We start from the raw sequence: 66,527 nt of genomic DNA on the forward strand, positions 1-66,527 counted from the left end.
AATTGAATGCCACTCCCTTAAATTCTTTGATAAGCTCCATGACCAATTTATGATATTCCACCAACTTAGGATCTTTTATTTCCTATTCACCTCTAAGTTGACAGAGTTGAATCTCCATATAATTTGAGTGTTTTTACTAACCACTCAATTATAACTCTAATACCCAAATACACGCTTCATACTCAGCCATGTTGTTTGTGCAATCAAAATTCAATCGACTAGTGAAGGGATAGTGTTCTCCACTAGGTGAGACCAAAATTGCCCCAATTCCTTGCCCAAAGGCATTTGAAGCACCATCAAAGTTCAACTTCCAATGTTCATCGATAGAAATAATTGCCTTTTTTGTTGAAATAGCCATCAAATCTTCATATGGGAAATTAAAACTCAACGATTCATATTCTTCAGAAGCCCTGCTAGCGATAAATATGCTATAACACTTCTTTTAACTGCTTTCTGGCTCACATATTGGAAATAAAACTCAGACAATAAAATATGCCAATGAGCCAATCTTCCAGATAAAGTAGGTACACCCATCAGATATTTCAGAGGGTCAAGCCTAGAGATCAAACAAGTGGTATGCTACAACATATACTGCCTAAGCCTTCAAGTAGTCCAAACCAAAGCACATCACAACTTTTTGATTGGTGAATACCTTGCCTATAGCAATTAGTGAACTTTTTACTAATGTAGTAAATTGCTATCTCTTTTTTCTCGGTTTGGTCATATTGCCCTAATACACACCCCATTGAGTTTTTGAAGATTGACAAGTAGAGAATTAATGGTTTCCCTAAGATGGGTGGCACTAAGACTAGGGTATTTGACAAATATCGGTTAATTTCTTTAAAAGTTTCTTAGATATCATTATTCCACATTCCTAGGTTATTTTTGTGGAGAAGACGAAAAACGGGATCACATTTCTCAGTCAATTATAAAATAAACGGAGCAATGTAGTTTAATCTCCCGAGGAATCCTCAAACTTCTTTTCGTGTTTGTGGGGGTGGTAAATTTTGAATAGCTTTGACTTTGTATGGATCTATTTTAATCATTTTTTTGCTCACTATAAACCCCAAGAGCTTCCCAAACGTCACCTCGAAGGTACACTTGCTTGGATTGAGTTTCAGTTGACATTTCCTCAATCTTTGGAAGAGTTTCCTAAAATTATCTACATGTTCCTCCTCTATATACACCTTAATGGTCATATCATCAACATAAACTTCTATTTCTTTATGCATCATGTCATGAAACAATGTTACCATGGCTCTCTGGTATGTTTCCCCGATATTCTTTAGCTCAAACAGCATCACCTTGTAGCAAAATGTGCCCCACATGGTGACAAACGTAGTTTTTTCCCATATTTTCAGGGTGTATCTTTATTTGATTATAACCAGAGAACCCATCCATGAATGAAAACTGGGAGTTTTCAACAGTATTTTCTATCAGGGTGTCTATGTGTTGAAAAAGGAAATTATCCTTTGGGCTCTCCCTATTGAGATCTCTGAAGTCCATGCACGTGCGAACTTTTCCATTCTTCTTTGGAAATGGAACGATATTTTCCACCCACTCAGGATACTTGGCCACTTTAAGGAAACCAACATCAAATAATTTCTTTACTTTTTTTTTTAATTTCCAGCAACATCTCAGGTCTCATCCTTTTGAGCTTTTGTTGCACAGGTTTACATTCTGACTTTATCGATAATTATGTACCACCAATTCAGTATCTAAACCCGGAATGTCCTCATATAACCGAGAAAACACGCCTTTATACTCTCAAAGTAATACAATCAAACTTTGTCGTCCCTTAGCAGATAGGGTGGTGTAGTGGCCTCTTCGTGAGACAAAATCTATTTATCTTCCCGTTCCACCTTTTTTAGCAGTTCAGAAGGTAAGTCACATTCCTCGTCATTATCACAACCCTCGATTTCCCCTTGACATATGGGTAACTCGAAATCAATCTTCGGGCCAGTGTCATCAGCATTCATACTATTGATATCTGAGGCCCTGAAAGAATAACGAACACAAGGATATATATACATATACACATACAGGAGAATCAATCCCATATCAAAATAAATAGAATGAAATAATCTATATATAAATAATAAAGAATGAAGAAATGCATGAGAGAATGTTTGCCACTTTGGGAATTAATATGAATGCATCTTTCATAGAAAACTAAAAACAAGTAGTTTAACCATTTACAAAAGATCACCTATTGCACTGGGTTTAGACAACAGGGAAACTTTTCATGTATTACTCTGAAAAAACTATAAACTACAGGTAACTCCTCTGCAGTCCAATTATTCAACACGAAGCACGGCAGGGCGGGATAGATGCCTACAGTTTTTCTTTCTTCAACCTCATCATCCATTATTATATTAATGCCCAGATCTCCCAAGGCATCCTCAACAATTGGTTTCTAAGTTAGAAGCTCCCTTGAAACATATGGCCTCTCGATACAAAGGTATCATGCAGTGGCGGGAAAGTCATTGGCTCCCACATAATATCCTCTCTGGCTAACCTTGCTCTTCTCATCTCCTAACTTTTCTGGATACCTTTCGATTTCTCTTTCAAGGTCAACTGATATCCCAAGCCAAACCGATCTCTTTTGACAGTGGGAAAAACTGGATTAACATATCCCTGTAGATGGCTCCCTAGCCCTTTTCAAGCCTTGGATCCTTTACCCAAAGTCAGCTTTAATTCCGTTCTGATACAATTGGACAACCTAGGCTTTGATATCTTTTTTCCCTCAACTAAGAATGTGTCATTAACAAACTCCAGGGATATGAAGGAACATTAAATAGTTTCTTCCTCTATTTCAACATATGGAGCATTAGTGGACAATAGAAGCAATATTATGATCCTCAACATTGATGCATACCAATTTATCCTCAATTACAAATTTGAGTTTCTGATAAAGCGTGGATGGCACGACCCCTTCCTGGTGGATCCAAGACCTTCCCAATAGGTAATTTTAGGTAGGAATAATGTCCATAACAAGGAACTTGACCTCGTATGTAGATGGGCCTATAGTCAAAGAAATATCAATATTCCCCAACACTTCTCTTTTCGTTCTGTCAAATGCTCGAATGATGCTCTGACAATTCCTCACATGTGTACTATCTACTGGTAACTTCTTCAAGGCTACCAATGGTATTACATTTAGTGCAGAACCGTTATCAACTAGAACTTGGGATAACACGTGCTTCTTGCACCTAATAGTAATATGTAAAGCTTTGTGGTTGTCAATCATCCCAGATGGGATCTCATCATCAAGAAAAGAGATAAAGTTATCATCTTGAATATTTGTAACCAATCTATCTATCTTGTCCATGGGTGCATGTTTTGGCACGAAAGTCTGATTTAAAATTTTCACCAGTGCATCTCGGTGTGCCTCAGAGCTCAATAGAAGAGTAAGGATCGAAATACGAGTATGTAGCTTATGTAGATTTTTAACAATGCTATAATCTCTATGTTTCAAAATTTTCAAAAATTCCACAGCCTCATTTTCTATCACAGGCTTGTTAATGACTGACATATCATCTTTCAGCAGTAATTCAATTTTCTTTCCTTTATCGGTGGCAGTTCTTTTCTCGGGTTCTTTGGTCTGATTGGAATAACAAAATCTCCCACTCCTGGTGAAATGGCCTACTTCGTCCACTTTTTCTTTGGTGATCTCTGAAGTACCCACGTTATCCATCTCGCATTTGTATATCCAAGGGACTTGTTTATGATCTTTATAAGAGAATAGAGATGGTGGTATAATTACCACCTTATGAGTTATTTTCTCTGTCACACGAGTTTTTAATGTGATAACTAGAGGACAGTTGGCATTATAAACTCCCCTGAAAGAACCCTCAGATGCACAAAAATCTGCTTCTTCTTCTTGAGGATTTTCCTTGTAGAATTACATTTTCTTATCATCCATCATTTTTTTATACCAAAGCTCGGAACTCATACCAGTCTTGTATGGTGTGATCCTCATAATTTTGATATTGACATGCACACATGCTATCAACTTGTTTAACGGCTACGTTAAAGACCAATAGGCCCGCCTTGATCATCTGACCCCATATCTAATACATAGGTGATTTTACCTCACTCACCCCTGTTATGATCTTCTTTCCTATTTCCTCAGCAATTGCATCTGCACTTGTATGGTTTGGCAGTGGGTTCTGAGCCACGTTCGGTTGCTCACTATCACCAAAATTGATGATATTTTTCTGCCTTAACCTTTGGACAATCTTCTTAAAGGTAATGTAATTCTCTATTTAATATCCCAGAACCCCTGTATGATAATCACATTGGGAATTAGTGTCATACCATTTAGGGTAGGGAGGTTGCATCGGTGATGTATAGTAAGGTGATACCACATGTTTATCATATAGGATCTGAAAAAATTCTTTGTAGGCCATTAGGATCGGGTCAAACTGAAGTTTATCTCTCTTGTCTTGTTTCCCTTTCCCATTTCCTGGTAGAGTTCTATGTGGATGATCACGTGGCTTGAGGTTGAGACACGGTGATGTTATTGGAGTCATACTTCTTCACATTATTAACTTTGTTATCATTCCTTTTCACATGTGGTTTCTTCCTAGTCTCACCTCCATCAAGCCTCCCACTCTTGATCGTCATTTCGATCATTTCCCCTGCTATAACAAAATCAATAAAATCTTAGATGAGTTTCCTATAAGGTGGCCAATGAAATGAGCTCTTAAAGTATTTATAAAGAGCATGTTAGTTTCCTCTTCTTTAAGCGACAACCACATCCCTCCACCTCTGAGCATACCGTATAAAGCTTTCATTAGATTTTTTTCTCCATGATCTATAGCATGATTCGATTAGGCCTCACATTTTTCACGTGCTTATATTACTCTAGAAAGGCTTTAGATGAATTCTTCCAGGACTTATTGTGAGTACTGCTCAATTGATTGCACCAACGGATGGTTAGACCTGTTAAGCTTTTCTGGAAGCAATGGATCAAGAGTTGATCATCCCCTACACAGCCATTCATTTTTCAACAGAACATAGTGATTTTAGCATAGGGACATCTCGTGCCATCAAATTTTTCAAAATCTAAAATTTTCAACTTGGGTGGTAGCATTAAATCAGAAACCATACTTAGCTCTTTGGCATCGATCCCATACATGCTAGCGTCCTCTTTCATAGCTATGATTTCATCTTCCAATTGTTTTCATTTCTCTTCTAGTTGTTTATTATGCTCTTTTTTACCCTCCTCATCAAAATCTGGGACATCTTCAACTGGATGCGGGTTTACAGAGGTATCGGGTAAGTTTGTGTGCACTCTTCCTGGCTGAGCAGTCGTTGCTTGTTGTGTTCGAACATGCGGTGGTATAAAGCCATGAGGATGTAGCGGTTCTTTAGTTGTACCAATAGTTGGAGCCTTTTTATGATCAGCCTATGGTTCAAAGCCCGGGGGATACACAGGTTCTTCAGTAGTAGCACCAACAATTGGAGTATCTTCCCGATTTGTATTCCTTCCTTGTAACATGCTTGCAAGTTTTTCCATCATATCATTCTGAGATATCAACATTTGTTCACGCATCTCCTCTTGAGCTTTCCTGAAACTCTCCTACATTTCGAGCTGGGTTCTCTCAATTTGGGTGATTCTCTCGTCTATTGCCTTTTTTCAGGTATGGTACAGATGCTTAGAAGTTTACAGTATTCTTCCATACAACCTTTTTATTAATATTGATATTTTATTAATGAATATGAAAAATATGACTATTAATGAATAAAATGCAATACAAATAGCAATTACAATGCAGAAAATATAAATGCACAATGCTAGGAGTTGATTCTGGAACAATTCCTTAGAACAATTTTTAATATTAGAAATAAAATTTGGTTACAAGGTTTAAATATATCACAGATAGATCTGAGCTATTTCCCATAATTGTTGCACGTCCCCGAGTAGATCCAAAATCCTCTAAGCTTTTTCAGTTTCGGGTTCCAAACCTTCCCTTACAGTAGCAGCTTCATGTGCTAAGTCAACTAAGTACTGAGCTACTCCTTGAGCATGTTCCAGGTAGCTTGCGATGAGGTCATCCCATTGCTTAACTCTCCACTGAGCATGTTCCCAATGATGACACCGTTTTATATCTACTTCATAGGGGACTATCGATAATTCGCTTCCCATTCTCTGAAAATCTTGAACCATAGCCTCAAGTCCATTCACATGTTTCCTCAAGTTTTCAACTTTCACACGGTTTGAACTGTCTTCTTGACTTTGGTATCGTCATAAAGTTGACTCTAAACATAAGACCATGCCCTTCAGTTTCTCATTTTTGGCCTGACTCTCTTATAGTTATTACTTTAATGCACTCTTCTCTTTTGAAAGTATATTCACCTGATGTCTACTTTGCTTGAGCACTTCGCTACTTTCCTGAACTTCTCTTTTTAAATTTTCCACTTACTGTCTTCATTCAGCATGCGATTTACTTGAGTTAGTTGTCATTTGAGCTTTTACCATTCGTTGGTATGATAACTAGAGATCATCAAAATCCAATATGAATTATTTTTCTATTTTTTTCAATTCAGTCAGCTCGACCATTTTGGATATCAGCTTCTAGTTCTTTTTGGTAGACTTCATCCTCCATCTTCTATAATGTTTCCTTCAACTGTTTTCTTTCAGCCTCAAAATCACGTTGGCTAATTCTAACGGAGATGGTATCACTCTAAGATGTTCTTACATAGGTTGAATATTTTCGGGATTAACCATCAGGATATTATCATTAACTCGAGTACTTCTCCATTCCTTGTATTCTTGTGACAGCTTCAAGTCATAAGTAAAGAGATTTACTCTATGAGTCTGCTTTCACACATCAGCAACCCCTTTGATTTTACTCTTATATTGTTCTCCTTTGAATACGAACTCTGACCTAGATAAATCTCAAGTCGCAGGAATGAAATGTATTGGCCCATATTGCCTGAAACTAGTAAATGAGCGTACCATACGAAACTCCATATTCCTGGCAACATAACCCAATATGGTTCTCCACACCTATAAAGTATGTCTAAAGAAATGTTCCACGAAGCGCCCCATAATATATCACTATCTCGGATCTCTTTGAAGATGATCATCAATTTCTCTTCAGTGAAACCCTCAGGCCATTTTCGAGAAATGAAATCTTTCAAGGGTGAAAACCCTTCTAGAAACACTCGACCAGGTGCCCTCTCGACGTTTTTGAAGTGATTAAGGATCTAAACTAACAATAGTGGTCCAAACCCTATGAAACATCCTTCTCCTTCGCATCTGCAGGAATTTAAGGAACGGAATATCTCTGCCAAAATAGCCAGAATGGGATCACATTTCTGTCCAATCTCTCGAATAAATCAACCACTGACACATCAACAAGCCCCAGGGCTTTCAGGAATATAACTAGCCCATAAATACCTAAAGCAAACAAGTTTATCTTGTTTCTCTTGTCAGGATGACAATCAATTACTTCTCTCAGAGCGATCCAAGTAATGCATTCACTATCTCCTTTCTTTTTGATGCTTCTAACGACCTATTCTTCACTCATTCGGATCATTAAAAGTAGTTTCTTCTTGAAAGAGTTAGTGTTTTATGGCTTCATGTACACCTTGTCTACTTGGAATATCGGACAAAAAATCAAGGCATGATACTCCTCTATGGAAGGTGTCATATCCACTCATCCAAAAGTAAAGCAACTGTAGGTAGGGATCCCGAACTGTGCAAGAGACCTAAACAAATTTCGGTCAATCAGAAAATCTAGGGATAAGAGATGTCACCATAGAGCTGATAAAACAATTGTTTATCAGCTGCTTACCATTTTCCCCAGATCTCTTTTAACTAGCTCAATTCATTTTGATGAACATTGATATGTGTGTACCCAATCAGTTCTGACATGTATCTAGGTTGTAAGCTATATCCATTTGTAAGTTGGGACCGCTCGGACCATCTCATAACATCTGCATTGTCTTCTACCTCTTTTTGGATCCTTCGTTCCATATTACTAGCCTTCTATATGGACATCGATCACGGATAAACACCATAGAATGAATAGTGCAATGCAAAAATGAAAGCAAAATAAAAAAAATTTAGTTAGTAATCATAAAGAAATTAATCGGGCATAATATAATTTGTCAATAAAACCTACCCCACATGTTGGCTACCCAATCATGCTTTAGTAGATCCTATCCAAACATGATTTCTACCCCCATACTTTGTTTATAGAAAATCCTAACCTCATGCAATCTGGTTCACATGCTTATTCGAAAAAATAAACCTAACCACATGATCTCTAATTCTTATACATTTATTTGAAAAACAAAATTATACTACAAAAATTAAAACACTCAAAAAAACTTTTCATTGTGTACTTTCCTCACGGGATTCTTAAGGTTTGGGTTGGGCTTTACCTAGGTTTGGGTCTAGGTTTACTATATGTTGGGTTCGACTCTAAAGTAAGAGGTTCTCGAATTATCCTTGTCGATGCCCCCTTGGGCTGCCAGACCCTCAATCATATCCCATCACAAGCTTTAGGATCGAGTTCAATTCGAGGGGACACACTTTCTTATGTCCATACCGAGGTGAAAATCATCACGAAGACCATAAGGCATGAGCCACAAGAGCGATTAACTATCCTATACGAACGTGAAAACCACACGAGGGACTAGTTTCTCACTCTTATTTAAATAAGACGGAGCAGGTTTTAGCTCATGTTATGCAAATGCAGCTGTGTAGTGTGTGATGATAAGCGAAAAAAATAAACAACATAAAATAGAATTCTCAAAATCTTGAACATTTATTTAATCTGAAAATATTAGAAAACAAATCAGTACAACTATTTAGTGGTTAATTGAATTATAAATATAAATTTTATTTAAACCAAACAAGGGATCAAAAACTAAATTAGAACGAACTTGTAATTTTCACTGCAAAGACAATTAATTAATTGACTAATCGGATTGACTCTAAAAAAAGGTCCATAGTGGAGTCGCCAAGCTGTCAAAACGATTTTACTTAAAAACAAACAAATTTATTTTTTTTAAAGATCTCGTTTCTAATAATTTGGTGTTTCCTTTTAAAATAAAAAATGGTTCGAGAAGTCGCCACCATTATTTGATTAAGGTGTGATTGGGCACCCAAAAATATATTTGTTATTTTAATAAAAATATTAATTTTAATTAAAACAACAAATTTATGGTATGTGTTACCAAATATTTGAGTTCGGGAGTCGGTTATGCGTGTGGAACGATTAGCACCCCCATAGCGCTCTAAATTGGTACCTAGTCGATTAATTAGTTGTCTTTGCAATAAAACTTACGAATTTAAGTTTAATTTAATTTAAGATCTCATACAAATAATATTCTTTGAATTTTAGGATGAAACACAATAATATTTTAATTATTTCCTATCGAGAAAAATCGACCTCTCATGCCTTAAAGCAGCCAATTCTTACACCAATCGAAATAAAGAAATGTTATAATCTCATCCTAAAGTTCATTATTAATTTCCAATTCAAATACATAAAGAACGGTGAAACAAATTAAATTTAAGATTTTCCTTTTTGAAACACATTCTTTGAATTTTAAGAGGAAAAACAATAATATTTAATTATTTCTTATCGAGAAGAAATGACCTTTTATGCCTTAAATCATTCATTTCTTATTCCAATCGAAATAAAGAAAGATTACTATTTCTCTCTAAACTTCATTATTAAGTCGAGTGCTATTCATTTTGAGATCCCATTAAAACACATAAAAAACTAAAAATAAATACATATGTCAAAAAATACGATTAATTAATTATTTTACCAAACTTTAATGAAAATAAGGATGTTCAATTATTTAAATTCATCAAGACGGGACCTTAGATTTGATCTAACACTCTTTTCTTAGTGAGGTTAATTAAAAGAACACAATCTTTTTCTCATTCCCAAATTTTAAATGTAATCAATTTTTAGGATTTCACTTGATGGGATACACTTTCATTTTAAAATTATCGAAGGTAATTTTCTTATACGTTAAGACAATTACTTCATAAAAAAATTAAAATGAAAGAATATTACCCTTAGTCAAATTATTTTAATTCGAGTCAAATCATGCTTACAAGGGTTTCATACAATCTATTTAAAGAATGCATTACATCTAGACTTATATGTATATTTAAATATATCATTGCATACGTGAATCTCTTTAATTAAGGCATAAAATATATTTACCACATATATGTACCTATATCTATTACCATTTTAAAAGGAACCCACAATACGTATTATAAAAAAGGTACCCATAATATATATAGATATGTATAACGTATATTAGGCCTAAATAAAAAATATATATATGTAACACCCCAAACATCGGGTCAGAGACTAAAGTGTAAGGATTTAAAGTTTGGTGGTTTAAATTTAATAAATTGAAAATTTTAAGGACTGATTTTGGAATTTGTGTCTAAGACTTATTATCAAATATGGAAGAATGGAAGGACAAAAAGGTCTTTTAGCATGAATGAATTTAAAATTCATTCTTTTAATGATATTTAAAACATGGGGTTTAGAGAAAGGGAAAGAAAAGTCTGGAAGCTCTTCTCTTCTTCCCACCGTGAACAGCATGGCTAAGGTAAGTGATTTTAAAGCCGATTGTTTCTTTCATTTTTGAATTGGCTTTTAGTCCTTGGGTGATATAAAAGCTTAAAGAAGCTTAAAGATAACTAAAAACCATGGAATTAATGAGTTATTATTAAATTAGTAAAATGGGTTTTTAAGAGAATCTATTAAAATTGATTGTATTTGGATTTCTAAAGGTATATTTGACTTGTCAAGGGTTTAGACAAGATGTTAGAAGTGTTAGAAATGATTAAGAATATGTTTGAAGATTGGGTATGATTTATAGATTTAAGTGTTCTAAGGAGAATTTTGGATAATAAAGGGGATTTAAGTGTTATAAGTTGGTTGTGATAAGTGATATTGAGTTTAAGGATTTAAATAGGGTTAAAATTATGAGATTTAGGTGAGTTTTGGGTAAATTTTGAAATGAAATAAGTGTAATTTGGGTAAGGGTATCGATACTGGAAGAACAGTATCGATACTGGAAGAACAGTACCGATACTATAAAGTTCAATTGAAAAAATGTTATGAATCGGATGAACAGTATCGATACTGATTGAAGTAAAATCGATAATGATGTGGGGGTATCGATACCAAGAGTAAGGTATCGATACTGTAATTGAAAATGAATTCCAGAATGCTAAAATGGTATCGGTACTTCAGTAGGTATCGATACCATAGAAGAGAAGTATTGGTACTGTGGGTAGAGTACCGATGCTATTTAGTTTGAAATGATAAATTAGGTGTTTCATTTCGTTGAAGAAAAAGTTAATTGGTTAGATGTTCATTTAGCTCTGATTTTCATATTGGTCATGCAATGTGTAGATTCAATCAAAAGCAAATGTTGAGCGAAGTGATGTATAAAGTTGGTGAATTTAAGTAAAAAAGAGTTGCTTATGGCTTAAGTGAGGCAAAGGTGGGTGTTACTTATTTTATATATGATTGAGGAACGACTTGCGATGAGCCAACCTCAAATGTTTTTGAATAAAATAATTTGTATTATGTTATGAAACATGTTTTTTATATTGATTTATTAAATGTTATTTTTACTATGATCTTGGGTATGAATTACCCAAACTATTTTATATGATAATTGAAATAATATTATATGGAACACTATGAGTATATATTCTATAGGAATACATGATAAGTCGAGAAATGTTATATAAAATGCCATGAGTAAATTATTTTATGTGAATATGATATATATAAATATGTTCTATGTGAAACCGTTCTATGTGAAATGAAATACTATGAGAATAAGTTATATGTGAATATTTTGTAAGTGACCCTAGTATATGTGAATAAAAGACACTTGAATAAAGTAATGAAAATTAATTATAAAGCTAAAGCATAAAGTATATGTATGAGAATTAGAGGTATAGTTTTCATGCCAAGAGTCGAGGGTTCTACGCTGTCCTTCGGGACAAATTTCTATGTGGTCCTTCAGGAAAAAACTATGTGGTCCTTTGGGAAAATTCTATGTGGTCCTTCAGGACAATATTCTACACGGTTCTTTGGAACAAAATCTATGTGACACTTCGGTGCAAATTATATGAGCACTGGTGACTACATTTGTGCACAACCTCGATGTACTAACATACCTTGAGTTCTCAGAAATATACGATGGGCTAAATAAACTAATAGATATGAATTAAACAAATTGATATAGAATGAAAAGTGTATAATTGTATATATAGTTTTTATAAAACGTAAAAGTAATTATGAATTGAACAGTGACTAAAAGTCAAGGTTATTTATATGAAATGTTAATTGATTTTTGTATTAAGTATTTTCTTTGAAATATTTAAAAGAATGTTTTATTGTTTCATTATACTTATTATGCCTCACTAAGTCATAGACTTTGCATGTGATTGTTTTCGCATGTATGTTCAATAGAGTAAACAGAGTAAGCAAGGGCAGGACAACATATCTCTGAAGAGTATCAGATCAAAGAAAATTAAATTGTATGTGATGTTATTATTGGAATTTTGTTGGCGTGTTTCATAAGTGCTTAAAGTGTAGATGCTCTGATATGTATTTAAACTATGTTTTATTAAGTTTTGTTTTTAATGTCAAGTTTTAGTAGCATTTTAAATGAGTCAAAGTGTTTGAAAAGTCAATGTGACATCTCATATTCGTATCCGGGTAAAGTATGGGTCGGGGGTTGTTACAATATAAATAATAAATGGCTCATATATAACTTAAATAAAATAACATGAGGTAAAAATACATACATACACACATAAGGAAACATGGTATAGTGGGAAAAATAAAATGGACAAGCAAATCTAAGGTCATAACAGCATGTTAACTAAACATAAGTCATAAAGTATAAAACATATTATATTTCAGGCACCAAAATCATAATAAATCCATAAGCATACAGGGGATTAAAATGAAAAATCTGAAAGTAACATGTCAAATGTATAAACATACATAAACTTGAAATAACTAAGCCTAAGGATCAAAATATAATACACGCAAAACTTAGGGGACAAAATCAAAAACTTAAAAGATTTAAATAGGGAATAAAACAAAATTTCACAAACCCAGAGACCACCCTCGAGTGATTTACCCATACACGAAAATGTTGTTACCCTAGAGCCCAAAACAACGTCATTTTGAATCTGATTTAAATACCCCTTTTTGGGATTTCAAGGAACCCTAGATCCCATTTTTTTTGACCGACTATTTCTCATTTTCTCTCTACTTTCTTCTTTCTTCTTTCTTTATTTTTATTTCATTTGAATTTCAACAGTGGCCACGAACCACCGTGGCCACCACTGTACACTACCCCAAACGACCTCGACAAGGGGCCAATAACACCTAAACAACTCTATTTTTAAACCTAAATCAAGCTAAGATCCCAAATTTAATCCCTTCTCTTCACAATCTCTCAAAAACAGAACCAAAAAGGATGGCTACCTTTGAAGCTAAGGAGATTTTCCAAGTCTAGTGAAGCAAAGATCCTCCAGGGTAAAGCTCTCTCCTTTTTTTCCTGAAAGATTTCTCTTTTTCTCCTTTTTCCGATTTTCTTTTTTGTTTTTCGAAGATTCTTCCTCTGTTTTTTCTTTTCGATTTTTTCTTCTCCCCCTTTTCGAAAACCCCTTGATGCATGTTATATTCCCCCTTCAGATCTTCAACTGGTGAGGAAAATCAGGATATTTAATGTCCCATATATTCTGGTATTAGGTAGATTTAGGATCCTTTCCCTTTTTTAAACAATATTTAGATTTGGTTGCTGATTTTCATTTTCACTGTTAAAGACGAGATGGAGCGTTTGTATGACTTCAGCAATAGTATCATCGGGAATGGGTGGCCAGAACAGTGGTCGCAGAAGTGGTGGCGACGGGACAGGCCCTTGGTAGGAGCAATGATGGCTGAAAATTAGGGTTTTAATCAACTTTAACTAATATGGGATAGGGTTTAGGATAAGGATTGGGCTTGGTGTTGGTGTTGGTGTTGAGCTTCAGTTTGGGCCTACTAGTTCACTAGTAATTGGGTTCAATTGGGTTTGTTGTAATTTTGGGCATGTAAAATAAATAAAATATAAATATATAAATATAAATATAAATAATAATAACGGTCTCCAAGCAAAAATGGGTGTCGACACATTCATTTCATGAACATTTCAGTATGCAAGGTCATAATTATGCAAAGTACATAACAAACAAGAGACATGCCAAGTGGTTTGGTCGTAGGAATTTACTTGCATCTCATACAACACATTAGTCTATCTAGAACATGATAGCTTTGGGGTAAGAACTGGAATTTATGTGCATCGAAACGTATAGCCCTTATTCTATCTCAGATACTCAAGAGGTCTGGGTGAGGATCGAAATCTACGTACATCGAAAGCTCACATTTTGAACATAGTCGAGCATAAGGTACGATTCTAGAATTTACATATATCAAAATTTATATCAAAATTTACGTGCATCAGATGCATACCAAACAGAAAATATCTGGATACTCACAAACAAAGGACGATCATCATAATACTAGAGTAACTCGGGTGTCCTAGCTATTTCCCGAGCATCATACAAAGGCCAAACTTATGTCAACCTAGCTTGCTTGATTTCTAGGTGAGAAATTAGTTATCTTGATTGTTTTCACTTGTATCGAATACTTGAAGCTTAAGAGACCTCAAAACACCTAAGCCCAAACACCCAAACCTATTGAATCAAAATTTCACAAAAATCACTGTGGGTATCGGTCCCCTTGGGTGTCAATACTCAGTTGAATATTGACACCAAAATTTTCTTCGATGTTTTGAAAAATACTCTGGTATCTATACTCCTATGGGGAATATCGACACTCTACGTTGGGTATCTATACTCGCGTGAGTATCAATACTAAATTTAGCTTTGATGTTTCCAAAAATACCTCAGTATCGATACTGACCATTTGAGTATTGATAATGAACCCCGAATATTGATACCCTTACATAGAGTAACGATATTTCCCTTACAAGATAGTCTTATTTTGGCCTTTCACGAAGAACAGTATCGGTACTATTCTTATAGTACCATTACTAACATAATGAAATACTCTGTTTTGAACATGAAATCACACCCAAAACTCCCCCATTGACTCCTCTAAGTGTAATACCCCAAATAGTAGGCCAGTGACTAATTTGAAAAGAATTAAAAATTGAAGATTTAATTGAATAATTTGTAAAATATAAGAAAATGAATTGAATTAGTGTTTGAACTAAATTGTAGAAATAGATTAATAAGGAGGGCATTTTGGTATTTTAGAGTGAAATGAATTTAAATAAAAAGGGGAAAGAAAACTAAAGAAGCTATTTTCTTTTTCTTTCCTTCTTCCCCGTGGGTTGCTATCCTCCGTAGCTCTAAAGGTAAGTTTTAATTATGTGGTTTTTCCTTTTGATTGTGGGTTGTTTTTACAACCTTAAGTGATAGTAAAGCTTAAGGAATTATTAATTGAGGTTTAAATCATGAAATGGATAAAATATTAGAGATTTTAGAAAATGGTTTTTGAAATGAAATGTTAGTATATTGGTGTTTATTGAAGTTTACTGGTAGATTTGACTTACCAAAGAGATAAATGAGAGATTAGAAGTATTATATGGGTTAAAGAACAAATTAGAAAAAGTGGGTTGATTCTTAGAATTGAATGTTCTTGAAATATGTTAGATGTTTTAGGAAATAAATTGAAAGAATGGTAGTATGGATAGTTAAAGAAGAGTGTAATAGTATTGAATGGGGTAAATATAATGAAATTTGACCCCATTTGGGGTGATTTTCGAGCTGAAAACTGGAAAATCTAGACAGGCGTATCGGTACCCTATAGAACAGTACTGATACCCTAGGAAAGAATTAGGGTAAATTATATAAGAGGTATCGATACTAATTTAACCAGTATCGGTACCTAAGCAATGGGGTATCGATATCATGGTAAAGGCATCGATACCAGTAAAAATATCGAATCTAAATTGGGTATCGATACCTAGATGGGGTATCGGTACCATAACATAGGGGTATCGATACCATGGTGAGGGTATCGATACCAGGCTATATCGAAGCTAATTTCGATATTGATACATTAAGCGGGTATCGATACCTTAATAGGGTAGTATCGATACCATAGAAGGGGTATCGATACCGAAGGACCAAAAATGTTAAGTTGAGGCTGATATTGGTATAGAAAGTTAATGATATGTTCTTTTGAGTATTGTTTAAGTATAATGGTTAGAAAATATTCTAACATTGGATTTGGTATATGTTTTATGAATGCCTGAGTAGATCGGAACCAAGCTCACGAAACAAGCAAAACTAAGGGCAAATGCAAAGTACCAGAGTAATCAGCCTTATATTTGGGATACATAGTGAGGATAGTCAGGTGACTGCATTTAATTATGTACGTATATACTACCCTAGTTATAGTTGTAGAAATGATTAATGTAAGTATGGTGATTACCAAATGGCCTAACTGTGCAATTGGCAGAAAGATGTCAATTATGCCAGTTAGATGAACGGCTAAGTACCGTTGAGTAAAAGAATAATGGCCTAACTGTGCAATTGGCATAAAGGTGTCAATTATGCCACTTAGATGAACGATTAAGTACTGTTGAGTAAAAGAATAATGTACTAACTGTGCATTGGCAGAAAGGTGTCAATTATACCGGTTAGACGAACGTTAAACACTATTGAGTAAGAGAATAAAGAAATAATAATGTAATGTTATATGAATGGTATATAAGTGATACGAAAGGATAGTATATATAAATTTTATATATATATATGATGTTTAAAAATAAATAATTAGTATGAAGAGATGTTATAAAGGAAAAATGTAAACAAAATATAATGGGTATGAAAGGATACCCCAAATGAAAATACAAACCAATGTATTAATAGTATTTAAGGTGCCACCATAAGGATTATAAAGGATATATGATTAATGAACACTTTGGTGTAATGTACACTAGGCAAATAAAGAATTAAGGGGGATAATATACAAAATGATAAGTATGACAGGTATAATATGATTATTTTTCATGATGCTATGAAATAATTATGGTTGAAATAAGAATGGTTTAGTTGGTCCTTATAAATAACGAAATCACATTCTTTATTCAGTATTCATAAGATATTGTTGTATAGTTGTAATATCATTGCAGTATTATGCCTCACTACGTGTGTTCATTTCATGCGTAGGATAAATACCAGTTGAGTAAGGAGATCATCGGACATCAAGTCAAAGTCACCTAATTCAGTAACAGTATGACATACTTGTCTACTTTTGATATATTTTAGTTGGCATATAATAGGTTATTAAAATGCTCTGTAAACCTTTTTGAATTAAACTACTGTAAAACGTTGAATGGTGGAACATCACTTGTTATTTGTATATGTACGTTAATGCGTTTTTAATTATAAATGAATTCTAATGGTTTTATAAAATAAAACAAAATTTTACGAATTTTTCCAATGGGAAACGATTTTAAAAGTGATGTGACATCTGTAGATTGTATACGTAAAGGTATACGAGAGATGGGTGTTATATTTATTGGTATCAGAGCTATAGGTTTAGCCAATTCTCGGTCGAATTGAGTGTAAATATTTAGGGTAAAAATAGTTTATATGCCACTAAGATGTCAAAGTTACTGATAGGGTATAGAATGAATATGATAAGATATCTCTCCTTACTAATATTAATGTTATTACTATGTATATTCTAATAGATGTCAGAATCCTCGAACTGGCGTAGAGCAGGGGAACAAGAGATGAGAGAATGGACTAATAGCGAAAGTTACGAAGCTAATAGCGAGCAACCGGTTCCATCTAAAAATGCTAATGTGCCGCACCTCAAAGGATATCGATACCAGAGTATGGAGCTTCTATGCAAGCTCTTAATGCTATGTTTACTCATTTTCAACCTCCCCCTGCTCCTCCAGTACCTAGAATGTTGATCCCAAATGAGCTAAAGAGTTTGGGAGCTCCAGAGTTTCGAGGAGATGAAGGTGAGGGTCCTATGGAGGTCGATATGTGGTTAAATGATGTGATGTTAATGCTTGAAAGCCTGCAATGCTCAGATCAGGAAAAGTTGGGAGGAGCTATCTTTACTTAGAGGATCAGCTAGAGTATGGTGGTCCAACACTACGATGTATGCACCACCGAAGCAAATCACTTGGCAATTCTTCCTAGAAGAATTTAAGGATAAGTATGTGGGTGAACAGTTCAAACGGGAAATATTGTTAAAGTTCTTAAATTTGAAACAAGGTGATCGAGCAGTACATGAGTATGAGCTTGATTATAATAAGTTGAACTGTTCTGCTACGGAAATAGTTCCAAATGACAAGGCCATACGCAATTGGTTTATTGAGGGGTTGAGGCCAAAATTAAAAGAAATGATGTTGGCTTTGAGTTTGCCTAACTTGCAAGAAGTTATTAACCGAGCCAAAGCTATCAAGAGAGCATAAGTGGAGACATTAGCATCAGAACATAGTTTACAGATGGGGAAAAGGGTTGGAACACCTTCAACTCCCCATTATGTTAAGAGAGGCAAAGGCTAGAGTTTGAGAGATTCATAGCAAAAGGGTTCTGCTAAAATTTCAAAGAAAACAAAACAGTCTCAGTAGGTTCTGCTAGCTCAGGTAGAGCATATGGAGAAAGAATAGTATGTCAAACATGTGGAAGAGTGCACCAGGGAGTATGCAGACTTCTTAGTGGAGCTTGTTTCCAAAGTGGTGAGACCGTTCACTTTGCCCGAAACTGCCCCAAAGAAATCTGAGGACAATCTAATGCAATCTGAAATATCTGTGGCAACCTCTAATAGAAACAAAGGAAGTGGAAGATCAAGGAAACGAGATGAATCATTGCAGCGACAAGTGACTTGTGGAGTTGCCAGAATCTATAATGTTATGACCAATGAGGATCAGGATGATCCAGAATTTTTAACATGTACTTTTCATCTTTTGATAAACCTGTATTGGTATTGGTGTACCCTTGATCTATGCACTCATACATTAGTACAAGGTTGGCTAGAGCTAGACAAATTCCTGTAGAACCAATCGTGAGTTAAAGGATAGTCGTAAACCTTAATGGATCATGGTAAAAGTATGAATAGGAAGGTAGTAGACAAATAGTAAAGGTTCCAGGGATTATATTCTGTGTGAATCTTATGGGATTACAAATTGATGAGTTAAGATCATTGCCTAAAGTGACATTGATAATGATTGTGAAGAGAACGATAATTGGGTAATGTGATAGATACTCAAATAAAAAAAAGTAGGATTATGTGATAATTTCATCAAATTGTGAAATTATAGATGTCTTATTAGATTGATATATTGGATTACCTCTAGATTGAGAGATGGAATTCAAGGTAGTTGGTTCTTAGAGTATTGAACATGTTTCTATGATTTAGTATCACAAGAATCAAGAGGAATTATCTATGTGTGATTTAGAGTCGGCAGTAGTCGAGTTACCTTAAAAAATTGATGTTTTTATCAGTATAATGAGTGGTAATATAGTGGTGCTAATCACACGAGCCTTAATTATTTGTGGAATTGAAGAGAGAGAATAGGAGATAGAAAAGATGTTCAAAACCTCTAAAAGGGTATGAGGTGATCATTGATTATATTACAATAGAAGAAAATTTTAAGGATAAGAATATTATAAGTAGAGAGTGAAGAATTAAGGACTTTTGAGAGGTCAGATTCGATAGATATTGTAGTATTGTGGTAAACGCACAAAGTTTTTAAAAATTCGAGGACGAATTTTCTTAAGGGGAGATTTGTAATACCCTAAATAGTAGGCCAATGACTAATTTGAAAAGAATTAAAAATTAAAGATTTAATTGAATAATTGGTAAAAGATAAGAAAATGAATTGAAATAGTGTTTGAACTGAATTATAGAAATAGATGAATAAGGAGGGCATTTTGGCATTTTAGAGTGAAATGAATTTAAATAAAAAGGGGAAAGAAAACTAAAGAATATATTTTCTTCTTCCTTCCTTCTTCCCTTGGGTTGCTATCCTCCATAGCTCTAAAGTTAAGTTTCAATTATGTGGTTTTTCCTTTTAATTATGGGTTGTTTTTACAACCTTAAGTGATAGAAAGCTTAAGGGAGGATTAATTGAGGTTTAAATCATGAAATGGAGAAAATATTAGAGATTTTAGAAAATGGATTTTGAAAATAAAATGTTAGTATATTGGTAATTATTGAAGTTTACTGGTAGATTTGACTTACCAAAGAGATTAATGAGAGATTAGAAGTATTAGATGGGTTAAAGAACATATTAGAAAAAGTGGGTTCATTCTTAGAATTGAATGTTCTTGAAAGATGTTAGATGTTTTAGGAAACAAATTGAAAGAATGGTAGTATGGATAGTTAAAGAAGAGTGTAATATTATTGAATGGGATAAATATAAAGAATTTGACCCCATTTGGGTGATTTTCAAGCTGAAAACTGGAAAATCTGAACAGGGGTATCGATACCTCATAGAACAATATCGATACCCTAGGCAAGAATTAGACTAAATTATATAAAAAGTATCGATACTGATTTAACCAGTATCAGTACCCAAGCAATGGGGTATAGATACCATGGTAAGGGTATCGATACCAGTAAAAATATCGAATTTAAATTGGGTATCGATACCTAGAGGGGGTATCAGTACCATAACATAGGGGTATCGATACCATGGAGAGGGTATCGATACCAGGCTATGTCGAAGCTAATTTATGTATTGATACATTAAGGGGGTATCGATACCCTAATAGGATAGTATCGATACCATAGAAGGGGTATCGATATCGAAGGACTAGAAATGTTATGTTGAGGCTGATATTGGTATAGAAAGTTAATGATATGTTCTTTTGAGTATTGTTTAAGTATAATGGATACAAAATATTCCAACATTGGATATGGTATATGTTTTATGAATGCTTAAGTAGATCGGAACCAAGCTCACGAAACAAGCAAAACTAAGGGAAAAGGCAAAGTTCCAGAGTAATCAGCCTTATATTTGGGACACATAGCGAGGAAAGTCAAGTGAGTGCATTTAATTATGTATGTATATACTACCCTAGTTATAGTTGTAGAAATTACTAATGTAAGTATGGTGATTACCAAATGGCCTAACTATGTAATTGGCATAAAGGTGTCAATTATGCCAATTAGATGAACGGTTAAGTATCGTTGAGTAAAAGAATAATGGCCTAACTGTGCAATTCACAGAAAGGTGTCAATTATGCCAGTTAGATGAACGGTTAAGTACCGTTGAGTAAAAGAATAATGGTCTAACAGTGCAATTGGCAGAAAGGTGTCAATTATGCCAGTTAGATGAACGGTTAAGTACCGTTGAGTAAAAGAATAATGGCCTAACTGTGCAATTGGCAGAAAGGTGACAATTATGACATTTAGATGAACGGTTAAGTATCGTTGAGTAAAAGAATAATGGCCTAACTTTGCATTGGCAGAAAGGTGTCAATTATATCAGTTAGACGAACGTTAAACAGTGTTGAGTAAGAGAATAAAGAAATTATAATGTAATGTTATATGAATGGTCTATAAGTGATAAGAAAGGATAGTGTGTATATATATATATATATATAACGTTCAAAAATACATAATTAGTATAAAGGGATGTTATAAAGGAAAATTTTAAACAAAATATAACGGGTATGAAAGGATACCCCAAATGAAAATACAAACCAGTGTATTAACAGTATTTAAGGTGCCACCATAAGGATTATAAAGGATATATGATCAATGAACACCTTGTTGAAATACATGTACAATACTTTTACACGTAATGTACACTGGGTAAATAAAGAATTAAGGGGGATAATATACAAAATGATAAGTACGATAGGTATAATATGATTAATTTACATGATGGTATATAAGAATTATGGTTGAAATAAGAATGGTTTAGCTGGTCCTTATAAATAACGAAATCATATTATTTATTCAGTATTCATAAGATATTGTTGTATAGTTGTAATATCATTGTAGTATTATGCCTCACTAAGTAATATTTAACGTGTGTTCATTTCACGCGTAGGTTAAATACCAGTTGAATAAGGAGATCATCGGACATCAAGTCAGAGTCACCTAATTCAGTAACAGTATGACATACATGTCTACTTTTGATATATTTTAGTTGGCATGTAATAGGTTATTAAAATGCTCTGTAAACCTTTTTGAATTAAACTACTGTAAAACGTTGAATGGTGGAACATCACTTTTATTTGTATATGTAAGTTAATGTGTGTTTTAATTATAAATGAATTCTAATGGTTTTATAAAATGAAACAAAATTTTACGGATTTTTCCAATGAGAAACGATTTTAAAAGTGATGTGACATTTGTAGCTTGAATACGTAAAGGTATACGGGAGATTTGTGTTACACTAAGTCTAATAAATGTTTTTAAAGTCTTATTTGAGGTCTTAGGGGTCAAAAGGTATCAACTTTTATGCTTACAAACAACAAATATGGATTTCACCATGAATTTACTCTAGCATGCTTTCAAGAACAAAACATACCAAATATGCACATACAATAACCTATATGTGGTATGGTTTAGTTAGCATGTTTAGGGATGGCAATTTAACCCGGATCCGATGGATTATGACCTAACCTGATCCAAAAAATGGATTTTTTTTATAAAAAAATCAGGTTTAGGTTGGGTCGGGTTTAGTGTGAAAGTTTTTTGGGTTCGGGTCAAAGTCAGGTTTAGAGTCAAAAATAACCTACCCGTATATTTTTATTATATGGTTTAATTAATTTACAAAAATGTCATCCATTATATAATTATGTTAGGGTTTCTTTCTTTCATATCTACATTTTCTGCCTTTGCTACTCCATTGGTCCTTTTTTTCTTTAAGATTTGTTTATTTCCTCCCTTAAATCTGATTTCAAGAGTTGATTTACGAGTCGAAATAGAAATTAGAGATCCTTTTCTCTTTGCTAAGTGCAGTTGCTAGATCAAACAACCATTTATCATCCTAAAAAGGTAGCCACTTACTTGGAAAAAATTCTCAAATATCAATATTAGACTTTTTCTCTTCTGCATCATACTTAGGCAAGCTCAATCTTTTCAAGCCAAGCTCTAAAAAGGTGATTCCCCCTCTAAACCTTTCAAAAATCCAAAAGCAGAGGGACCTAACCATTTTACAACTCTGGGAATGGTTTATCGTTATGGAAATTTTGTTTTTGTTCAATCTTTTTTAGCTTTTTTATTTATTTTTAGGTCGAGTCAGTTTCACAACTCCAAAAGCAGAGGGACCCAACCATTTTACAACTCCAGGGGTGGGTTATCGTTATGGAAATTTTGTTTTTGTTCAATCTTCTTTTAGTTCTTTTTATTTATAGTTCGGATCGGGTTAAACAATGCTAAAGTCGAAGTCGGGTCGTTGTTTCATTGTCTCAGGTCGGAGTCGTAGCAAGCAAAAATTTGACTCGACCTGGCCCATTTCTATCCCTAATCGGGTTACCTTGATTCTAGCTTGTTGAAAAACATCCCTAAATCACCTAAGGACTAGTTTTTCCTTGTCTCTAGCTTTTGAGCTCTCCCCTTGTTCTTGATCTAATCAAAACAAGTTTAATGAGTTGCTAACCCATTTTAAGCCTTGAAAAGAAGCTAAAATGTTTCTTTATCACTTAAATCCCACAAGTTCCATAAACCCCCACTAAAACCCGTCTTTGGGTAACCAAGTCAAATCTTACAAAAGTGGGTTTGAATGAAAGCTTGAAGGATGAAGATTGTGAATCTTACCTTATAATTCACAATGGATACTTGGATTTCTTAAAGCTTCAACATTTGATGACTGCTTGGAGAGGAAGAGGATGACAAGGAAGAAGGAAGAAGACAACTTTTGTGAGGAAAAAGAGATGGAGGGAGAAAATCAGACATGATACCATACTTCATAAATGGATTTCAGCTTTGATTCAAATAAATGGGTTAATTACCCACCTAGTCCTTTCTCATTTGGCTTACATTCAAAAACACAGCTCTTTAGTTACTATTGGGCTAACCTAAGGCCCAAATCAAAGCCACTTGGGTCAACTGTTCATGGGCCAAGGGAAATTATTCTAAAGTCCAAATCGAATATACTCGAAACTCCTAACCCAAAATTTGGGACGTTACATTATTACTATAAATAAATATTATGGATTAGAAGTAAATTTTATGCAAATCTTCTTGCATTCTTCTTTTCTGATATTAGTAAAAAAAAGTTGTCCTTTCCTTATGGATTTGGATTTACCCAATCTTGATGTTTTCTTTTATTTGTGCGATATTCTATTTTTCATTGTCATTTAACATTTTCTACTAAACAAGGGTACCGAAATCTCCATTCTCATTATGTCACGAGGTCATTACCCTCTTCTCAAAAGACATGTCTGATAGAAAGTTCAACACCATTACTTTTGAACTCTAAAACCTCTTTTTCTTTACGGTGTAGGATTAATATCTATCACCTCTTTAAAATGTGACATTCTCTCATACTTAATCTCGTGATGCCTTTGTCATGAGTCATTGTCATTGTTGTCTACACTACTTACTCTTCCCTTTGAGACGCTTAGTATGAAATTGAACAGTCAAAGCATTGTTCTGGTATCATTTGTTAGAAAACCATTACCCTTTTCCAAACAACATAAATGATAAGATTTTTAATGTTATCGTTTTTAGACTTTAGGATTTTTTTTTTTTACTTTCTGATATGAGATTGTTGTCTCTTATCTCTAAGATATGACAATTATCTCTATTTACTAAACCATTTGATCAACTCGACGTGTTCTCTTACATATCTTGAGTTACAATATACTTCTTAAATTTGAATTTAAGGTTGTTTTAGAATTTGTTGGTAATTCAATTTTAATGGTCCATGTACAACTCAATTCACTTGTTTTCTTTCACCAACTGCATTGCGATGAAATTCTCGACAACTTATTTTTATTTATCAAAAAAATTATTTTAGTTATTGTTAGACTTAATTCAAAACCACCTAAGTTTCTTAAATACTCCAAGAAAAAACTTTCTGTTTGGTGTCACGTACAGCAACTAACATTATTTTAGTAATTAAAATTCATTTACCGGCAAATCCAAAAATTAAAATTCATTTTAGTAATTCATCGAAACAAAAAGACTTCAAAAATTCCATAACTTATTCCTTTGTCTTGGACAACATTATTTGAAGTTCCCAAATGCCAAAAGTCCACAGATAGTCGAAGATCATTAAATCCATTAGGATCAACACAGCTAGCAACCATACCAATCACATCCCATTGGCATGTATTTTGAAACGTTAGCTAATTATAATGTCGAAATATTCACCTAACATTAAAGCAATGTTGTTCTGTTTATAGATTTTGAGTAGATTTTGAGTTTGAACAATTATGTTTGTAAGGTATATGTATATTGTCAATTAATTAAAAAATGTTATGAATAAATTTAATTATCCAAGACCATTCAAAAAAAAATTAAATAGTTGTTTTAACTTCTATTTTTTTAAAAATATTCAAGCCTTAAATGTTTTTTGGAGGTAAAATATCCGTGATGGGACGAAAGTTTTTAATTAACTAACGGTAAATGCTTATCATTGATATGATAAATTTTGTGTCTAAAGGTATGATGTGATGCATATCACGAGGTTAAATTGATGACGTAATACATGTCATATGTTTAAAATGATGATATAATATATATCACGACAGTAAAAAGAATTAATCGTTAGTTGAATAACTATTTTCATTCAATCAGAAGATGTTTTACTTCAAAATAAATCGTTGAAAACCAAAATGTTTAAAAAATATATAACCTAAAATAGTTAATTATCTATCAGTAAAAAGTAAAAATTGATATTATAAATAAATAAACAAACAAAAATCTAAGAAATTTTAAGAATAGTATAATTATAAATGTTGGCATTAAAATCGTCAATTTTGGGAAGGTCGCCTGTACTTTTCTATCGTTGAAAAATTGCAAATTCCTTCGATTGTTATTACTAATATTGTTTAATTCAAAAAAGAAATATAATTTTAAGAAATAATAATAATTTCTTTATTTTTATTATTTATATATTAAGTTTCGAGAAAAAGACCACAATCTCCGCCCTCTTTTCTACGGTTGAAAGAAACGCAGCACATGTTCTTTCTCTATTAATTCCTGCTCCCCATTATAACGTCACCCTCAAATTGTTAAAAAAATAAAGAGAAAAGTATATAAATAGCCCCTAAACTTTTAGGGGCCTTGCATTTTGGTCACCTAGCTTTTAAAACTTATAAATAGTTATCGAACTTTCAATTCATTTTCAGTAACCTCCCGTTAATTTTGCTAATGTGGCACTTAACTGTCATTAACTACTCCCCCCTCTCTCTCTCTCTCCCCTATTGAAATACAAATCCAAGAAATCCCACGAAAAAAAAATCCAAGCACACCCATTCCCCAATTGCAGCAGTTTATCCATTAAAAAAACCCTCAAAATCAAGCAGAAACTCTTTCCAGGTAAACCAACATTGATACAAAAAAAAATGCTTTGGGTGGCAAATATGAATTGGAATTGATTTGGACAATTCCCCTTAAAATTAAAACATTGTTGTCGTTAAATATCCGCACTTTGATTAGATTTGTTTTCTCTTAACATTCAGCAGCTAAAAGCTTTGGGTTCTGAAGCTGAAAATCGGATAAGCTTTGTAGTTATTTTTATATAGGTAAAATAAACATTGCTTCTATTCTGGGTTTTTGTTTTAACTCTTTGATTTCTCCTGTTCCTTGGTTAAACTCATTTTCAATTTGATTAGATTTACTTATAATTTTACCAAATTATAACATTGTTATATAGGGAATCCATTTCTCTTAATATTCAGGACTTTTTTTTTCTCAAATCTAATATGATGAAACATGTATCTTTTAAGTTTTTGGGCTTGATTATGGGATGCTCGATTTGGCTAATTAGATAGATATCCCTAAGGGGGGAAATGATGAAACATATGTCTTTATGATCCATTGTTTGGTTTTGAAATATCAAGATCTAATTTTTGCTCAAATCTCCAAAAATTTCAAGTTTCCAACAAATCACTAGGGGAAAAAAATACTATTTTGATACCATAAACATGCAAGGAAACGAGAATCAAATTTCACACACCAAATTTACTCATGAAATCCAGCAACTGTTTTTCTTTTTCATCATTAAAATGACAAAAAAATTGTCTTTTTTTATCTTTAGAAATACATAAAAAAAATAATACAGCCTCAAAAACTCATTTTCAATTTCCAAAAAACATCTTGTCATTATTCTAAATACCAAGACAATAAGGGGACCCCAATCTTTAGAGTTACCAAAGATTAAAAATCAAAACTTTAAACCAAAGGATAACAAAATTAACCAGAAGAGAACATATCATATTCAAGATAGCTTGAGAAGAAGAAGAAGAAAAAGAAGAAGGGGTTGACGGGATTAGATTTTGATTTTGTTTTTCGTTTTGATTTTTTGCTGTGCGATTTCTTGGATTTGTATTTTAATGGAGGAAGGAGAAGAAGAAGAAAGAAGGAGAGGAGGGGGAGAGAGAAGAATTAATGGTAGTGAAGTATCATGTCAGCAAAAAGTAACGGAATATAACGGTAGGGAAACGAACTAAAAGTTCGATGATTATATTGCAAGTTTCAAAAGTTAGACAACCAAAATGCAAGTTCCCTAAAATTTTAGGACTGTTTATATACTTTACTCAAAAAAATAATGTCACCCTCAAAACTTCCTTCACTTACGCCTTTATACAGTATATGAATTTTGTATTGGCTTAAGATCACTTTTGACCCTATACTTTACCTAAATTTCAGTTTGGCCTATCTACTATTTTTATCTCGATTTAGCCCTTGTACTATTATTATGTCTGTCACTTTATCCCGTTTATTCACTGAACTTTATTATCTCTTATTTTACTTCACTGTACTTTTGACATGTTCAATTTGCTCACTGAACTTTCTCGGTCACTCGACCGTTAAATTTCTAACAAAGTTAAATTAAAATTGAAAAAAATTAAAATATTGTGAGTGAAATAGGAGAGAGGGTAAAGTTCAGTGAGTAAACAAGTGGTATGTTTTATTATTAAAATAAGTCATGTAAGCACCTCGTTACTGAGTAAACGGTTGAGTGACCAAAAATGTGCAATGTCTATAGTTTAGTGAGCAAATTGAAAAAATTAAAAATACGGTGAGTGAAATAGGAGAGAAATAAAGTTCACTGAGTAAGCGTGTAATTTACCCTAAATCTAATCAGAACATGACGCATATAATAAAAATAAAAAAATGTTAAAAATAAAAAGATTTTTTTTTTGAAATATCTAAAATTTTAGAAGTTATGTTAATATCTCCAAAATTATAATTATACCCGATTTATTTTTTGTAGAATAAAAATATTCAAAATGTAAATACTGAAGAAAAAATGTAAATTCTTAAAAATGAATTTTGAAATAAACTTTTTTATGATTCTATTTGAAATTAAGAGTATACATTCAATCGAGTTGAGTCAAGTCAAGTCAAGTTAATTTTTTTTAAGTTATTCGAGTTAACGAGTCTTATTTTATAACTCATAGTTGACTAGAAACTTTTTCGAGTTGAGTCAAGTTTATAAAATCGAGTCAATATTTCGAGTTTCTATTTAAATTTAATTATAAATATTTATAATATTATGACATTATTTGATTTCAATTTAATTAATATTTTTTAACTATATAAAATACATATATATATTCGTATTTTTCTTCATATGTAATTTACGTATATCATACAAAATCGAGGGACTCGATTCAAACTTCAACTCAAACTTAAAAATAAATATGCTAATTACTAAAATTTTGAGTTATTCGAGTTATGTTTTACAAATCAATTTAAACTTGAAATTTTTTTGAGTCGAATCTAGTTTATGAAATTACAACTCGAAGTTAATTCGAGTCGAATTTTTCAAATCAAGTGGAATCGAAAAAATTAATTTTTCAGTCTAGTTACTCACCCCTATTTGAAATCTCTGTTTATTAAGGAATTTTTAATATTTTTTTATTGCACATAACAATCTGTTACTAAACCACATCATTTTTTTAAGAGTGACCGCGATGAAGTAAAGTGAGGTAATTTTATCTAAATATAAATTATTTTGTTGGGTTTATCTATTAACTTTAACCTGTAACCTGTAACCTGTAGGCTGCATGAAGCATGAAGCATGAAGCATGAAGCATGAAGCATGAAGCATGAAGCATGAAGCTGGGTCTATAGTGCGTAGCCTTACGGGGTCACGTTTTGCCACTTATTTTGCTGGGTCTACAGCATGTAGCCTTAGGGTCACGTTTTGCCAATTATTTTAACTGTCTGGCGGATCATTGAGCACCTTTATTCGTAACGTCTCTCCTCTTGACCCACCGTTGATAACATAAACAAATCCGAGCGCGGTTCAATGTATACTCAAAACAAATATACAGACATGAGAGTTGTGGAAAAGAGCTTTAAATAGGAATGCTCGTTTTAGGAATTGAGCTTTCAGGGAAACACTAATTAGTTGTGGAAAAGAGCTTTAAATAGGAATGCTCGTTTTAGGAATTGAGCTTTCAGGGAAAGACTAATTAGTTGTGGAAAAGAGCTTTAAATAGGAATGTTCGTTTTAGGAATTGAGCTTTGAGCGGCGTTTTTATCCAAAATTATAATATTATTTATCAGGTGTTATTTCCTCAAATTTTACTAATCTAGTACACAGAGTGATAATAAGGTGCGTTATGTAAAACGCATCTTTGCTTAGATAGATCGAAGTCGAGTTTCCTGAAATGCGTTTTCTAGGAGAAATATTAACATAACATCACGTGGGAATGCGCATTTTAAGGACCACGCCTTCCAGAATTTTCTTGCCACATCATATTCCCTAAAAGCATTTTAAAAAATATATACTTTAGAAAAAATAAAAAAAATAAAATTATAGAATTAACAACATAATTTAATACGTATTAGTTCCATGAGCTGAAGATTTTAATTGTGTTAATTTATATAGACATATTAGAGTGTTTATGTTATGTTTCTTGATAATATGTGATAAAAGCTAAAAGATATATTCTTTAACTTTTTTATCTCTATATCTAATGAATCCACTTATACCCTATTGTTAAATTACATTTGGTTAATATTTATTATTAAGGTTTATATTAATTAAGATTAGATAATTTTGATATGTTAATATATTTAAATACTTATTTTTTTAATTACGAATTCAAAAATTTTAAGTAACACAAATTAAAAATATTTCATTGACATATAAATGTATTATTTATTGAATATGATTAATTAGATTGTTAATATTTCATTGATATAACAATCTAATTAATCATATTCAATAAATAATACATTTATATGCCAATGAAATATTTTTAATTTGTGTTACATAAATTTTTTAAACTCATAATTAAAAAGTATTTAAATATATTAACATATAAAAAATCTAAATCTTCATTAATAAAACATAATAATAAATATTAAACTAATGAAATTTAACATTGTTATAGCGACCGTCTTTCGGGTGGGTCCGGAATTAGGCTTCAACTTGAATAAATGAGCTAGAGTCGCCACCGATTATTTAAAAAATATTTTGGTTGATCGGACACCATCTTACCTTATTTGTGCTTTACCAGAAATATGTCGAATTTGAGAGTCGGTTACAGTTAAGGAAGGATTAGCTCCCTTGAACTGCCCTTTCGGTACCATATTAATATGTCGGTTATCTTAATTGCAAAAATTAAAATTTAAAGACTCGATTCGAATTACTTACCTTTGATCGATTGAAATTATCTCTAAAAAGTTGAAAACGTTAGATTATAAAATAAAAAGAAATATCAAATAAAAATTAAATTTTAAAAAATAAATCAAATAGGGAAATATTAAATTTTAAAAAAAATGTTATATAAAAAATGTTAAAAGAAAAAATAAAATAAATGAAGAAATATTAAATTGCATAAAAGAAAATTAATAAAATATAAAAAATGTTAAAAGAGAAAATAAAAATAAAACAAAATAAAATAAAAAAGAAGTGGGAAAATAAAAACAAAACAAAATAAAATAATAAAAAAAGAAGTGTTGCTTGAGTCAAATTCTGATAACAGCATCTGCTATCGGGCTTTTCGATGGGAGAATATTTAATTTCGCAATCAGTGAACTTCTTGCTCATGTAGTGAATGACCTTTTCAATTCTCCCGGATTCATCATGCTGAACTAGAACACACCCCATTGAGTTCTCGAATGTGGATAAATACAAGAATAGAGGTTTACTCTGAATGAAGATATTAATATAGGAGTGTGAGATAAGTATTCTTTTATTTTTTTCGAATGCAGTCTGGCAATCCTTATCCCATGTTCCAGATTTTTTTTCGAAGAAGGAGAAAAATTGGGTCGCACTTATCGGTCAATTGAGATATGAATCGCGCTATGTAATTTAACCTGCCTAGAAAACCTCAAACCTCTTTCTGTGTTTGTGGGGGAGGTAAATTCTGGATGGCTTTGACTTTATCTGGATCGACTTCGATACCTCTTCTGCTGACCACGAAGCCTAACGGCTTTCCTGATATTACCCCGAAGGTATATTTATTGAGGTTCAGTTTCAGCTGGATCTTTCTTAATCTTTGAATGAGCTTTCTCATATTCTCGACATGTTCATCTTCGGTCTGTGCTTTGACAATCATTTCATCGACATAAACCTCGATTTCTTTGTATATTATGTCATGAAACAAGGTCACCATGGCTCTTTGATATGTTACCCCAATATTATTTAGTCCAAATGGAATCACCTTGTAGCAGAAAGTTCCCTTTGTAGCATAATTATTCTTTCAGATGACCCTACCCCAGACACACTTGCTTGATTCAAACCAGATAGCCTAGCAACAATTTGGTCAACCAAAGATTCATGGCTTTTAGTAATTTTTTCCAGAGTGGTTTGGTTATTCTGGCTTATATTTTCTTCTAACGCCCTTTGTAACCTCAGCATTTTCTCTTCGAGTTGAGCAATTTTGGCTTCTATTTCTCTTTTCTTTGTGCGGGTGTTGTAAGGATGATGTGTGTCTAGGTTTTGTGGAGGGATACCCAGTGTTTATTTCATAGACATTTTATATTAGTTAATGTGAATGGAAAATAAAATGAAATGCAAGATATGGAAATGATGCACGATGTATGAGAATTAGAGGCATTGATCCAGAAACGTGTCTGTTATTATAAATAATATTTATTGAGACAAAAGTGTTTTATTTTTTAAGAGACAAAAATATCTTAAAGGTGCATTCTAACTAAATCATCTAAACGCCGAACAGCTTTTAACAAGTTGACAAGTCTTCTTCCTTCATCTGTAACTGGTTAAATACCCTGTCGGACCACTCCGGCTTCCCTTGCTAAACCGTACAAGTGACTTGCTACTTTTTTTACTTGTTCTAGGAAATCTCGGATAACTGCATCTCTAGCTTTCACCTTTTGTTGGGCATGTTCCCAATGAAAGCGCCACTGAAATCCCCCATCAAAGGGAACTATCTAAAGCTCACTTGATTTTTTCTTGAACCCATCTACAATGGCTTCCAACTCAGCTATAGTTTAGTCATCCCGCTCTTTCTATTTCTGAAGAGACTTCTCTAAATCAGTTATATGGACCCCTAAATTCTTATTATGGTGCCAACTTTCTAAAAAACATCTCTGAGTGGTATTTAGTTATTCTTTCAAGGTCTCTCTTTCATCCTTCCCTTCAAACTTCATATTTAGGATGTTAGCTTCACTTTCCAAGTATTCAGAAGACCTCTTCAGATTGGAATTGCTCTGGACTTGTTCTTGATATCCTTTTCTCAAATCCTCAAGCTCAAAAAAAATTTTCTTCTGTTTCTTCTCTAACTTATCTGCCCGATCCTTCATCCAACTTCCACTGAAATCTTTCAGCCTCTAGTTCCCTTAGATTTATTTCAACTCCAGTTTTTCGGCTTCAAATTCTTTCCTTGTTATCTCTAGCTCGGAGGGAACAGGCTTAAGATATTCTTCCATGGTTCGAGTGTCTTCATGGTCTGGCATTGGAATGGTGTCATTTTTCCTTAATCTCCGCCATTCTAAATAATCTGGAGTAAGTATACCCTTAGCGGCCATGACATCCATACATAATTTTTCTTCCGAGAATCAGTTACTTCTTTGACCTTTTTCTTGTAGTTATCCCCATGATATGAAAATTTCGATCCATATATTTCATGTGTTGTTGGGACAAACTAGCGTGCCCCATATTGTCGAAGTGCCAAAAGTAGAGAGTATCTAATTCCTCCCCCATAATCCGAGTAACGTCATAGTTTCTGAGTCTCCACATCAGAAAAAATGTCGCTATGGGTTAACCAGGGGGCTCTCTAGACAATATTACTATCCTGGAGGTGTGTGAATACCTTCATCCATTTCTCTTTTGGGACATATTCTTGCCATTTCAGGGTGAGGAATTCCCCCAAAGGAAAATAAGTGGTGTTGAATCGACGGTAAGAAATTCCGTTAGTCTTCCAGAAGTGATTATGGATTCAAACTTAAAGAAGTTGTGCTCACCCTATAAATCTTCCTCCACTGGTCTTCTTGCAATGGTTGAGGGAGCAAAAAGTTTCAGCTAAAATTCTCGGTGCTGGACTTACTCGTTTCAGGAGCTGTTTGAACAATTCTACCACAGTCACCTCAATGTATCCCAAAGTCTTTGGGAAGATAACCAAAAATGCCTAGTGCAAAAAGGTACATTGTTTTCTATTCATCGGGATGATTATTCATTAGTTGCTTGATATGTGTCCAAGCAATTCCTTCCCCACTACCTTTATGTTGAATATGATCAATTACCCATTTCTCATCTACCCCATACACTTTTTCCAATCTGTTCTTGAAAGGCTAACTCTTGATGTAAATTCGATCCATTCTGATTCCTTCACAATGCAGCAAAGTAGTATATTCTTCAACTGTGGGTACCATGTCTTCTTGGTTAAATGTGAAGTAGTTGTACCCCGGATTCCAGAATTGTACTAGGGATCGAATTAAGGGCTCATCTGTCTTGACATAGAGTAGAAGTGCAATATCACCATACCGTTGGTAGAACCTCCTTTTCTAGTCACTTTTCCAACTTTCCCAAAATACTCTGTAGGTCTTGAACATCATTCTATTTTAGGCTGACAGAAGAATAGCCAACCAGATCTGACACATAGTTTCCTTGCAGACTGTCTATTTTTTCTTTCTGAGTCTTTCGGACCATAGTCTTACCTCGGTGTTTTTTCACCTCTTGCATTACAACCCCTTTGTCTATTAATGCGGATTATTTATGTGTAACAAACACTTTTTTATGGATCAATTACCTCTTTTTATGATGCAAATGAAAAAAAGCAAACATGAAAGAAAAATCAGTTAGTAAGATAGAAATAATATAATAATAAAAGTAAAAAATGATAAGGAAGTAAAACATCCTAGGTTTTGAAATGGAGTTTCGGGGTGGGTTCTAATTCCCTGTAGTCTCCCGGTTTAGGTTGTAAAGAAGGTACCCGAGTTCTCCTTGCTGGTGCCCCCTTGGGCTTGCTAGACCCTCAGTCCTAAGCCCATCACAAGCTTATGTGGACCAAGTTAAACTCGAGATGATACATTCTCTTATGTCCATACGGAGAATAAATTCACATGAAGACATAAGGTATATGAATCTCGAAGGTTACTTGCTAGGCCTATACGGAGAATAAATTCACACGAAGGCGCCGTTTTTACCTGCACTTAAGAAAGAGTTTAAAGCTCGGGTATAGAGCCTAAGATAAAAATGTTTAATAATCTGAAATCATTAAAAAAAACGTCAGTACAACTATTTATTTGAAAAATAATCAAAGATAAATAGCTAGAATCAAATAAATAAATTAAAATTAAACTTTGTTATTTATTGCTTAAAAAGACAACCGAAAATTAATTTTGGCCTGACTCACTTACTTGTCCCCAGCGGAGTCACCAAGTTGTCGTGGTCGTCTTTCGGGTAGGCCTGAAATTGGTCTTCGACTTGAATAAATGAGTTAGAGTCGCCACCGATCATTTAAAAACTATTTAGGTTGATCGGACACCATCTTACCTGATCTGCGTTTTACCAGAAATATGTCGGATTCGGGAGTCAGTTACAGTTAAGAAAGGATTAGCACCATTGAACTGCTCTTTTGGTACCATTTTAATTTTTCGGTTGTCTTAATTGCGAAAATTAAAATTTAAAGACTCGATTCGAATTACTTACCTTTGATCGATTGATATTATCTCTAAAAAGTTGAAAACGTTACATTATAAAATAAAAGAAATATCAAATAAAAATTAAATTTAAAAAAAATAAATCGAAGAGGGAAATATTAAATTTTAAAAAAATGTTAAAAGAAAAAATAAAATAAATGAAGAAAATATTAAATTTAAGAAAAAATAATAATAAAATATAAAAAAATGTTAAAAGAGAAAATAAAAATAAAACAAAATAAACTAAAATAAAAAAAGAAGTGGGAAAATAAAAATAAAACAAAATAAAATAAAAAAGAAGTGTTAAATTTTAAAGAAAATACAAGGAAAGAAAAAAATAAAGGTAAAATAAAAGGTATAATAAAATAAGATAAAATAATAAATAATAAATAATAGTAGTAAAGATAAAAATGAATTTTTAAAAGTTGTTTTTAAAATAAAAGATAAGATTTAAATAACAGAAAATAATTAAATAAATAATCTAAAGAGATTAAGATAAAGATAAACTTATAGTGAAAGCAGTCTCAGAAATTACTCAAATCATCGAAACATATATTTACTTCAAAATTCACGTCAGCTTACAAGAACAATTCTTCGCTGACGACTCGGATTATGTTGTTTTAATAATAATTGGTTCTGATCTCAGTTTCCTCTTAACAAACAATTTCGCTAAGTGTGTTCTCGGAAAGTCGAATATGAATTCTCACGTTTGGAATTGAGCTTTCGCTTTAGCCTTCGATTTAAAAGAAAATTAGCTAAGCATGACCAAAGTCATACTTAGCATAATTGCTGAAAACGAAATTTAAAAGAAAATAAAGATGTGTGCAAAAAATTGAGAGAAAACTTGAGAGAAAAAGAAGATTTTATTCTCACATGTGTTGTGTGTGTCTCTTCTAGGCTTACCGTGAGAGGGTATTTATAACCTTCAAATTCCTAAAAATAAACTAAAGATAATTCCTAAAATAATATATTTTATCCTAATTAAAACACTTAAAACTATTTAAACTAAAATACCTAAAACAAATATAAAATAAAATAATATTTAAAATAATATCCTAAATCCTAATTGAAATATTAACATCTATTTAAACTAAAATATAAAGATAAAATATAATATATATATATATATATATATATACTAAATAGCCCGGACGAAAATGGGTGTCTACAATTGTGTGTAAGTGGATTCATTAGATATAGATATAATATAAAAAAGCTAATGAGTATTCATTTTAGTTTTTATCCCACATTGTCAAGAAACATAACTTAAACACTCTAATATGTCTATATAAATTAATACTATTATACTATTTAACTCATAGAATTAATATGTATTAAATTACATTGTTAGTCCATATAGTTTTATTTTTAAATTTTTTTAAGTATATATTTTTTAAATATGTTTTTAGGGAATTTGATGTGGTAAGATAACCCTGGAAAGCGCGCTTAGGAGACGTGTCCCTTGAAACGTATATTCTCACATGATGTCATATCAACATTTCCCTTGAAAAGCGTACTCCAAGAGACGCCTCTGTCAGAAAATGTGCTATATCAATAAAATTTGGAGAAACTGTGTCTAACAGATAATTAGAGGAAACTCTAGAAAAGCTCGTCCTGTAGGATATACTTTTCGGCCACATCAGCAAGCTCATTTTTTAAATGTGTCTCCTTACACTTTTTTCAGGAAGGGTGATAGTTTGATACATTTTGGAGAAAAAAATGCTATAATGATACTTTTGAGTGATTTTTGGATAAAATTATCGTAAACCGATAGATAAAATGGTAGTGCAAGGAATAAACTGAGAACAAATATACAGTGGCCAATATAAAAATTTTGATAAAGTTCCAGGGCAAAAAGGGTATTAAGCCTTCTATATGTATGGCATAAAATATGGCACTTTTCTTATTTGATCGTTTTCCCGTCTTTAATCCGAAATTAAGTTTAATTATTCATAATTACTTTGAAGCCGGCGCAAAAACCAAAACGTTGTTATCCAATTCCCATGTACTATCATAGTCGGACGAGAAAAACAGAATTTATACTACTAATGCTTTCATTTACTAGTGTGATTTCAATAACAAATAATAGATTTATATGATTTCAATGTCATAAACTTAAATTTTAAAACTGAACTTTAAAATAATATACGGTCTCAATACATAAAATTAAATTACAAGGACCAAATTTGAAATAATAAAAGAAAAACAATGACTTAGCACATCTTGAGGGATATAAACCAGAGACAAGAGTATAGAAAGGGAGGTTGAAATGCGAATTATAGCGACGTAAAGAAATTCAACGTTCAGAAAAACAAAGGAAAAAGTCCAAGCAAAACTCCGAGTCTCCATCTTCTCCTCCCACGTCGATACAGCTGGACTGGTTCCTTCCTCCCTCTTTCTTCTCTTCTTCCTCGAACCTGCGAGTCAATACTCATTTCCTTTCCCATATCTAGAATCTCCGCTTTTCAATCCCCAAACACAAGAAAGAGTTTTTGTATCAGTTATGGGGAACTGCTTTGGAACTCAACAAGTTGATCACCATAGCCAGTCCACCATAAAGTCTTCCAGCCCAGGTACCTTTAGATTTGATTTTGTTCATAGTTTTCTGTTTTATGTCTTGTTTGATTGACGATGCACACGTATTTGCAGAAGATCAGTCGAAGAAAGTAAAAGACGGCACACAATATGGATCGGTTCCACCGCCTACAACGAACAAGGAGAGCAGCGGCGCCGAAGGGAGAAGCAAGGAGGGTGAAGCGGTGGTGTCCGTGCCAGCAAGTGGAAAGATCCCGATGAACACCGCCTTGAAAATATTCACTTTGGCGGAACTCAAGGCCGCCACCAGAAATTTCAAGCCGGCTACGGTGCTAGGAGAAGGCGGTTTCGGAAGAGTTTTCAAAGGTTGGGTCGATGAGAAAACCTTTTCTCCGTCGAAAGTCGGCGTCGGCATGGCGGTCGCCGTCAAGAAATCAAACCCCGATAGCTCTCAAGGCTTGCAAGAATGGCAGGTATTCTCTTTTTCTTTGCTTCCAACAAACATTAATAAAACAATGTAATTTAATTTCATCTCACGTTAAAAGATTATTGTTAAATACGTGGTTAACCAAAATATTTTATTTTTAATAATTTTGATTACCAATTAATTTAGTTGATTATATTTTAAATCTTTTAAATAAAATTTAAAAACTAAATTCTATCATACTCAACAAAGAAAATAAATTAAAACAATGTAGTATTATATACAGGTGTCTATTAAGTGTAAACACCGGGCAGGAGGATTGAATTGTCTTCCCAAAATATACGGCGCCCTACACCTACTATTTTATGCATAGCTTTCCATGTTTACTGTTTTCAGGCTACACTTTCGGAATAAAATTTTACAATTTGGCCGGTCGACCTCACCACTATAACAATTCAGTGGCGGATGCACGTGGCTTTAAAGGACCACCAAGACACCTTTTATTATTTTAAGAAAAAAATTAAATTTAGTTTAATTTGTTAATGAAAATAGGAAAAATTATTAAATTTGTATACCCAAAACTTTTTAAAATAGAGAATTATAATTTTTTATCTTCTTTTTTTAATTTTTAGTTACAATTAATTCTTTTATATATTATGTATTGGAGGATCATTATTGTGTTAGCAATAGTTACTATTCTTTTAATGCAAGGTAGTTGCAATTTTTAGTAACTTTAACTTTTGAAAGTTTTAGAATTATAAGTTAATATAGATAAAATTTCATTTTAATCATATAAAATAAAAAATATATATATAATTTAACCTTGTAAAAATTATAAGTTAATATCATGATAAATTTATATTTTGACTCTCAAAATCTATAGTTCAATCGGGGTCTCTCGTAATAGAATTGTGTTTGGCTCGAGAGGTCTCTACGCATGGATACTATATACATATACATGTACATGTACACGTACATGTATGTATACGTATACATATACCTGAATGAATCCATGAAAAATGAGTTGGTATTGGTGGTGTGAGGACAGGCAGAAGTGAAATTCTTGGGCAAGTTCAGCCATCCAAATCTGGTGAAGCTGTTAGGGTACTGTTGGGAGGAGAATCAGTTCCTCCTCGTCTATGAATACATGCAAAAGGGAAGCTTGGAAAACCACCTCTTCAGATGTAAGTAATTTAAGCAACAACAAAACACCTCTCCTTTTCTCTGTCTCTGTCTCTGTCTTTGTCTTGAAAGATTGGCCAAAAACTTACTGTTTCATTTATAAAAACTCAATTGCAGCAGGCAGAGCAGAGCCTCTTACATGGGCAACACGGCTTAAAATAGCCATTGGGGCTGCCCAAGGCCTGGACTTTCTGCATACATCAGAGAAGAGTGTTATCTACAGGGACTTCAAAGCCTCCAATATTTTGCTGGATGGCGTAAATTCAATCCCACCCTCCTCTTTTAGCTTCCATCGAGTCGTACGGAACTAATCAACTGATTCCTGTGTCTTCCAGGACTACAACGCCAAACTTTCGGATTTCGGATTGGCAAAGTTTGGCCCTATAAACGGCCACTCGCATATCACCACTCGAGTTATGGGCACTTATGGATATGCTGCTCCTGAATACGTTGCCACTGGTAATGTACCAAACTTTCCGTTTGAATGACCACTTCCTCTGGTGTGTTATGTAATAAGACTATAACTGACGTTAACATATACAAAAAAATGTGTAGGTCATTTGTATGTTAAAAGTGATGTGTACGGTTTCGGAGTGGTGTTGTTAGAGATGTTAACAGGCCTAAGGGCCCTCGATACAAATCGACCCAGCAGAGAGCACAATTTGGTGGAATGGGCCAAACACTCGTTGACGGAGAAGAGAAAGTTGAAGAAAATAATGGATCCAAGGCTGGACGAGCAATACCCTATCAAAGCTGCATTGCAAGCCGGTGCACTTATTTTGATGTGTCTGGAAGCCGATCCCAGAAGCCGTCCATCCATGGAAGAGGTATTGGAGACGTTACAAAAGATCAATGCCATTAATCAAAATCCTAAAGAGAGTAGTAAAGGTAGGAAATCGAAGTCAAGGGCTAACGATAATCGATCTCCGATGCAATCTAAGTACGATCGGAATACAAATAACCAACGCTCCGCCACGGCCACGCCACATCGATAGTTGTTCGGTTCCGGAGATGTGCATATGACAAATTGTAATAATTGATGTTATCCTTTACACTTATATTAACTTTTTTTGGACTCATATATAGGCAGTACTAGGAATGCTAGGAGTGTGAGCGTTTAATGTCAAATGGTTGAGAGTTATCTTTGAACATATATTGTCTTGTATTTATCCTAAATTACTAAATATATATATATATATAGGCAGCTAAAAATATGTGGAATACGATTCCAATACAGAATACTTGAGGTCTAGTTTTATGTGAAATCAAGAGGATATATTATTGTTATTATTATCACAATGAAAAGTTTGCAGTTAATTTCATCAGCATCATATATTATTGTTGTTTGGTTCAGTGGCTTTGCCTTTTATTTGCTGCTTTTATTCTAGCTTTTGGGTGTGGTCTTTGCTTTTCCTTTTGCTCGGTTCTCTCTATGGAATTTTATGGGATATTTTGTTAATAAATTTTGATTGAGAAAAAAAAACATATCATATATCACCCCAAATGTAAAACAGCATTTATATTGGTTGAGGGGTGAGGGTAAGTGATGTTGATGATGGGTTAATTGAGAAAGATAAAGGTTTTTTAAATTATTTAGAGATCAAAAATTTTGTTAACAATCAAATTGTTAATTTAAGGGATAAATTGGATATTAGTTCTTTTAGTTATTTTAATTATAATTTAAGGGAAAAATTGGATATTAGTTCTTTTAATTATAATTTAAGGCATAAATTGGATATTAGGTTTTTTGGTAAAATAAAGATAACAAACATAAAATGTCCAAATCCTACAGAGTAGGCCTTACCGAATTCCTCATAGTTATGCTAATAAGTTGTTTGTATTACCGATCTTCGTAATGAAACCATGCACCCAACAATCAATTTCATCATGAATCATATCACCTACAGTCACTAAATTGTTAAGATTCTTTTACTTTGGTCACTGAACGTTTTAAAATTTTATATTAGTCGTTAATCTTTCAGTTTACTTTTATTACGATTAGTTAATAAATGCCAACATGGAACGTTATCCTTCTTCAGCTCTTCTTCATCCTTTTTTTTTCTTTCACGGCTAAACCATCCTCTTTAATGCTTAACTCCGAGCCCATCGTCCACCGTCTCACCGTCCCTTCTAATTTAACCCTCAACGAATTTCACGAGTTAATCCTCAGTATAATTCAGTTCCACACCCGCAAAGCTTGGATGGTACCAAAAAGTTCAATTTCATGTTGCAGTGAGTTTAGAAGATTTATGGAAGCTGGTCACTCGTTCTCATAAGCTGTAAAAGTGCATTGGCTTTCCTTTGTCCTCAGTTTGTTCCTGTTTGGGAGTTCTCAACTAAATGCTCGTAAACACCAAACTGAAGAGCTGCAAGAATGTGAGATGAATTGTTCAAACTCAACTCGGGAAGAGCCGAGGCCGCTCACTCCTTATTCTTCGGTGTCCCGTCTCTGATGATATCAACCAGCATCTCGATGAATGAAAGCTGTCCGATCTTGTATCTACCTTGTGGATGAGTTACTAGAAGCAAGAACATGGAGAGGGCCTCATCAACCATGCCCGTTCTCCTATCCTTGACTAGGAGCTTCAATGGTGGCACAATGCCAGCATCGATGGCCCTTGCCTTATTGGCTTGGTTGAGACATAAGTTGAACAGTGCAGTCACATCTTCTTTTTGCCTCTAATCGTCCCGGTCTCCAGCAATTGTACTAGTGCAGGGATGCCTTCCGAGAGAGCGATCATTACTTTGTTCTCGTCGAGCATCGATAAGCTGAATAAAGCTGCAGTTGAATTCTCTCTCGACTCCATACTTCCATGTCTCAATACGTCTATTATAGCCGGTATTGTTTGTTCTCGCAATATGAGCTTCTTGCTAGCATCGTCGATTGATAAATTCAAGAGACGTCACGGCATACTGTTGAATTTTAGGATTCGGATAGCTCAACAACTGCACCAATGCTGGGATTGCTCCCCAATTAGTGAACAGAACTCAGCTCTCCGGGTGCTCCTTCGTAAGCATACGAATATCCTTTACCGCCCTTAACAACACTTCTAATTCAGAGGATGATGAGCCTTGTGAGGATTCACGTCGGGATGCTTATAATTGTTCTTCTCACACCATTGTGTAATAAGGTTCTTGAGGGCATGATTCGGTGCGAGCGACAAGTGAGCCAGCATTTGCCTCTGTATTCGGGCATGTCCTATTGTTAGAATCAAACCACTTCTGTATGCTATCTCTTTCAAATGTCTGGAATTCAGTTTGAAAACACATGTATCAAACAATCAAATGTAAATGATATAAATGATGTTATTGTTTTCAGTCATTCTCAATTCAACTGGTTGAAACAAGAGAAGTCGTTACCTGTCCACTCGCTATGATAACTGGATCTCTCATTACGTAGAGTGTGGTCGGACACAGGAACTCGTGAGGGATCACGAACGACATCGACTTCTCCAACATTTTAGGCTTGACAGACTCCTTGAAAATATCAGTTACTTCCATGCCTAACATCTGTTTGAATTTATTGAGAATGTCTACAATTTACACTACGCACTCTGAGGTCTGGCCTCTTTCTTTGGCAAGATTCCTTATAGCTATGGTTTCCTTCAAGTCCTCAACTGTACGCAAATCTAGTTTCTTGGCTAGCCTTTCTATGATGGCTATATCGGCTGTCCTTTCATCGGTTTCCGAGGATAGTACCATCAAATCTACTGCAAGTTCCATGTCCTGCGAATGTGTTCGCCGTTTGCCTCGCCACAACTGTGTCACCATTAGCTCGACCTAAATAACATCCGCCATTCGAATTTCAAATATACACATTGCATACAGAATAAGGCTTCGAAAACAAAGAAAGTTAATTCTTCTGATTCATACCTGCTCCTTTACTTCGACTGAAACATCGATTTCGTCGCAAGGCAAGTCATCCAGAGCTTGGCATAAGTTTTCGTAAACGGCGTGAAACTTGACCATCATTGCCTGTCTCTAATGCCTGAGAAAAAAACAAGCAACAATGGGAATTTTTGAATTCAACGGATATAAATAAGTAGATAGTGCCTCTGTCTCACCAGGAAAATCTTGCTGCCAACCCTGCAAGTTTTCAGAAGTTTCTTCGCCAAGCAAAGTACTTTCTTCAGCTTCGACAAAGCGGCTACAACGTTAGGAGGAATGCAAACACCGAGGAGCCAAATCTCTTCGAAGAAGGGCAACAAAATCTTCATGCGCCTAACAAGGCTGTAACATTCTTGTCTCAGGGTGCTTCGGAAGTCTCCGAGCCGAGCGATATATTCGATGAGGCTCACGCTTTCCTGGACCAAATCGGGTTCGTTTTGCTTTGCATTGGCTGCACTGATTCCTTTCTCTTCCTCCAACGTCTCCCCTCTTCGGAAATCGATATCTACGGCTCTCTCCCTATATACCACCATCGTGGTTCGAGCAAGCTTTTTCCCCATGCAACCAGGGACCGTGCCTACAGGTTTCTCTTCGGACGCTGGGCTCTGAAAGAAGGGAGAAATCATGTTGGAATATGGTGCTGGGCTCTGAAAGAAGGGAGAAATACTGTTGGAATATGGAGGAAGAGGAAAGGGAAGGCCGAGCCGGAGCCGGAGCCGAAGCTGAGGGGTGTTGAGTAATCAAAATCGAGAGACATTGAACACTGACGCAGGATTCCATGAATGAATATGCTGATAGGGTGGTAGTGTTTCTCCCGTGTGATCCGTTAGCGTGTATTTCGGGTCTGTTGCAAGGAATTTCGCCCGAGTTTTGCTTCTTAAAATATAAAATCTAGAACAGGTGTTTTGTCTTTTATGAAAGAACAGATAACTAAATAAAACAGTTACATATAAAGAAAAGAAAAGAAAAGAAAAAATTAAAGAAAAGGTTAATCCATCCTTACAACATAACCTTTTTGCCCATTTTTTTATTAATTATTATTATTATTATCATTATTATTATTGTTATTAATTAAATTATTATTACTATTACAGGCCCAAAATACAACAACCCAGAACCCAAATTACAAATGAAGCCCAAGCAAATCCAGATTACAAACAAGATTCGGATCTAGGCCCAGATCCGGGTTGACCCGACACCCGACCTGATCCAGCAGAACCCTCCTAGGGTTTCATCTCAGCACCCAGCCGCCAACATCATCAGCCGTTGGATCTTACCAGATCCAACGGTCCAGAGCCCTCCAACATTACCCTAGGGACGATGCCGACCGCCTCCCTGACACCTCGCTCCAGTCGCTGCCTCGCCTCAACCAAAGGCTCTAGAAGACTTGAGGATGACCGCAAACAACGAAGCATATGATGAGTCACCACCATAGTTTGGTGACTCACCTAAAAACCGACCTATTATCCGGTCCGAAGGGGGGGCTTCGTGGTGGCTATAAAAGCCACCAAACCCTGCGAAAGAAGAGACACACAACAGAGGAAGCAAGATACAAAACCCAACAACCAAAAATATCAAAACAAAAAAAATAGAGAGAGGTTTACCGAGGAAGTTGCACCGCCACTAGAGTCTCCACGCGCCTCCACGCGCCATTGTAGAAGTCGAAATACCGAAGGTATTTCTTTAGATCTACGAGAATACGAGGCTTTTTTAAGGGAAATGGGGTCAGAATCAGTCTTAGAATACTCGGATCTTTAATTTGGAGGGGTTTTGTAATTTTCGGCCATCGACGGAGTTGGCGGCGACATATGGCTGCCGACCGACGATCAGATTCCCTCCGATGAGGGAATCTTAGAGAGAAGGGAGAGAGATTTATGTCTCTCACGTTTAGAGAGGGAATGAGAGAGGAAATAATGAAAAACTTGGCCTTAAGGCCGGTTATATTAGGGTATTTATACTCTCCTTGAACGACGTCGTTTAAGGGAGAGACCATTTTCGTAATTTCACGCGTGGGTAAATTATATCCTCAGTCACTGTAATTTTAGAACTTTGCAATTTAATCCCGAAAAGCATGTTTCTGTTTATTTTAATTCGATACTTGAATTTTAATTTATTATATTTTAGTCCCTATTATGCTTTTTATATATTTTAGGTAAAATAATAGATTTAGCCCCTGTAATTTTAATAATTTATATTTTTACCCCAAATAATTAATTAGGTTAAATTAAACTATTAATCCTTAGACTACATAATATTTTGAATTAGGTTGTTTAATTTTAATATTTTATGTTTTAATCCCTGATAATTTAAATAATTTATATTTTAGACCATAAATTACATTATTTATTATTATTATTTAATCCTATATATATATATATATATATTTTAAAATATTTATATCTATATTTTAATATTAAAAATGATAATATTTATTTATATTAAGAAAGAGGTTGTCTTAAAGTAACTAGATGTCATTTTCTGATATTTTTAAATAAATAAAAATCTTACTTATAATATATATATATATATATATATATATATATACTTTAATTTTATATAAATTATTTTTAGGAAAAATTATCATATTTTTATTAATATTTATTTAGTTTTTTAATATTAAGAAAGTGTCTGTCTTAAAGTAACTAGATGTCATTTTATGATATTTTTAAATAAATAAATATCTTATTTATAAAAACCTAAAATATATATATTTACTTTAATTTTATAAAAATTATTTTAATATATTTTCTTAGAATTATCCTAATAAATTTGAAATAACAGGATTATTAATTAAATATATATTAGAATTCTCAAATTTCCAATAATAGAGACAATTTATAAATGATAGGTACCAATTTTGGGCGTTATAGGGGTGTTAATCATTCCCTAAATGTAACCGACCACGAATCTCTTTTTATTACTAAAAATGAATTTTTGGTTATACACATACATGTTTATCTTTTAAATTATGTTTCCTTAAAAACTATTTTAAAAAATTGTTTTTAAGTATTCGACCTACCTAACCCAAAAAGGTCGATGGTGACTCCTATTTTTTTTTATAAAAACCATTTATTTATTCACTTTACTTTTCCCACCAAGGAAATTCGTACCCGGGCGAAAACCGGTTCGACAGCTTGGCGACTCCGCTGGGGACTGGTCAAACCTAAATCAATTATAAATTGTCTCTATCAATTAGAAATTAAGAATTTATATTTATTTAATTTATAATTCTGTTATTTCAATTCTTTATTATCTATTATTTTTATATATCTTTATATACTAATATTTTTATTTTATTTGATTTTCATATATTAGGATTCATTTTTATTGGTTGTTTGTCAAAGGTTTGAGAATTTCTCCTCACACACAACACGTGCATTGCATAAACATAAGCTCTATACTTGAGCTCTTTTCCCTTTTAAATGGGAGTGAAAGCGACATCTTCGTGAGATTTTTTTCTCTGTGTTAGACCTAGTAAGTAGCTTTCAGGGTTCATATGCTCTATATCTTCGTGAGAATTTATTTTTCGTGTCAGGCATAGAGAAATGTGCCCTGGAATTGAACTCGATCCGTTTAAGTCTGTAATGGACTAGGATTGAGGGTTTGGCAGCCCAAGAGGGCACCAACAAGGACAATTCGAGTACTTTTACTCATAGAACTGAAACTCCGCATATAGTAAACCCTAGAAACCCTCCCGATCAGAAACCATGCCGAAATTTTGTCCAAAATAGGTGTACAGAAAGGAGAAATGAATTCTAACTTTTTCCTTTTAATTTATTTAATTTTTTCTGAATAAATGCATGTGAATTAGAAATTATGTGAATTAGGGATTATAGTATTATTTAAAGTATGTTATATAAAAAACATGTTTAAATAGAAATGTTTGGGTAGACATTATTATTAAATTAAATTTTCTTTCTTTATTATTTGAACTAATTCATTTCATTTTTATGTTTTTTCTTCTTTTATTTTTGCTATTTGCATGGCATCATACAGGATTGAAGGTATTGATCTTCGAGTTAATCGTCTCATTGGAAAACATTCATCAATGGATAAAAAGTATTCGAATCAAATAGTTCCAAACTCGGAAGTAAGACAGTGGTCTGAAGAATTGCAAAGACAAGTGAGAGACAGTTTGCAAGATGATTATGTACCAGATTTAACAAGTTATGCTCCAGTTTCTCTCAAAAGGAATGATATTCAAGACCTGCGAGGCATTTGGGAGAACAGAGATTCAAATAAAAAGATGCAGTTTTACCAGTATTACGGGGACATTCTGTATTTGCTATATGTTGAAGTTGATGATGAATTTCTACGAGCCTTGATTCAATTCTGGAATCCATGATATAATTGCTTCACTTTCAATAAAGAGGACATGGTTCCTACTATTGAAGAATATACAACATTTGTAATACCCCCAACCCGTACCCGACCTGGATACGAGTCCGAAGTGTCACATTTACTTTTCAAACTTTGACTCATGAAAAAACTCGAGAAAATTTAAAACTTTCATTAAAGTCACAGCGGTTTGTTTAACTCAATCAATTAGTACATGCCAACTATATTCAATATACATAATACATCTAATTCAAGACATATTTTCTGATCTGATCTTCGGTAAGAAGTAACTGACCGGTCTTGCTCCTCTTCACTTTTCTTCTAGCTTTCCGGAACCTACGTGTGAAACACTCACACGCTAAGTCGATGACTTAGTGAGGTATAAAAACATATAACCACTACTAATGCATTCATAATCTATACTTATTATATCATACAAAATCATACATTCTGTCATGCAACCACTATCCACTTGTACACACACATCATTCACATATTCTTATAACAGGTTTCATAGAACAAAACGTGTAAATCATATGTAAGGTATTTATTATTATCTCTTTATTAGTCTTATTTTCGTTCTTTATCTTTTTGTCATATATTCTTGCATCAATTCCTCTTAACCAAGCTATATACACATCATCATATCACATATATCACTTCACACCATAAAGATGACAAACCAATCACATACTATCATGCAAGGTTCTTTTATATTATTTCCTTTATTAGCCCATGTACACATGTGAGAACCATAGATATGTGAGTCTATAGAGGTTGTGCACTAATGCTGTCACCACAGCTCGTATAATTGCACCGAAGTGCCACATAGAATTGCACCGTAGTGCCATATAATAATGTCCATAAGGACCACATATCATTCCTTAAGAATCATATACATATACTAGGGATCAAGTATGTGTCTCACAAGACTTCACACATGTTCCAAAGAATATATATATATCCCGAAGGACCGCGTAGACCCTCGACTCTTGGCATGCCAACTATACCCCAAAGCTCTCAAGACACATAACATGGGCATTAATATTTATGTTAACATACATTCACATATAAACATAGTCCCCTAGTTCTTTCACATAGCTCATTGTCATATAAATCACATATCACATATCACATATACATATAGACACATGATTCACTTACGCGTAGAACATTTTCATATGATTCACATATCACAAAGCTTATCATATATAATTGTATTCTTTTCCATATAATCACATAATCATATAATATTTCATATGACATATACTTTCTCTTTCATATATCTCATGTGATTATAAACATTAACTGTAATTTTCGTCCATCGACGTTGACGGCGACATATGGCTGTCGACCGGCGATCGGATTCCCTCTGGTGAGGGAATCCTATAGAGAAGGGAGAGAGATTTATGTCTCTCTCGTTTAGAGAGAGAATGAGAGAGGAAAGAATGAAAAAATTGGCCTTAAGGCCAGTTATATTAGGGTATTTACACCCTCCCTTGAACGACGTCGTTTAAGGGAGGGACTATTTACGTAATTTCGCGTGTGGGTAAATTATATCCTCAGTCACTGTAATTTTAGAACTTTACAATTTAATCCCGAAAAGCATGTTTCTGTTTATTTTAATTTGGTACTTGAATTTTAATTTATTATATTTTAGTCCCTGTTATGCTTTTTATATATTTTAAGTAAAATAACATATTTATCCCCTGTAATTTTAATAATTTATATTTTAACCCCGAATAATTAATTAGGTTAAATTAAACTGTTAATCCTTAGATTACATAATATTTCGAATTATGTTCTTTAATTTTAATATTTTATGTTTTAATCCATGATAATTTAAATAATTTCTATTTTAGACCATAAATTACATTATTTATTATTATTATTATTTAATCCTATATATATATATATATAAATATTTATATCTATATTTTAATATTAAGAAATGATAATATTTATTTATATTAAGAAAGGGATTGTCTTAAAATAACTAGATGTATTTTTCTGATCTTTTTAAATAAATAAAAATCCTACTTATAATATATATATATATATATATACTTTAATTTTATATAAATTATTTTTAGAAAAAATTATCATATTTTTATTAATATTTATTTATCTTTTAATATTAAAAAAGAGGTTGTCTTAAAGGAATTAGATGTTCTTTTCTGATATTTTTAAATAAATAATTATCTTATTTATAAAAACCTAAAATATATATATATTTACTTTAATTTTATAAAAATTATTTTAATATATTTTCTTAGAATTATCCTAATAAATTTGAAGTAACAGGATTATGAATTAAATATATATTCGAATTCTTAAATTTCCAATAATAAAAACAATTTTAACTGATATGTATCAATTTTAGACGTTATAAAAGTTTTAATCCTTTCTTAAACGTAACCGATCACGAATCTCTTTTATTACTAAAGAAATAAATTTTTAATTATACACAAACATGTTTATCTTTTAAATTATGTTTTCTTAAAAACTATTTTAAAAGATTATTTTTAGATATTCAACCTACTTAACCCAAAAAGGTCGATGGCAACTCTCAAATTTTTTTATAATAACCATTTATTTATTCATTTTACTTTTCCCGCTAAGGAAATTCGTACCGGGGTGAAAACCGATTACGAAATTCCTCGACACAAGAAACATATAAATCCTTTTACATCAAATATCAGTACATGCTTTGATCACTAAACACAATAATTTCTCAAGTGAACTATCACCATCAATGCAGCTCTTCACATAAGAGCCTTGAATGAAACCATTCGACAAGACAAAATTACCTACGAACAGATGGCACAGCACCCCTACCACCTATCGTGCCACGCCCAGCAGCTTGAGCCTGTAAAACCAAAAAGGAAATGAAATCAAATTTCGAAAAATTAAGCTAACAAACCAAGGAAATTTATAAATTAGATGAGCGAAAAAGGGGAAAATTATTCTTGGTTTGTCTTAATTATGGACAGGTGAACTTACTTTGGCTCGCATTGCAACAGCTCTACCTCTGCCAACACCTAGAGATGAGCTCTTACCCTTGAAGAAGTTATGAAACAAAGTCAGAGTTCTTCAAACAAGAGCACAATGTAAGAAAAGTGGTAATTTGCAAGTAGATACATACCTTGATTTTAGCATCTAGGCGTTTAAACATAGGAGCATTCTTCAACATGTCAGGTATGACCATAAACCTGTCAAAATATGCTCACCATTCAATAAACAAATAAGGTATGCCTGATTTGAATATAACTGCAAGATGGTGAGGAAAATCTGATCCCTAATAAACAAACTTTAAATAATTAAATTAAACTCGGTGTTCCTGCATCACTGCAGACCTATCACCATCAAAAGCTGCACACTAAAAACAATGAGACATGCTCAAACAAGGGGACGGGGACATGATACCTGACTTTACTGCCTCGGATGAAAACATGTTCAAGCTGTGATACCTTTCCATCCTGTAGCCAAGCAAATCCATCAGCTTAAAATCAGTTACACGTAGAGGTGAACTATGAGAGTAAATAAAAGCACCTTCAGCCAAAGGGAATAACAAGTTTTTGATAATGTTTACTTTTGAAAAAAGGTGATGAAAGAAAATGCACTCGAATCACAATGAAATTTCTGAGAAAGAACCATGATTCAATTAAATACTAATTTCACTCAAACAACGTTTAATTAGTTGTATTAAATAAAGAACAATGATGCAAGAAGTTGGGAACTGAAATGATTCATTAAATCAGTTAACAACCAGACATTTGCATAATAATCTAAATAGAATCACACAACAGTCGATAAGAACAATCCACGAGCAAACTCGAATATAGAAGAGAGAGATTGCAGAGAAACACCCTCAATTTTCAAACCCTAGAAACTTCATCCTTCCCTCCCCCTCTCTCCTGAGGATTAACCCGCTTATAAACTTAAGTCCAGGGTTCCAGCACGCAATGCCTAAATCTAACATCAAATACTTAAGGTTCATCACTAACTGAACATAAACCCTAAATCCCTAAGATCCAAACTAAATTAATAAATCAAACTCATTACTGCAACACTAAAGAAAAAGGAAGAGATGTACTTTAGCGGTGTAGGTAATGTTCTCGAGCTGGCAATTCCAGTTATCCTCGCACTCGACCATGCCTCCTCTGTAAAGCTCCCCGCTCTTAAGCTCCACCGTTACCACGTGGCCCGACGACTCGTGTAGTAGCTTCACCGGTATGCCTAAGCTCCGGCTCATTGTATCTTTTTCCTTTTACCTTTCTTTCTCGCTAGTTCGCTCTGCTTTCGGACGAATCGCAAACCCTGGCACCGGGACAAATAAATTTTGCCCTGCGAGTGCGAGTGGTTTAAATCGAATGATTAGGGCTAGAATTGTAATTCTCCACATATGGTGAGGTCAAGTTTAAGGAGTTCAGTAGGTTATATGGACGCAGCAGCGCCGTCGGTTTATCTCTCAGAATAGGGCTTAACTTAATATCGATACTTTATGTCTGGTGATTTTACTTTTTAAGACATTGAAGTTAATCTCGGTATTGATATCTTATTGAGATATTGATATTAGGTGAAGAGCATCAACATCTTCGATAAAATATTGATATTTTAATTCTATTTTTAGAAGAAATTATCCAAATAAACCTCCTTTTTAATCTTCAAAATTATCTAATACTAAATAATGCGTAAATGAAAATAATAAACATAACGTAGAAGATTAAAAAAATTATAAATAATCTTTAAATAAATGTACCAACTATTTATGTATGTGATGCAATAAGATTTTGATTGTGTGAAACTAAAATGCCCTTAGAGGTGGGGATGTATCAATTTATATCTAACATTGTCAATATTTTTCTATGCGACCTTATAGACACTAACTTAATCAACGGCCATGTGTTGTATGTGAAGACTATTTAAGCACTCAATATTATTTATATGTATATCTGACCATGTATGGTGAGGGTAGTTGATGAGCTCCCGGCTTTCTTTGTAATGACATGGGTGGAGATACAATATATATTAGCGGTCAAGGAGGCGATACACCATATATTAATAGCTTGAAATGTGATACACTATATTATATAGCCCTCTAAACGAACACGAACGAGAGTATGTTTATATTTGTTCGTTTAACTTTAAGCGAATAAACGAACAAACATAAACAACTAAATGAACGGAATTTATTGTTTATGTTCATTCATTGAGAAATTTAGCTTGTTTTGTGTTCGTTCATGTTTGCTCGTTTAAATGATAAACGAACACAGACAAACGAACGTAAACAAACATAAACGAACGAACGTAAAATTAATTGGATTTCTATTTGAGAAGAGTTTTTTTTTCTTTTCAAATGATTTTAGGATTTATGTTTTCTTTAATTGATTTGAGTATTTTTTATTTGGGTTTAAAATTAATTGGGTTTAAAAATATTAATGGGTCTAAGGTTGAAATTTATTAAGTCTTTATATTTCAAACGGTCTGGATAACATAAACAAACGAACATAAACGAACGGATTATCGAACATTCATGAATGCAAATGAACGAATGAGCATTTTGTTTGGGTTTAAAATTCAAAGGTCTTAAAATATAATTAAACTTTTGCGGGCGGCAAAACTTTTATTACAAATTTACAATGATTTTAAAACTACTAGTGCTCTAAGAGGTATTTGGACATCAAAGTTTGGGGGCCATTACCCCTCTCACCTATAATATGAATCCGTCTTGCGTGGACATCACTTGTATACTCGACAAATAGTAGATCACGACGATTGTATCTATAATATAATAAAATGTACCTGAGGACCAGCAATGAGGAAACACTAATGGGACGAGGTCTATGATATGATGATTGTGAAATTCTTGTATGGTTGATTGTTTGACTTGTTATTCAATGCTTGCTCAAAGATGTCATGCTAGAGTTTCACTAGAAAGTTTTACACAACTTGCTATAGATTTCAAATACGTGAAGAAGAATGATTTAATATGAAATACGAAAAAAATTGAAATCTGGATGATATTGCGACCATAATAATAAATAGGATGCAATTTAATTGTATAGAAGATGCGGTCAAGTCATTAAGAAGGATAATTTGATCATGGAAGTATATATATAAATATCTGTTCATGTTAGAATGAAATTATTACATGCATAAGTGAAAAATTTGATACGTGTGCCTTAAATTGCATGTTGATTGTTGATATGCTTTATCTACATAGATTTATCTACTTCAAATGATATAGTAGAGTAGTAATGCACCATTACGTTTCATAAAACTAGAGTTCGAATTGTTTTCATGCATAGGTTACAACATGTCGTTCTAATATCAAAATAAAATGTTCCTTAATCTCAAATAAAAGAAATAAATTAAGTAGAATAGTGAGAGTAAAGGTCGATCTACAGGGACTATGAGACTGATGAATTCCTCACTCTTGATTTTGATTTTGGCGTGATGTGTAAAAGAAAATAAAAGGAGAATTTTGAGAGTTGGAAAAATATGAAAGAAAAATAAGAAAGTAAACTAACTAGATTTAAGTGAACTTCAATTGGTGAAAATCAGCCTTGGGCTAAAGCTTCTGCCTCAATTTAAATTGATCATTGAATAGAATTTTACCTCCGAGCTCACGCCAGTTATAGTCTACAGGGCCCAACCCCTGTAACTTGTTTTTCTCTCAAATGAATCGAGTATCTAAAATTAATTTTTAGATCTCAACTCTTTCTGAAATCAATTGCGACAATCGCTTACTGATTCAACACCTTTAAATTTTGGAAAAACTCAACTCGAATTTTATCGTCTAAATGGAGAATCTAACCCAATTCCAGTTTCCCTTAATGGACCGCAGCTAAGTGTTTTCATTGGAAGTTGAAAATGCCACAGGCCGATCTTTCCTCCCAACTATTAATCAAAATCGAAATTTAATTCCAATTTGTACTTTTTGAAATGAAATCGTTTTGATTGTAAAAGGATGGTCAATTACCGTTCCTTGATTTCCGAAAATAGAAAATGTTACCCTGAAGGGTATGAAGCGCTTTTCGATTCTCACTACTTAGAATCGAGTCATTGCTTTAGCCTTTGGCTATGGAAAACTTAGCTAAGCATAGTAGAAACCATACTTAGCATTTTTGAAAGAAAATAAAGTAAAAATTAGAAAGGAAAATAAAAGTGAAAAGAAAAAGGAAAACTTTTATTAAACTAAAGAAAGAAAGAAACAAGAGAGTTTGAAAATGATTCGAAGATCCCAATGATGATTTGAGGCTTACCCCAATGGGGTATTTATAGTCCTCAAAAACCCTAAGAAAACATATTTAAAATTAAACAGATAATTCCTAAAAGTAAATCCTAATTTGAATTCAAAAAATGTGACTGAGTCTCCTTCTTCACGCAAGTTGCTGACTATATACCTTCTAGAAGTTGCTGACTGGACTCCACATCAGCAAAGTCATGCCCACTAATTCGGCCATGAATGCAGAAAATAAAAAATTGCACAATTTCATCAGTTTTAACAACATTTCTGGAATCTATTGTCCTGCATTGAAAATGAATGAAAAGGGTCAAGTTAGCAACTTAAAATAACTAATCAAGGAGTAATTAATCACAAAATAATATATAATTTAAGCACTAATCAAATTTCCCCTCACTTATTCAATGCTTGTCCTCAAGCTTTTCTCATTTATCATGCTAAAAATCTCAAGTAGTCAACTCCAATTTTATAGAATTTCTAAGGTTTCTAAGCAAACTCAATCAAGCAAATGTCAAAATTCAAAAGCAATCAAGCAAGACATAATCAATTTAGTGTAAATCAACCATGGCATTTCATTCATCCATCAATCTCAAATAATACAAGACTTAGTTCCTCACATGGGTTCACTCATTTCGCTCAAGTGTTTCGGGTGAAAGAATCGCTCAAGCCTAAACTAATCGACACATTTTCATAGGCTTGTAACTAGATCTTATTTTCACTAATTAAAATGAAAATGATGCAATAATCAAGAGGTCTTTAGATCGGATTGTAACGGGGCTAATTCAAAAATTCAAGACAAGGAGAAAATCATTCTGAAGATTTATTCAAAGGGAAGAAAAAGATTAAATAAAGGAGAGACAAGAAATTCAACAAAGTTTTATTCACTCTCTTTTTTTTTCTTTTTTTTCTTTTTTTTTCGAATCTATTTTTTTCTCTGCTCGAACCAAATTGTTTTTCTACACTGAATTTTCTGCTCATTCGAATCAAAACTGTACTGCTTGAAAATTTCTACACTGTTCCAACCAAACTGCACTGGTTTTTTTACTGTTCGAACAGGGTAATTTTCGGACTGTTTTGTTCGATTCTGCACTGTATTTTTTCGAACAGTTTTTCTGATTTTTTTCTCGAAATAACCTCACCTTGTCTCGAAAAAAAGGGTAACAAAAAGAGGGAAAACAAAATAGGTTCGGGTTTAAAAATGTGGCAAATCAAAGAAAAGGATAAGACTCAAAATGGTTCACTAAGGGGAAAATAAAATGTGGACTATTTGTTTGGGAGGAGAAATGGGTTTAATCCTAATGCCTCTATCACATCAAAACATCATAATCAAAAGTATAGTCTCAACAAGCATCGAGTTCTAGAATGTAATCAATTAGTTCGGCACACTCAATTGAAACAAAGAACAAGAATAAAAGATATGCTCATTAGGCTTAAAGCTCACATGAAAAGCTTATTAAACTAAGTCATGCTCCAAATCAATCAATGAATTCATGAAATTACCATGAAAATTTTACCTAAACTAATCATGCCATGCTATTTTACATCCTAAATTCAACAAGAACATGATTCATTTCACAAATAAACACAAGGAAATTAAATCAAACTAAAGATCGGCAACCAAGATCATCAACAATTCAAATCAAGAAATAACTCAATTTCAATCACAAAGAATAATCAAGAGTTAACTTGATTTCTAATTCTATCCCTCACTTAAAATCATATTGCCCGAATATGAACAAAAATTAAAATGCAAAAGGGTGAAAATATTATCCGATTAATGTCGGCCACGGTCACGTCGTGAAGGTTTCGGGCGTAGGTAGGAGAGAATCTCGGTAATGTTGGTTTCGATTAAGTCAAACCGGCTATACACCTCGTGGATTTCACTGTGCACATTTGAAGGTGGGTGCTCCTCCGGTGTCACGGGTTATGTAGTCCTCCGAATAAATACGCGCTCATTGCGTGGGGTAATCGTGCCGGTAGGAACAATGTTTGGCGCATTGGGAGTTCCAACGAGGAGTCCCATCGATTCCAAACACCTAGCATCCAAATGATCAATTGCAAAGGCATAAGTAAATTGATTATAATCAAATGTCAACGAAAATAAATGAGATGCAAGGCGAGTAATGTAGGACTGAGAATTAATGGACGATCGAAACGTACTATACACTCGAAAGCGCAGGCGAACTAAAAACCCAAATTTACATTCACATCAGTTTGCATACACCATAAGAAAAATAATTTAACCTTACTCAGCGAAGACATAGTGTCATTACGTCCAGAATAGTTATATGCAAGGAGCCGATGTATGTAGCGGAGAGCGAGATCGTGAATGTGCTATCCCTTAGTGGTGCGCGCATTATAGGTAGCGCCAGGCAAACCGATAAGTCCTTCATATACCACATCTGTGTTGAAGTCATACGGAATCTCACGTAAAGCAGTTACGAAATCATGGTTTATGATATCTGTCACGAACCGCATAGAAAAATTAAAATCCGCTAAGGATTGAACAAAATGTTGTCCAAGTAATCTAAAGGAAATCACACACGACGTCACATTAAATGCTACACGATTTGGCAAAAATGTGAAAGTTGTATAAAATTCAAAAACCAATTTGTAATAAGTAGCATATCTAGTTTCAGAATAAGAACACCAGCCAATCGCATCAAAATAATTCATGACAAATTCATGCAAATATAATGAGTTGAGTGTGTGATTGGGAATATACTTACAAACTTGGAACTTACGGTGCCGGATATTGTCGAACTGTCAAGCCTTTTCTTCATCAAATTCGAGATAACCTTGAAGTACTTTCTCGGTCATTACAAAGAAAGTGCACCCTCTTTGATGTCGTTCACGATAATGGCCGTGATCGGGAGCATGATCATCGTGGGTGGGCACTTCCTTATAATCCTTATAACTCGTGGCAAAAGATGGTGTCGTGGGTGCTAGTCACGTGTTTGACGGGAAGAATATGTTGGCTCGGGGCTTGGTTGTGGAAGTAGATTCATAAATCCAGAAGTGAAGTCATCTGAAAAGCCAAATCTAGGATGTCACATTAGTAATGGTTCGATATCGACAGGAGTAGAATTTACCTAGGGTTGTCTGGGTTGTTCGGGTACTGCCGATTGTGCTGAATGAGAGCCATCCGCTATCGATTGAGATTGTGACACATATGACATCGAATAAAATGTAAGAGTGGCCAAAGAGGATTGTCGGTTCTACCGTGGTCCAGATAGACCGGTAAAACCTTGCGATGGAACCATAAAATCAGACAAAGAGTAATAGACAGAGGCAGACGGTATTGGCCCGGGTGTAGACGAGTGAGCGCGCGGCTCGAGTACACGTCGTCGTCCTCATCAAGCAGCAAGCACGGGTGTACGAACAAACAGTGGTTGAGGCACATGAGTGGGCTGTGGCAGTGAGTCAGAGCTGCTCAGAATGTTGATCACCAGGGGGCGGTAAATCGGCGTCGGCCACCACCAAGATTAACCAGTGGGCAAGATGGATTGCCCGATTGGTTTTTTGTTCTCACCATGATTCTTGATAAGATAAAGAAGAAAAGAAATAGCAGTAGCGGAATGACATTTTTGGTGGTGAGGCACAATCGACGATGAGAAGTCGATCAAGCAAAGGCGGTGATGCAAAGGAATCAGAGAAGCAACGGTGGCGTTTGGGTAGTGCGACTAATAGTGAGGAATAAGCAAAGGCTTGGTATCGTGGAAAGAGGATGATTTCGGCCGATTAATAAAATAATGAGGAGAGGAAAAAAAAATTTGAAGTGTTTCACGTGGGGTAGGGTAAGTGTTTAAGTGGTGTGGGGTTTTAGTGATAAGGGGATATGATTATTTTAATTTGAAAAGGGGAGTGATAAGGGAATGATAAGGGGAGAAGGTTATCAAATCCAAAAGAATTTGATGGTGATTGGGACCTTGGGCGACCGGAACTTATAAAGAAATGGGGGGAATTTTAAGGGAATGTTGGGTAGTAAGGGGGTAATTTTGGGGTTTGGGTTACACTAACATACGTCAGCTCCTCAGTTGCTACTATCGTGTGTCGAACTCCCTTGCTTTAATGGAATAGTGCGCTTAATGCTTGGGAAGATTGGGTTTCTACCATCCACAATTTTTGTTTCAATTTGGTCTTAAATTCAGTCGATTCTTGCTTCAATTGAATCAACTCTTCTCCATGGCTTCGTCTGAAGTTAAATAAAATGCACGGGGTACCTATAAAATTCAAATTAAAAATTAAAATGTAAAATCAATGAACAAAAATAACAAATGAAAATTGACAACTAAAAATTGAAAATAAATCAAAAGAAAGTGAATTAAGCGAAAATGAAACAGGTTGCCTCCAATCAAGCACTATTATTTAACGTTGTTAGCTCGACGACCCGATTTTTAAATCGTGGGTTCTTCTAATTCAATCTCCTTGACTAATCCAACTAGAGAGTTTTCATAATATGGCTTCAATCTTTGATCGTTCACTTTAAATCGTGCTCCCGAATTGTCTTTTATTTCCACTACGCCATGAGGAAAAATCTTAGTCATCATAAATGGTCTGAGTCACTTTGATCGAAGCTTACCTGCAAAAAGCTTAAGTTTAGAATTGAATAGCGAAACCTTTTGATTAACATTAAACGATTTAAAGGATATTATTCGATCATGGAATTCTATCATATTTTCTTTAAAAATTTAAGCACTGTCGTAAGCGTTTCATCATATTTCTTCTAACTCTTGAATGTGTAGCTTCCGTGCTTCTCCGATGACTTCCATCTCCATGTTGCACTGCTTTACCGCCCAATAGGCTCGATGTTCAAGTTCAATTGGTAAATGGCATGATTTACCAAAAACTAGGTGGTATGGAGACATTCCAATCGGCTTTTATAAGTTGTCTGATACACCCAAAGTGCATCGGATAATTTTAAGCTCCAATACTTCCAATCTTGCATGAAAATTTTCTCTAAAATCACCTTAATTTCATGATTTTACACTTCTGCTTGCCCATTTGTTTGCGGATGGTAGGTCATGGTGATTCTTTGTGTCACGCCAAACTTCTTCATGAGTGCCTCGATAATTCAATTGATAAAATGGGTTCCTCTGTCACTAATGATCGCCCTTGGTGTGCCAAATTTGGAAAAAATAAAATTTTTAAGAAAATCAACAGTATTTTTCATATCATTATACTTTAGCTTCAACCCATTTTGAAACATAATCAATGGTGAGAATAATATAACTATTACCAAAGAACGAAACAAAATGACCCATATAATCAAGACCCCATACATTGAAAATTGTTCACATATGTATCGGATTTAAAGGCATTTCATTTCTACGACTCAGATTACCTGTTCACTGACACTTTTTGCATGATTTGCAATAAAAATAAGCATATCTAAATGTGTTCGGCCAAAAGAAGCCGCATTCTAATATCTTATGAGTAGTTCGCTTTAGTCCAAAATGACCACCACACGAATATGAGTGACAGAAATTAAGGATCGAGTTTACATCTTCTTCAGTAACAAAACACCGGATCACCTGATCGGAGAAGTGCTTCCAAAGATAAGGGTCATCCCAAATGTAAAATCAAGATTTCGCCTTAATTCGATTAATTACCGCTCTTGGAAAGTGCACCAAAATTTTACGTGTAGCCAATTAGTTTACCATATCAGCGCACAATGGTGAATTTATTTTCTGCGCCAAAAATCAAGTGTTCTTTAGGAAATTCTTCTTTAATTGGTGGGTGGGATATGGAAAGTGGGATTCAACTCAAGTGATTGGCTACTAAAGTTTCTCGCCTTTTTTTGTCTTTTATTTCCAAGTTGAATTCTTGAAGGAGTAGAATCCAACGAATTAGTCTTGGGTTTGCTTTCTTCTTGCTCATTAGGTACCGTAATACTGCATGATCAGAGAAAACAATAATATACCCAATAAATATGATCGAAAATTTTCTAAAGAAAATAATACGGTAAAATATTCTTTTTCGATTATAGAGTAGTTTCTTTGTGTTGAGCCTAATGTGCGGAACGTATAAGCAATAACATGTGGCTCTTTGCTATTTTTTGGCCGAGAACTGTGCCAATGCTAGTGTCGGTGGCTTCACACAATAGCTCAAACGGATAATTCCAATTTGGCGGTTGCACAGTTATAGCCGAAATTAGCTTTTCCTTCAATGTGTTCCACGATTTCTTGTACTCCGAATTAAAATCAAAGACTTGGCCTTTTTGGAGAAGATTGCATAACAATTGCATTATTTTTGAAAAGTCCTTGATAAATCGTCGATACAATCCTGCATGGCCAAGAAAAGAACGTATTTCCCTTACCGTGGTGGGGTAAGAGAGTGAGCGAATAACATCAGTCTTGACTTTATCAACCGTAATATCGTTAGAAGAAACAATGTTTCCTAGAATAAACCCTTTATCAACCATAAAATGACATTTTTCGTAGTTTAAAACAATGTTGTATTCTAGGCACTGTTTTAAAACATTTGATAAATTATAAATGCATTCATTAAAAGTGTTACCATAAACCGTGAAGTTGTCTATGAATACATCTATACCCTTCTTGATGAAGTCGAAAAAATTGTTGAGCATGTAATGTTGAAATGTGGCGAGCGCATTGCATAGTCTGAAGGACATTCTCCTATAAGTGAACATTCTAAAAGGGCAGGTGAAAGTCATCTTTTCATGATCTTCGGGTGCCATAAGAATCTTGAAGAATCCTAAAAATCCATTAAGACAACAATAGTAAGTTTTATCGGCTAATCTTTCTATCAATTGATCTATAAAAGGTGAAGGAAAATGATCTTCGCGAGCTAAAGAGTTCAACTTCCTGTAATCAATGCAGACTCATCATCCACTTTGCACTCTATTCGGAATTAACTCACCTTCCCGGTTTTTTATTACCATAACGTCGATCTTATTGGGAACAACATGTAATGTACTTACCCAACTACTATCCCAGATCATATAGATAACGTCTATGTCAATAAGCTTCTGAATTTCTTTCTTTACCAATTCCATCATCGACGGATTTAGTCGGCGTTATCCTTCTCGTGATGGTTTAGCTCATTCCTCGATCTTAATCTTGTGCATACATGTTGAGGGTCTTAACCCCTTAATGTCGGTAATTTTCCAACCAATATCTCCTTTGTGCACACGCAATACTGTCACAAGGTCTTCTTCCTCTTCCTTGGTTATTTTTTTCGACACAATCATTGGTAGAGTATCGTTGTCACCAAAAAATACGTACTTCAAGTGATTTGGAAACTCCTTTAATTCAATATAAGGAGCCTGTAAAACAGAAGGTAGAAGTTTAGATTTTAAAGGTGTAGTAATTTCATTAGAATTAATGGAATTAATTGAGAAAGTTTGCTCAAACTCACTGAATTCACCATCAAAATCGTCTAATTCCTTGCAAAATTCAACAAAATTAGTTTCAATAAATTCATTGATCGCATGCTCAATTACATCAACAAAATTAACACTTTGAACATTATCAGGATACTGCATAACTTTACAAACGTTAAATTTAACGATCTCACAATCGAATTCCATTGTAAAATTGTTGCTTCTTACGTTAATTTTTGTATTGACAGTGCTAAGGAAATGTCGCCTAAGGATAATCTTAGATGAAGTATTTGAGCGATCATTTTCCATGTCAATAACATAGAGATTGATCGAAAAGATCGTCTCGTTTACCTTTACTAAGACGTTCTCCAAGACTCCTTCTGGGTAAACAACTAAGCGATCCATCAATTGAATGGTGACTCTCGTATCCTTCAAGGGTTCGATTGAAAAAGTATTATAAACAGACAAATCTATTGAGGCTCTCAGATCGCACATCGCATGCTTTATACCCACTTTGTCAATTTTGCAATGTATGACGAATATGCCTTGGTCCTTCATCTTTGGTGGAAACCGTCGTTAGAAAATTGTAAAAATGTGCTCTCTAATATTTATTTTCTTATGCCCGATAAGTCTTCTTTTAGTAGTAATAAATTCTTTAAAGAAACATGCATACCTTGGGACCTTCCGGATTACTTCTAAAAGTGAGATGTTGATCTCAACTTTCAAGAATACGTCTAGGATCTCTTTCTCCTCGGGTTGCTTGTTTTTCTTTATGAACCTTGAGGGGAAAGGAGGTGGCATGACATATAGGGATGACATGGGCTCGAATATTGGATGTTTTTTTCTTTTTTTGAATTACGACGTCATTTTTCTCTTGGGATTTGGCGTCACTTGCTTCATCATTCTTCAAGTCAATTGCTTCTTCGTTCTTTTGGGATTTGGCATCAATCTCTTCTTGGATCGGTTGTTCGACAATTATTCCACTTCTGAGAGTGATGATGCTCACATTTTCCCATGAGTTCGCTTCGGTTTGTGAGGAAAGTTTGCCATGTGATTATAAGCGGCCACAGTTTGTGCTAATTGATCGGTATGCTTGTCAATCTCTTACAAATGTGACTCTGTGCAATTATGAAATTTCTCTTGGGATTGCACCAATTGTTCCACGAGGGACTCGAGTAAAGGTTTTGGTAACTGGTACGGTTACAGTGGAGGTGGCCTCAGTTGATATGCTTGATTCGACCTTGGGTTTTGCGCATAGCTAAAATTCAAATGATCTCACTATTCCCATTTTGTATGTGCTGCTATGGGGGGTTATAAGGCCTTAGGGGAGGTCCCGAAAAAATTCCCCACCGCATTCACTTGGGTGCTTGTTTCTTCTTGTAGCGATGGACATCAATCGATTGAGTGGTCTGGCATCGTACATATCCCACATACTCTAGTTGATAATTTCTTTCCTGCAACAAGGGAATTAACGATGTTAGTTAATTTATCGATTTTATTTTCAAGTGAAAACAATGCTTATCTCGTGAACCCGTCGGCTAGGTTCACTCGTGGCGCCAAACTATTGAGAGTTGGTTACCATAGTTAAAATTAATTCACTTGCTTGGTTTGGTCTCATGTTTATGAGAGCTCATCCGCTAATAGCGTCGATCATTTTCATTTCCATCAGAAAAAAACATTCATAGAAATATTGAAGAATATGTTCTTCGGTCAATCTGTGTTATGGACATCTCACACATAACTACTTGAATCGCTCCCAGTATTCGTAAAGTGATTCCTCATGCTTTTGTTTAATTCCAAGGATGCTTCGCCTTAGTTCGCTTGCCTTTGTTGCTGGGAAAAACCTGTCAAGAAAAATACAATTTAAATCAACCCAAGTATTTATTGAATTTGGAGGAAAATAAAATAGTCATTCTTTTGCAATGTCAGATAAAGAAAATGGAAATGCTCGTAATTTAATTTGGTTTTCAGATACTCCCTGAGGTTTCATGCTTGAACAGACCAAATGAAATTCTGCCAAATGCTTATGCAGACTTTCGTTGGGAAGTTCATTGAAGGTAGGAAATAGATATATCAATCACGTCTTGAGTTGGAACTGCGTTTTTGCCTTGAGGAAAGGTGATGCATAGTGGTTGTTGTACCACAAGTGTTATGGCAAGTTCACGGATGGATTGATTGTCCATTGGTGCATCGTGCGTTGGATCAATGATAGGTGTGGAATTTGAATCGCCTATTACTGGATTTTGCATGGAATATGTTGATTCTTCATAGGTGGTATCAATTGAGTCTTCGGAGTTTACTTGCTCTTGTCATTTTTTTTCTTTTCTCTCGAAGTGTACGATCATGAATTCATTTGACTCATGCTTCGATTTCTAGATCAAATTCTTCTAATGTGATTGGATTCTGCCTGGTCATAAATCAAAAATAAGAAAAATAAATTAGTGTTTTGTAGTATTCCCCGAAAACGATGCCAATTTTGACAGCGTGTCATTCTGATGTCAAAATAAAATGTTCTTTAATCTCAAATAAAAAAAATGAATTAAGTAGAATAATGAGAGTAAGGGTCGATCCATGGGGACTAGGAGACTGATGAATTCCTTGCTCTTGATTTTTATTTTGGCGTGATGTGTAAAGGAAAATAAAAGGGGCATTTGAGAGTTGGAAAAATATGAAAGAAAAATTAGAAAGTAAACTAAGTAGATTTAAGTGAAACTTCAATTGGTGAAAATCAGCCTTGTGCTAAAGCTTTTGCCTCGATTTAAATTGATCCTTGAATAGAATTTTACCTCCGGGCTCACGTTGATTACAGTCTACAGGGCCTAACACATGTAACTTATTTTTTTCTCAAATGAATTGAGTATCTAAAATCAATTTTTAGATCTCAACTCTTTGTGAATCAATTGAGACAATCACTTACTAATTCAACAACTTTAAATTCTGGAAAAACCCGATCGAATTCTATCATCTCAATTGAAAATCTAACCCTATTTCAGTTTCCCTTAGCAGACCGCCACTAAACGTGTTCATAGGAAGTCAAATGTGCCACAGGGTGATCTTTCCTCCCAACTTTTAATCGAATCCGAAATTCAATTCAAATGCGCACTTTTTGAAATAAAATCGTTTTGATTGTAAAAGGATGGTCGATTACCAATCTTGATTTCTGAAAACTGAAAATTAACCCTCAAGGGTATGAAGCGATTTTCGATTCTCATGACTTAGAATCGAGTCATTGCTTTAGCCTTTGGCTATGGAAAACTTAGCTAAGCATGGTTGAAACCATACTTAGAATTTTGAAAGAAAATAAAGTAAAAATTAGAAAGGAAAATAAAAGTGAAAAGAAAACGGAAAACTTTTATTAAACTAAAGAAAGAAAGAAACAAGAGAGTTTGAAAATGATTCGAATATCCCAATGATGATTTGAGGCTTACCCTAACGGGTATTTATAGTCCTCAAAAACCCTAAGAAAACATATTTAAAATTCAAAAGATGATTCCTAAAAGTAAATCCTAATTTGAATTCAAAAAATGATGTTGAGTCTCCTTCACGCAAGCTGCTGACTGAACCTTCTAGAAGCTGCTGACTGGACCTTCTAGAAATTGTTGACTAGATGCCACGTCAGCGAAGTCATGCCCACTAATCCGACCATGAATCCAAAAAATAAAAATTACAGAATTTCATCAGTTTTAGCAACATTTTTTGAATCTATTGTCCTACATTTTTGGAATCCGACCCGAGAACAAGGAGTCATCCACCCGAGACCCGACCCGAAATAATAAAAAAATATTCAATAAAAACAGTGACTTAATTGAAAAAATAATATATAGAGAGGTATTATTGTAATTATTCCTAAATATATAAGGTAAAATTATGGGTCGGGTATTTATTACCCCAAACCCGAACCCGAATTTTTAAAAAAATCCAACTCGATCAAGTCGGAACAGGTTCACGTCCCATGCCCATCCCTAATTGAAAATGAATGAAAAAGGCCAAATTAACAACTTAAAATAACTAATTAATGAGTAATTAATCACAAAAAATGTATAATTTAACCACTAATCAATAGGATATAGTTTCCTGATTCTTGATGAGACAATATCATCATGAAGGGGTCGCAGTTAGATCTTTTAGAATAAAGTAATTAGATATTTTAGTGGGTATGTTGTATGTATATTGTAAAACTCTTGATGTGCTTAGCCTATAAATTATTTCCAACTTCGATTCTTTTGTAAATTGATTTTA

The 66,527-nt window shown here is 33.9% G+C and overlaps 2 protein-coding genes and 1 pseudogene across 2 annotated transcripts; 1 reads left to right on the plus strand and 2 right to left on the minus strand.

Moving 5' to 3' along the window:
* Positions 1–37,792: 37,792 nt before the first annotated feature.
* On the plus strand, positions 37,793–40,478 carry LOC120211087 (probable serine/threonine-protein kinase PIX13). Its single transcript, XM_039209710.1, has 6 exons — positions 37,793–37,900; positions 37,977–38,335; positions 39,335–39,470; positions 39,586–39,725; positions 39,804–39,927; positions 40,024–40,478. Exons 1-6 carry the CDS (start codon positions 37,831–37,833, stop codon positions 40,461–40,463), a joined length of 1,269 nt encoding a protein of 422 aa, XP_039065641.1. The 5' UTR covers positions 37,793–37,830; the 3' UTR covers positions 40,464–40,478.
* A 1,237-nt stretch (positions 40,479–41,715) lies between these two features.
* Positions 41,716–44,789, minus strand: LOC120211025 (annotated as a pseudogene).
* A 5,498-nt stretch (positions 44,790–50,287) lies between these two features.
* LOC120211057 (small nuclear ribonucleoprotein SmD3b-like) lies at positions 50,288–52,090 on the minus strand. Its single transcript, XM_039209679.1, has 5 exons — positions 51,791–52,090; positions 51,121–51,173; positions 50,840–50,906; positions 50,698–50,754; positions 50,288–50,563 (listed from the first exon to the last, which is right to left on the minus strand). Exons 1-5 carry the CDS (start codon positions 51,947–51,949, stop codon positions 50,501–50,503), a joined length of 399 nt encoding a protein of 132 aa, XP_039065610.1. The 5' UTR covers positions 51,950–52,090; the 3' UTR covers positions 50,288–50,500.
* Positions 52,091–66,527: the final 14,437 nt, after the last annotated feature.

Source organism: Hibiscus syriacus, unplaced genomic scaffold (assembly GCF_006381635.1).
Source record: "Hibiscus syriacus cultivar Baekdansim isolate YM2019G1 unplaced genomic scaffold, ASM638163v2 tig00109957_pilon, whole genome shotgun sequence".
Classification (NCBI taxonomy): domain Eukaryota; kingdom Viridiplantae; phylum Streptophyta; class Magnoliopsida; order Malvales; family Malvaceae; genus Hibiscus; species Hibiscus syriacus.

Bases quoted from the DNA above. Each gene is read 5' to 3' on its own strand.
- LOC120211057 (XM_039209679.1), bottom strand. From the start codon at position 51,949: ATGAGCCGGAGCTTAGGCATACCGGTGAAGCTACTACACGAGTCGTCG. The intron at 51,174-51,790 runs GTACATCTCTTC...GCTTGGCTACAG, and splicing joins ACATTACCTACACCGCTAAA to GATGGAAAGGTATCACAGCT. The intron at 50,564-50,697 runs GTAAGTTCACCT...TTGGTTTTACAG, and splicing joins CTGTTGCAATGCGAGCCAAA to GCTCAAGCTGCTGGGCGTGG.
- LOC120211087 (XM_039209710.1), top strand. From the start codon at position 37,831: ATGGGGAACTGCTTTGGAACTCAACAAGTTGATCACCATAGCCAGTCC. The intron at 38,336-39,334 runs GTATTCTCTTTT...GTGTGAGGACAG, and splicing joins AAGGCTTGCAAGAATGGCAG to GCAGAAGTGAAATTCTTGGG. The intron at 39,928-40,023 runs GTAATGTACCAA...AAAAATGTGTAG, and splicing joins TCCTGAATACGTTGCCACTG to GTCATTTGTATGTTAAAAGT.